A 72,089-nucleotide genomic window follows, 5' to 3' on the forward strand; every position below is an offset into this window, starting at 1 on the left:
ACGAATGTCTTAAGTGTTAGTTATATTAAACGCTTGATTGAATTGTGATTTGCAAGAGGGTAGACCCTACTAACTCTTTGTGCGGTGGCGTGTCTACCCTATGAAAAACTAACTTGGGTAAAGGTAAAAGAAAAGTTAAATATAGTTATTTTGTATAATCGCGTATATGATACTTTGATTATTTTGTTAAGGGGAATAAGGAACTACGATGCCTATGAGGGAGGAACTACCTGCCTTATCCCTAAATCACTTACATCAGCTTTATGCTTACCCCCTCGTAATATGTTTTTTTGCATGGGGGTGCGTTCTGTGTTGGAACGCAGATGGAGAACAACAGTGATCGCGGCTAGAAGGTATTGTATTTGATCAATTTTATTTGTTTTATGATGAAGTTGTATCATATTTGAGCTCTTATGTTTTGAAAGATGGGTTTTGATGTATAAGTAGTGTGGAGGACGTGATGTATATTGTTGAGGTTGTTATGATAACGTAGAGATGTATGTATGTTAGTTTGTATTGTATAAGACCTATATTAGGGTTTCTTGGATTTGTTTGTATATAAATTGTTTTCTTTTGATTTGAGGGTTGGTTACTTGACTTAACTAGCACTAGTCGAGATGGTTAAGTAGCCGGTTCTACGAATCAGTATATCTTTTAGTATGTGGGTGTAGTTTTATTGGATTTCCAAGTTATGACAGGATTTAAGTTTATGAAATGTTAAAAATACAGAGGAAATTCTGCCAAAATTTTTGTAGGATTTTTTTGATTCGAGGATTGGTTACTTGACTTAACTGGCACTAGTCGAGATGGTTAAGTAGCCGGTTCTGCGAATCAGTATTTCTTTTAGTAGTTGGGTGTAGTTTTATTGGATTTGAAGGTTATGACAGATTTAAATTTATGAAATGTCGAAAATCTGAGAGGAAACTCTGCAAATTTTTGTAGGATTTTTCGTCTCGTGTAGTTTAGGTTTTGCTTAGTTGGTCTATATCACGTCCTGAGTTTTGTAATAATTAAAGATGCCACGTGTCTTTGGTATTCAGTGACTGTTTTATTGTTATCTTCGTTCTCTTATCTCTTATCTCTTATCTCTTATCTCTCTGGAAATGCTAGGGCTAGTTGTTCTTGTGTGCGCGCATCTGTGCTGAAGATTCATATGTGAAGGAATCATCATAAGAAAAGATGATGAAATTAGTCTCAACAGAAAAGATGATGAAATCGGTCTCAGCAGAAAACGTCTCTGAAATCAATGAGAGTTATATTGATAAAAGCATGGGAATAATGATGGTCAATGGTCCGAACGAGACGATGGGTAAGGTTCTAGAGTTTTTGCAAGAGGCAAAGGATCATGATCATAGAAAAGGAGAGGATCTTTTTGATTCAGTGTTGTTTGTTGGGAAGTACTTGGCGGAATCACCCTTTGCACGCATGCTAAAGGCTCGGATCTTCTCGTACCTTCTTTCCATCAAGGGTGAGGACGAACCAAGACCATTCTATTCTGTTTTATATATGCTTCCCCTATTGTCCCAAATAACAACCTCCATTGAAGGATGTAAAATCCTGGCTTCAACCAAAGGGCTGCAATATGTTGTAGATTGCCCGATCAAGATGATGGATGCGGTTTATGGCGGTGATGGGGAGGATACTAGTGGGAGCATAGTTTTGGCAAGTGATGTAATTGAACCGCCATATTGACAACCGATGAAGTGGATTGAGTTGTGTTGGTCGCCTCCGAAGACGTTAGAGTGTTGGATAGACTCTATAGGCGCAGGCATCTATGGACATCGTCGTTACTGAGGCCTTCACGCTCTCATCATGGATTCAATCACAACAGAAGATCTAATAGATGCGCTATATGATTAAACGCTCAGTGCAAGTGCAACAAGTATTGTAATATGTAGAAAAAAAATTCAAGATTCATTGTTAAAGAATGAAAAGTCAATGTAATATGTAGGAATTCTGAGGTGTATTTTTGAGTATTAAAGAGTAATTTATATTAAAAGTATGACTGTGAGGGAATAATATATTTATATATATTATGCACGTGTCCAACACAAATCAGGAAAACTCATGGAAGATCGTTATAACATAACACCTTGTCTAGAACGAGGTGATAACCTCCAGGACTCATGATAGATCGTTACAACATAACACCTCGTCCAGAACGAGGTGACAACCTGGCACATGCACGCAACGGGCAATAACGCTCAACGTAGCTGTGTTAGTTAAAGTCGTAGCATCAGTCGCGCTTATAAATATACTGTCTAAAAGCTCATTTATTCTCATCAAGACAGGGACTTGAGCTGACAGAGGAAAGGGGGGAATAATGTCTGACTTGATTCAAGTTCATCACAAAATCTTGATATGTAGGCAGCTCGTCCCAAAGCGAGCTCAATCAAAACTCGACCCATCAAAATCTTCTCCATTATTCACACTTGTAAGGACTGATCAAATTCAACCTTTATAATGACTACATTCAAAGAAAATATAGATATTTGTCGATATTTGTGGATATTTATCGATATTTGTTGATATATCACGATATATCCACGATATTTGCAGTCATAAATACCCACACATAGTCTGTGGATATTTGTCGATATTTGTCGATATTTATCGATATATCTCGATATATCCACGATATTTACAAATGTCCAAATGTAATATATCCCCACACAGGGGGATATATCCACGATACATATCCATAAATCAGAAGTCGATATTTTGCCATATCCCGATATTTTGTACTATGGTATACATGTACATTTCTTGAGAAATTGGTGCCGTTTGTTTCAAGTATGATCGATACTTTAGCATGTTATGCGAAAATAACTAATTCACATAAAGTTGACTAGATGAACTTGCTCAAAAAAGTATAGCAAACGTAAGCTTCAGTTGCACGACTTCGTTCACCATTGACTCCATCTAAACAAGCTAATATTAGTGACATTATCTCAGTACATATTCATATGAACACTATTTAATTTAACGGTAATCAATAAAGTTTTTAATTCATTCAAAAATAAAATCTACGAACACCGGCCTTGCTTTTAGGACTTAAAAAGTCACGAGGTATACTGAATAGCAAGAAATTGCCAACTAATGCTTTGTACCTAAGAAAGTTTTTTTTTTTTAATTCTATTTTTTTTTGGAGGGGAATATCCGGTACCAATTTGACTCAAATTACTCCTTATAATCATAAGCATTTCTCTTCTAAAAACTTCACAAACTATGAAGACAATCACTAGATACGATAGGCCAAACCCTTCAGCAAAACTCTCCATAACCCTCTCTTTACTTTTCTTTGTCGTATTCCTGTTCATATGGTTCTCCATAAACGAAGTCCAATTTGAGGCTCTAAGGAAACTAGGCCAGTCCGCGGTCTCCAATTTTCAGTCCCAATCTATCGACAAATCTTTTATAGAAAATTCTACCTTATCTCCCCCTGATCTGAGAGTGCTGTTCGGAATCCTCACACTGCCTGACCAATACCAACGCCGCCATTTTCTTCGCCAAGTCTATGGTACACAATCTACATTGGGTGCACAAGTTGATGTGAAGTTTGTATTTTGCAACCTTACAAAGGAAAATCAAAGAGTTCTAGTGGCACTTGAGATCATGCGCTACAATGACATCATTATACTCAACTGCGAAGAGAATATGAACAAAGGTAAAACATATACATATTTCTCAAGTTTGCCCGAGATATTTGATGATCGAGAAGGACCTAATCCTCCATACCATTACGTTATGAAGGCTGACGATGACTCGTATTTTCGACTAGATAACTTAATTGCATCCTTAAAGCCATTGCCAAGGGAAGACCTGTACTATGGTTTTGTTATTCCATGCTCTAGTATGAACCCTTTTGTTAACTACATGTCTGGCATGGGCTACTTGATTTCTTGGGATCTAGTAGAATGGATTGGAACATCAGAAATTCCAAAGAACCATACTGCGGGTCCAGAAGACAAAGTTACGGGCGAATGGATGCGTAAAGGTCAGCGTGCCAAGAATAGGCATAACGCTAAGTGGAGCATGTATAATTACCCAACTATTCCTAATACAGCGTGCACACATGAGCTTTGGCCAGACACCATTGCTGTTCATCTTTTGAAAAACCAGGAGAAATGGATCAATACTTTGAAGTACTTCAATGTAACTAACAATCTTCAACCATCTAAGCTATATCATCTTCCTTAGGTAATATAAGGCTGCTACACAGATTTTGTTCATTCTTTTGATTTGAGTTTTTATTCAGTCAATAATAGCGATGTACCTTTTTATTCCTCTTCATATCCACTTTCTTACATTTTCGCAAGGGATTATACTGAATCAACTGTAAATTCTCCTTCCGCATTTGAATTATTTGTTCCCTCCACATATAGTTCAGTTAGTAGAGTTTTGTGTGATTCTGACAGCTAAACTGTAATCTGTAATTTCACCAACAATGTCGGCAATCTTTAATTCCGATTCCTGAGAGCATGTAAACTGCAAATCTATATTTCGTAGAGATTTTTTTTTTGCTCTCTCATTCACGAGTTAAATAATTTGCGATGGAGACACCAATCAAAATTAAGTAACAGGATGAAGAGCTTAAATCAATCAATAGACACAGGCACACAAATTTCTCAACATTATCGCAAGGGCATCAAGTGGTTTTCTGATAGCCACCAAACAAGAGCCTAGAGACTTACCAGAGGCTCCATTAATGAATTTCAGACCCAACCAAAAATACACAAAATACTCATCCTTTAGATAAACTCCATGATAAATAATACCCAACGAATCTCCACAGCAGTACTAATTATGAATCCACTACATCATAATTGAACAACAACAAGTTGTCTTTAAATTACAGTATAAAAAGAACAAAGTACAGCAACACTAATAATGCTTCACTAGTTTGTAAGAAATAAAAAGGCATCATCCATACAAGAGTCAGATATCCATACCATATCTTAAAGTTGTTCGCTAGTTCTCCCGATCATGTAAACAGGGGGATAAGAAGACTAAAGATGTCTGAGTTGCCCCCCTACAGACTGAATCTCTAGATTTGTCTTCTGCGGCCACAGTGTCAGATACCAAGTTCCTTTCAACTCAAAGAAGAAATGTCTTAGTGATCTTCAACTTCTTCCCGTTGAAATTCTTTGCCTTCGTGTGTATCCTGCTTTTGCAATTCTTCATCTGCCCTCCTCAAAAACTGATCCCAACCCATTGACTTTAGACTTGGTCTTAGTAATCATACGGAACTGCAGTCTTTAGACTTGGTCGAACAGCACATTGACTCTCTACAACCCGGAACTGCACCAGCTCCTCTTCTCCAAAACTACCTTGCAACTCTTCCCAGCTGAACAGCAGCGGCAAAGTGAAGGGGGCCCAAGGATTAAAGTCTAAAAGCTTAACCCGTTTATCCCTAGTAACATAAACATCAAATGTGTAATTCACTGATTCAAACTTTTGCTGCACATTCTTTTCAAAGAAATCCTGGATTAAAATTTCAAGATCACATTTTTTCTCCAGAAGAACAGGGTAAAATCCAGTGAACTCTCGTTGGGAGACTGCAATAAGATGTTGATTTCTAACGAAGCAACGAAATTTCTTTTCAAGATGGAAAGATGAGTACCACTTTCGAAGGGCAAGAAAAAATGTTGGAGGTCTAGCTGGAGTCCTATCAGTGCAAGATTCATAGGCATGCCAAAGATCATGAACCAATGATACTGAGGATCGTAACAAGAGTGATTTCACTAAAGGAGGTGCATCTAAGGTTTCCAGTTGTACTAATCTAAGTAGAATCCTTTGGGGCACTCCAATTTAGCTTAGGGAATACAGCGCCACTAAGTGTTCTGATCGATGACACGCGATCCTTTTGTGTGTAGATGGTATATGGATGATGTAGATAGATGATGTAGATGGATGATGGTCGTTGAACAAAATAGAAGCGTATCAAAACCTAATTATCCCTTAATAAGTAAAGGATGAGTAGGGTATCGTTCCACTTTTAAGTGTATGTTATGTAAAGGACACTAGTGGAAAGGGGTTTGAGGAATTAAAAACTATGATGGTAGAGATTTTAAATTCTAATACTAAATTAAATTAAATTAACTAAACTATTGAGAATTTATAAGAGAGGGAATTTAAGAGATTAGAATCTACCAGTACTTTTGATCTATGACCTTCTGCGTCATGGTTGTTCTTAAAAGTATACTACAATTAGGCAATCGAGCGAGTGTCGATGCCCTCTTAGGCGAAATATCGTTAACAATTTATTCTACTTAAGGTTGTTCCTATGTTTATGCTATTAATATTTTCTTTCCTTTTATGTAAGCTCGGGCAGCCATTCAATGTAATGCCGAGAGCAACATCAATGAGTACTTTCTAATAGGGCGGTCATTCAATGAATCACCACTTAAGGCAAACACAAAGAATACTTCCCCTATGCAGTCACTCTCTGAGTTACCCCTTCTAAGGCAACACAAAGAATACTTTCCTAACTCTAAAGAACTATACTACTAGAAGAAAAGTAAAGAACACTAGCATGATATTAATATTGCAAAACATAAATCCTATTATATACTTCCATCCCCTGATGTGGGTAATAAAACTAATAACTAAAAACATAAAGAACTAACCTGATTAAAAAACACCATGAACCAGTAGAATCATTAAACCTTAAGCATCGACTTCATCTCCTCCCTTGAAGGAAAATGTTAGCCTTCCATAAAGAAGGAAGAACACGAAGAACGAGAAGAAGAAGAGTCGAAGAACATAAGACTAGAAAGACTAACTTATTAAGACTCGGCTAGTTAAAACCGAATCTTTTATTATTAATCTCTCTCTGCCTCAAGTTCTGGAGACAAGAATATAAGTGAATTGACAAATTACATGAGGCACTTAGGTCCTTTATTTATAGGGGTTACAATGAGTTCTAGAAGCATTCCAAACTGTCATTTGTTTTCTAATACAAATTAACTTCTTTTAGAGTCCAACTTCATCTCCAAAACTGAAAAGGAAGTGGCTACAGTGTCATTTCATGCGTTTGGACACACGATCCTTGCGTCTCAGACGCGAGCATTGCGTCTGGACGCACGATCCATGCGTCCCAGACGCGGAAGTCTATTTTCCCTATTTTGCTCTATTCTTCTATCATCTTTTGCGGGATTTGGTCCAAGCAACGAATCTTTTGGCCTTGGGCTTCCAAATAGGCTTTATAATAGGTCCAAGTCGCATCTTTAATAGCTTTAATTCCTTGGCCTTCTCCATGATTGTCCACGGGATTCCCATGTGATCCTTAATGCTCTAAATTGCTCCGTTTTACCCCTTTTTCTCTAATATTCAACAAAACTTTCACCTGTAGAATCATAAAACATAACTTACAAACACTATTAGTCTACTAAAATGGCTAAACAAGAGGCATAATCGAGGGTTAAATTGTACTTTTTGAGCACTTATTATAACTCCCAACTAGCCTTTTGTTAGTCTCTTAACAAATAAAATAAGAAAATAGATAAGTGATCAAAATCACATCCTAATAATAAAAATAAAATCCTAACTCACTTTCACAGGCATCACGATTGCATTTACCATATGGAACAAGACTTTAAACCTTTAAGTTCCCCAAAAAGGACGAGTTATAGTTTCGTGAGGGTTTTCAGGTGATATACCCACAAAATCAATCAATAGCATGTTCAAGAATGATAGTATTTTTCAGAGAGAGAATTCCTTACCCACTTAGTGCATACTCCAATAGACGGTCTCCATTGTTAACTACATTGCTACAAATACTCATAGATTATGATGGGAGATAGTAAAAATTGACAAAATTCTCAATCAAGGCTTATGTGTGTACTTAGTCAATCTCCTATACTCTCCTATCCAAGAAACGGAATCCCTAGTTTAACTTTAGATAGATAATCTCGACTTTCAATCCTCACCGGTCATACTCTCAGAAAAGAATCTCTCAAAAGATGGTATACTATTTTACCTCATGTATGTGGGGAAAAGAATAATGAATATGAACATCCCACATACTACCTTGAAAAACGAACTTCTAGATGACAGTAGTCTCATGGAAAGAATGTCAATCACATATGAAGTGTCGGGTACTTCACTTTAGCATCCTCTCACCTATTCTAGACTTCGTACCATACTGTAATGATAAGTCATGGGTTGTAACTTGACTTGGGTATTGGTTTATGAAGGAAAGGTAAAAAGGATTCTAAGGTTGTTTCTGAAAATACTAAGGGTTTTACTTCATTCTTTGGAAGATTTCTTCAAATTCTGTATTGCAGAGAAAATTCTTCCTTTGTCTTAGCTTTTCCATCCATTCTGTTCAACTTATTTTTTATTTTTTTATTTTTTTAACTCAGTGGTATATCCTTGATTAATACTGGATATGTTTGTTTTCCACTAGCTTCTTTCACTTAGAACAGAATGATGGTTTTCATTATATCTCTCTGATATTTCCTTGTAATCTTCCTTTTGTGCTCTTTCTTCCTTCTTGTTCCCCTCGTATTCTTAGAAATATATTGGTATGGCTGATAAAGGTTTTTGGCTATACTCCTTGTCTGGAGTTGGGTAAAGGGTGAATGGTTTTATGAAAGAAAATGGCTTATTGTAAGGCTCAAAAGGGTTTAACATGATGGTCCTACTATGTGGGATAAAGGATGAATGGGTTCACTACTTGACTTATCAGTATGATACTCTGTTTTGAATAGACTACAAGACCTAATGGCTATCTCCCCAGTTGATGTCACTTCGTGATTAACCAAATCAACAAATAATGAGACTATATTATAACGACATAAAGAACTGAAAGATGTTGAGTCACTAAGACTCGGATTTTTCGTAAGAACTCTCCAAAGAATGGGTATAAAGCCCAAGTCTCACGGATTAAGTCTAAAAATTCTACTTCCAGTTTACTAGGGGTTTAAATATCTCTTCTAGCAAAAGTACACAAAATTGATCAAGTACTATGGTGGTGCCTTGATAAAGAATTCTATCAACAAGAACTATGTCCGAGCATAATAAATGGTCTAAGCGGTCATGAAATCAATAATATCAACTATCTATGAAACTCAACACTAAGCAGTATAGAATATATATCCCAGACTTATCATTAAAATTCATTTTTCTCATGCTACTGATATAGAAACAAAAATATTTTAGTTTTTGAAAACTAATTTTCGAAATTCATTTATCAAGTACACCGTCCCCCTACTTATGCATGCATTGACCTCAATGTATAAAGAAGTAAATGAAATTGATGAGAAAAAGGTAGGATATTACCATTGATGCCGAATATCAGAATTAGTTCAAGAGAAAAAAAAAATTAGGCCTTTTTACGTCAGATCCCCAAGACGTAATGTGAGTCTTTTATGGTCAGATTCTTAAGACTTTTAAGTCCTTTATAGTTAGATCCTCAAGACTAGTATTCCTACCCACTAGGTTTCACTTTGTAGGAATTCTTCCGATCTCTCTCAGCAGGTGATTGACAAAAGTATACCTTATACCAACAATTTTCTCTTAATGGTTGTAACCCAGAACAAGTTTCAGAATGGCAATTCTTACACCAACCTAGCTTACTCACTCTCCTCTTATGCGCAAATGAACTTTGATTGAACCCTACACGAGCCATAGAAATAATCTTCCTTTGAAGGTCAACGGGGAGTAAACACCATAAATTAACAGGTGGGGAACACTTAGGTTTCCATCTCAAAACTGATCTCTCAACAATATGCTTACTTCCTGTAGACATTTTCGCTTGATCTACTAGAATTTCTTCCTTTGAAACTTGGTGACCCAGCACTATCCCTTCCTTTATCATGAAGTAACACTTTTCCCAGTTTAGAAGTAAGTTGGTATCGCAACAACGTTTAAGGACTAAGGAGAGATGGTACAGGAAATCCTCAAACGGACATATGAATGTGGTCTTCTCTTGGTCCTTAGGGTGGACATGGATCTGAAAATATCTTGAGTAACCATCAAGAAAGTAGTAGTAAGCTTGTCCAGCTGATCTTTCTAATATCTGATCAATAATGGAAAATGATATTTCCTCGATGCGTTATTCAACATCCTGTAATCGATGCAAACTCTCCATCCAGTCTGAATCCTGGTTGGAATCAACTCATTGTTCTCGTTCTTGATTACTGTGGTTCCGGACTTCTTCGGCATAACTTGAACTGGACTAACCCATTGACTATCAGAAATAGGGTAGATAATGTCGGCGTCAAGGAGTTTGACGACCTCTTCTCGGACTACTTTCTTCATCTTCGGATTAAGCCTCCTCTGTGGTTGCTTAGAAGTCTTGGAATCCTCTTCCAAATGAATCATATGTTAAACTATCATAGGGCTGATCCCCTTGATATCATCAATTGTCCAACCTATAATTGACTTGTATTCCTTTAAAAGTGCTACTAACCTGGATTCCTACTCCTCAGTCAAATCTGATGCAATGATTACTGGGTAGGTTCCCAAATCTCCCAAGAAAACATACTTGAGTGTAGACGGCAAAGGTTTCAATTCTAGCTTAGGCGACTCCTTCTTAAGCTCTTTAGATGGTTCATCAGGCATAGGCAATTCAAACTTTTCTTTGAACTTGCTGTCATCCATGACAGGTGATGAATCCAAAATCCCATTGATTGCCTCGACACTAAGTTCCTCATAATCTGAGTCTGTCAGAGCTTTCAACAACTCGTCAGCAGGATATGAATGAGTCAGATAATCCTGTGATAACGCTTCAATCATGCATACCTCGTTCACATCACACACCTCCTGTGGTTGCTGTAACATATGGAAAACATTGGTCTCGACTCTCATATTACCAAAGGATAATGTCATATTACCGTTTCGACAGTTGATGAGTGCATTTGCAGTGGCCAAGAATGGTCTGCCTAGAATGATTGGTATCTGCCTACCAGATGTAGGTTCTGTGTCGAGTACTATGAAATCAATAGGATAATAGAAATCTTCGATCTTGACTATGACATCTTCAATGATTCCTCTAGGTATCTTCACTGATCTATCTGCCAACTGTAAAGTAACATCAGTCAGTTTTAGATCCTTTAAGCCCAACTTCGTGAGATCGAAATATGGTAGAAGATTCACACCGGCACCCAAATCTAATAAAGCTTGCTCCTCCAAAGAATCTCCATTCTGCATGTAACAGTTGGACTTCGAATCTTTTCGGTTTCCACAACGACTAGATTCTCAGTAGATGCGATGAACATCTTTGAGCGATAAAAGCTTCTTTCGGAATGTTGGTCTTCTTCATCACTAGATCTTTCATGAATTTGGTATACAAGGGAACTTGCTTGATGGCGGTCAAAAATGGGATATTAATATGCAAATTCTAAAATACATCGCAAATCTCCTTGTACTGGTCATCCTTTATGGTATTCACTAGTTTCGAAGGAAACGGTGCTAGCGGATTTTTCAATATAGGTTCTCTTCTTTCGGCTTCGGTTGGCTTGGTAACAGATAGTGGAGTGATAGGTAGAGTCATTCGTGATGACTTCTTCTTACTTACTTCCACAGTAGTTCCTTCAACTTCTTTTGCAACAGTTTCTTCAGCAGGTGACACAACACTAGATATATCTGGAATGTTAGAACTGGGTGGGATGGTGGGGACATAAGTCCTTAGGCTCCGCAGAATCTTTTCCTGGTTCATAGACAATCTTGTTATCAACTTTCTTGCCTGACCTCAGAGTGGTGACAGAATTAATTTGGTCATGAGTAATCTCCAGGTTATCCACCTGCAAGACACCTCTTCCTTTCGGATTTGGCTCCGGCTGGCTTGGTAATGCTCCTTTCGATCTTTCCGTTAAGGCGGCAGCAATTTGCCCTATCTAGCCTTGAATGACACTAAAGTTATTCTCTAACTTCTAGGTTCTTTGATTTGTCTGTTTCAGCTCATTGACAATGGTGGTGATAACTTTTTCCAGATGTGGGATAACTGCTTTGCTTGACTGAGGCGTAGGGGCAATATATCCACTCATAAGATCTGGTACTAACTCTCTGTTTGTGTTGGCTTGGTATTACTGGTTCTGGTATGACCGTTTTTCGTATGGTTCTTTGGCGGTTTTGGAACCGACATCTTGGTTATTATGGTACTGATTTGACTGATTTTGGAATCCTGGAGGAAAATTCCTCTGATTTGTATTTTGTGGCTTCCAATAATTCTGTCCCAGATTGAATTGGTTATTTCTTCCTAAAGAGTTGATACTACATGCCTCTGCATTAGTATCCAGATAGTACGAACACTCTTCAGTGGTGTGACCTTCATCAGAACATAGCTCACAAATGGCATAACAAGGCTTGGATGGCTGAGGTTTAGCTTGGAAATTGTTTTCTTTTTGAGGATTCATGGAGAACTAATCAAACTTGTTGTTCAGAGTTTCAAGTCTTGTTGATAGGCTTGCCATAATTCATAGCATTGCTTGATTTGGATCTTCTTGAATTTGGTTGCCAAATTGCTTCGGCACCCCCTCCACTCTAGCTACGTCCTCGTTGCTAGTACTCCATTGTTGAGTGTCTTCAGCTAAATTATCGAGAAAGTTGTAGGCTTCTTCTCCATCCAATGATGTAAACTTACCTTGATGCATTGACTATATCATCTGCTTGTTCATAATAGAAAGTCCTCGAAAGAAAAAATGAGCCAGTATGCTCTTATCATAACCATGATGTGGACATGAGACTAGCAGATTATTGAATTTCTCCCAGCTTTGATGATATTCTTCAGTCACCTTCCCTTTGAAATTGTCGATGGCTTGCTGCATGGCATCTGTCTTCTGGGGTGGGTAGAACTTTTTCATAAACTTTGTTCTCAACTTTTCCCAGTTGTTGATTGAATTGATCGGCTGTGCAGTTAACCATTTGGATACTTTACCTTCGAGTGAAAGTGGAAAAAGAATTAACTTGATACTCTCATCCCTGATATTATGGTTCTTGAAAGTTCTGAGGACTGATAGAAATTTGTTCATATGGACATAAGGCTGAACATTGTCTGAACTATTGAACTTTGGAAGCATAGAGATTACTAATGCTCTAAGTTCAAACTGGTTAGCTTCTGTCTCTGGAAAAACAATACTGCTGGGTGGGTCTCCAATGATTGGCGAATAGAAATCACTCAGCTTCTTCCTCTGTTGTGCTTGCATGGGTGGAATAGCTTCAGGATTATTGGTATCCAAAACACCTCCATCATTGCGTGCGGCCATTGTATCAATCTCGTCTAGTATTCTTGTGAGTCGGTTGTTAAACCTTGTCCACTGTTGTGTTCTTACCAAACGATGATATGAACGACGGGGCTTACACTAGAAAATGCTATGCGAAAATGACGAAAAACTATCATACAATGCTTGAATAATATGCAACTATTATAAATTATACTAAAATATAAAACTACTTTCCTACAACTGGGTTGGGCTTTGCAGCTAGTATCTCGCCCGTTGTCTAAAGCTGCCTCTTCTAGGGTTATGGTGAATCACTTAGATTGCTTAAGTACCACGACCTACAGACGATAGTCCGTTTGTCAAGATTCAGACAAGAAACACTAGAGTTTGATGTTTCGCTGTGTTGGCTTACAACTTCAATTGTTGAAAAGGTCCTAAATGGAATTATACTAGAAAGCAATAAAATTAAAATATAATGCAACTATACTAAGAATGAAATAAAAAGAATGAAGATTTGACTAACCTGGATGGTAGATCTTGTCTTTGAGATGTCCTTCAAGCTTCTCTCTTTCTCAAAAGGATGGACGATGCGGCTAAAATTACCTCAAGATCCAAACTTCTAATCTTGAAAGAAAACGTTAAACATAAACAACTTAAAACGGCAGCGGCGCCATTTGACACGCGGTCCTTCTGTGTGTAGATGGTAAATGGATGATGTAGATAGATGATGTAGATGGATGATGGTCGTTTAACAAAATAGAAGCGTATCAAAACCTAATTATCCCTCAATAAGTAAAGGATGAGTAGGGTATCGTTCCATTTTTAAGTGTATGTTATGTGAAGGACAGGACTGGAAAGGGAGTTTGAGGGATGAAAAACTATGATTGTAGAGATTTTAGATTCTAATACTAAACTAAACTAAATTAACTAAACTATTGAGAATTTATAAGAGAGGGAATTCAAGAGATTAGAATCCACCAATACTTTTGATCTATGACCTTCTGCTTCATGGTTGTTCTTACAAGTAGACTACAATTAGGCAATCGAGCGAGTGTCAATGCCCTCTTGGACGAAACATCGTTAACAATTTATTCTACTTAAGGTTGTTCCTATATTTATGCTATTAATATCTTCTTTCCTTTTATGTAAGCTCGGGCAGCCATTCAATGTACTACCGAGAGCAACATCAAGGAGTACTTCCTAATAGGGCGGCCATTTAATGAATCACCACTTAAGGCAAACACAAAGAATACTTCTCCTAGGCAGCCACTCCCTGAGACCCCTTCTAAGGCAACACAAAGAATACTTCCCTAACTCTAAAGAATTATACTACTAGAAGAAAAGTAAAGAACACTAGCATGATATTAATATTGTAAAACATAAACCCTATTCTATACTTCCATCCCCTGATGTGGGCAATGAAACTAATAACTAAAAACATAAAGAACTAACCTAATTGAAGAACACTATGAACCAGAAGAATCATTAAACCTTAAGCATCGGCTTCATCTCCTCCCTTGAAGGAGAATATTAGCCTTCCATAAAGAAAGAATAACACGAAAAACGAGAAGAAGAAGAGTCGAAGAACATAAGACTAGAAAGACTAACTTATTAAGACTCGACTAATTAAAACTGAATCTTTTATTATTAATCTCCCTCTACCTCATGTTCTGGAGACAAGAATATAAGTGAATTGGCAAATTACATGAGGCATTTAGGTCCTCTATTTATAGGTTACAATGAGTTCTAGAAGCATTCCAAACCGACATTTGTTTCCTAATACAAATCAACTTCTTTCAGAGTCTAACTTCATCTCCAAAACTGAGAAGGAAGTGGCTACAGTGTCGTTTCATGCGTCTGGATGCACGATCCTTGCTTCTTAGACGCGAGCATTGTGTTTGGACACACGATCCATGCGTCTCAGACGCGTAAGTCTATTTTCTCTCTTTTACGGGCTTTGATCTAAGTAACGAATCCTTTGGCCTTGGGCTTCCAAATAGGCTTTAAAATAGGTCCAAGTCGCATCTTTAATAGCTTCAATTCCTTGGCCTTCTCTATGATTGTCCACTGGCTTCCCATGTGATCCTTAATTCTCTGAATTGCTCTGTTTTACCCGTTTTTCTCTAATATTTCACAAAGCTCTCTCTTTCACCTGTAGAATCATAAAACATAACTTACAAAACATTATTAGTCCACTAAGATGGCTAAACAAGAGGCATAATCGAGGGTTAAATTGCACTTTTTGATCACTTATCAATCGACTCTTTGATACCTAACGCAAATTCTGGGAAACTTGGTGGTGAAGGAGGTCGTTCTGATTCACCTTCAGAGACTTGGAAATCCTCTTCTTCTTCAGGATTGTGGATTCTTCTAGGTAAGGCATCTTCACCAGAGATGGATTGGGGAAGCATGAAGGGCCCTGAATCATCCCGTAGGTAATGAACAAAGATCTTCGGGATCTCATAGATTAAGGTTTTTATTGAAACTGATTTGAACTTTGGGTACTATTCTTGGATTTATAATCTGTTCACTTCTTCTTCCTTCATATTTAGACCTATTGACGTTATGTTTTTTATCTAGTAACGCCTCGTTAGTCTTGAAACTAACAAAAAAGTAATAGACATCTAACAAGCAACAATGCATTGTTAATTACTATTTTGATTCAATAAAGAATAAAGAAAGAACCATCCAAATCTACTTGTTCCATCTAAAACATCAAAAGAGTAATATATTTATTTGTTTCATCTATACATCAAAAGACTTTGACAACACCTAGATCCTTCGTGCGAAGCCTTATAATACCTTGTGATCGAGTGTTCAACTTGCAACAATATGCAAATGGTATGATAAAACCCCAAACCTTAACTAGAAGTGGTCCAAACAGCGCTAAGACACCATGGCCGGCTTGAACCTAAAAATTTCAAGTCAAACAACTAGTTTCAAGTATGATTTAAGAAAATCATGGTCAACGCCTTATCGAATGGTTCATTACTTAATAACAATAAGCGTAATTCATTGCAGTGATAGTAACACTAAAAATCATAACCTTTTGTGTTAATGAATAAATTGTAAAAGAGTAACCACTTACCAGTCCTTGAGAATCCATTTCCCAAGCATAAAGGAGAAACACTTGAAACCAAGCCACATTTTGGTTCATATATCTAGACTTGACATTTCTGTATCATAGCCAAAGCCTCGGCGCAGTCCTACCAGGTACTTGAAACTATATTATACATAACATCAATGATAATTTCATCAAACCAATCCTACATACATGTATCAGCAAGAAATTTATAAGGGGACATATGAAAACATATCAGTAGTGAACTTAAATAGTACTATCATTATTTCAGCACCAAACACCTTCATAAGTTAAAATATATAATTCATCCAAACAAGAGAACTCCCTTACGATATATAACAAACTGTATAACTCCAATTTCAGCAAAGCATAATTTAACATAAGCCTTCAAATACTCAAATAACATGAATAAAATTAACTAAATGAACTAAACTCTAATTGTATCAAATTCTCTGACTTCATTTCACATAGCAACTTCTCAAGTTTCTATTTCAGAAATTAGGTCACATACACATGATGACGAGCATATGAATTTTAGGATGAATCATGCAGGTCTGCAGATATAGCTTTGGACTCTAGCAGATTTGGAGAGTCGAACACTTTGCAGACTCACATTGTTCACCCTTGCCCTTTCTAAACATTAATTTAACTGTGGCAACTGAATTTCGGTATGCATCACTAGACTACATTATTATATCTCAACAACGCAGCCATAATATTCGAATGAAAAGATAACTATGAACCAAACACCCATATCAACTAGAGTACAACCATGGACCTTCTACTGCCACCTAATTGACCGGCCAATGAACCAAAGTTCTAGTCCAAAACACACTAGCAACTAACAGTCATTACTAGCTATAAGAAAACTAGTGTAACGACAGATCCACAAGGTGATGTACAGGAGACCATTATTAGACCAACGAAATATTAAACTAGATGGAATTACCATAAAGTATATATGCATGTATGTATCATATTGTTCACCTGTATCAAACTAATAGTGGATAGCCTTGCTCATGGTTTAAAGATACTTATATATTCACTCAAGTAACAAGAGTATAACCTTGAAATTTGGTTTGGAAACTCTTACCTGAAATCTTTATGTTGCTTTGTTTCTTTGCATAACAAGAAATGGGTGTTACCATGTCCAAACCTATAATCACTTCTACACTCTAACGAACACGCATTAGCATACCTAGGAAGGATCTTAACATGTCCAAACAAACTACAGTCCATACTTCAATTCGATGGTTTAGTGCTTAAACTATATTACCATCAAAGCATCACCAATATAAAAAGCCATTTTAAAATAAAAGATAGATAAAAATGCACCTGTAATAAGAAAGAAAAATTTACAAAGGCTCTTCCCAATACTCCTATACATGCAGAACAAGGGATTGTCTTGCTTTACAATGCACGGACTTGATAGTGCACGAACTTGATAATAGTTCCAAATTGTAATACGACTATGCAATTCAATGAACTTCATTCAATAATCAAGATCAACGACCCAATAAATAATCTGAGTCATTACTCCCAAGTAAATATTCAGAAATAAAGACCAACGAGATAACCAAAATAACTCATCATAATGATCAGATAACCAAGTCCCTTAGACATTACAACAAACACTAAGATCCATGTCAAAGGGTAACCCAAGCATGCACAATTTAGCTTTTCCACAATTTTTGTGTCTTTTGGCTAGTGGCACGAGGTTAATGGTCACAAATTATAGGTGAATCAAATAAAAGGAAACTATGGGTGACTTTCCTAACAACCCCTAATTGATTAAACAAGAAAAAATAATGTAATGCATGAATCAGGAACACATCAATCAGCAACCGATTATTATTTTAGACCATTCAACAAATTCCTAAATATATAATTGAAAAACAGGTAAAGAACAATGGCGAGGGAAAACTTATGAATATATTACAATGCCTGATTTTAATTTTTGGACTAAAATACCCAAAATTTTGGAGTCCAAATATATATTAGGACATTGAAAAGAAAATTTATTAAAGTTGCAAAAACAAAATTGCAAATTGCAACAATTATTGAAAGAAAATTGTAACAGGTTCAATACCTTTTAGAACTTGAAGAAAATGCAATTATTCATAACTGATTAGCTGAGCTTAGTGATGAAATGACTAATAACTATTACAAGATCAATTGGTCCACGCCACAATGAGTCAAGAAGTTTTGCTGCTGGGCCGTTGATATTACGCGGTGGGTGTGCTGGGGGAGGTGGTGGTGCTTTGATTTTGAGAGCAACTGCCTAAGTTTCATGATTTCTTCTAACGGAAACAATTGCAGCTCCTGGGAGAAGTGGGAGATGAGAAGTTGGGTTTTCCCCTTTTTTTCTTTTTGTGTTTTTTCATCTTTTTCTCCTATTTTTTCGAGAACTGCTTTGGTCACGGACTCACAGTAGTTGTAATTTTGGGAAAATATAAGCCACCATTTTCTAAGAAACAGTGGAATATACGCATACCAAAAACTAAATTAGGCTATATTTGATAGTACTGTAGTGTATGTCGTATTATATACCACTGTTTTACGAATCAATGGTATTTTCTTGTTCCAAAACTAAAAAAGTATTTTGTACCATGGCAAATGACTAAAAGCCACTGTTAGGGCATCTCCAATGGAGAGTGTATATATACACCTCCACATAAGTGCCACATAGGTGCCACTAGGATTTTATGGCCCCTCTTACACATTAATAGTTTTCATATCCAAAATGGTATCCAATGCAACAAAGTTTAAGAGTTTGTAAAATTAAAAAACTGAGAAAACCCGATGGTCAAAGTCCGTTGCAAGGGGTTTAACCAAAATAAAAATAAAACGCACGTCACTTTAAGTAACGTCCGTAGTTTATTAAAACTGGGCCAACCAATAAATGACAGTCTTTACCCGTCGCAAACGTTACAATTCTAAAAATAAATAAAATAGACGTGAGTTTAAGTGACGTCCGAATTTCTTTTTAATTGGGACGTCACTTCAAGTGACGCCCGAGATGTTTATTAACTAATAGTCGGATGGGAAATTCCTCACCCCCTCTATTAGCTATTAGCTTATCACCTGGGATTTACCCCCAATTGGAAACATGTTTTTGACATTTAGAGTGTAAATTTTATACTTTAAACAATTTACACCCTCCATTGGAGATGCCCTTAGGGAAATAGTGGTTTATAACAATTGACCAACCATGGCTAATGTGTATGTAGTAGATATCTGGGCAAGGCATCATCTCAAAGGTAATGAATAGTAGTCTCTGAGAGCTCATGGATTAGGGTTTTTATTGAAACTGATTTAAACTATTTTTTTATTTATTGGCAAACTTGTATTTAAATGAGATCAGTAACTCTTTGAGGTTGGCAAGGTTTGACTCCCAGATCTTTAGTATCATCATCCAAAGGTTTTACCATTTACCGGCCTGCAACTTATTTGAACTTTGGGCACCATGACATCTGTTCACTTTTTCTTCCTGCATATTTAGACCTATTGACAATTATCGTTGAACTTAATGTAACGATCCGCTACATCCTACCACGTCGATATTATCCCTTCTTAGTCACTGCGGACATCCAACAGTATGAGGTTTTAACTCTGGACAGGTCACCCATCTTTGAATTACTCCCACCGAAACACGCTTAACTACAAAGTTCCCACGGCCAAACATTCTCAAAAGGCCTCGACGATAGGATTTAGCGGATCAATTACTTAAACCCCATATCTCAAACAACTTCCTAGATGGTAGAATGTATATTTGGCGCAACCGTCACCCCATGCGCTAGGCGCCTTTCCAGATACCTAACACAACCTCTCCCCACGGGATAGGCGCCTTTTTAATTAGTATACCACGGGGCATTACACTTAACATGTATGACCTATACAGTCACAAAGCAACAAGGGTTCAAGTTTTTTGCTCTCTTGAATATCTAGTAATACCTCGTTGGTCATGTTAGTCTTGAAACTGACTAGAATACTACACTGTAGTGGGCATGAGAGGAGCCGAAGTGAGGACCGACAATGAGTATTGCAGGTTTACAGCTACAAGTTTAGAACACATACCAACACTAAGGAAGATAAACATTGAAAGGCAAGGAAACATATACAATCTTTAAAAAAACACACACACACACTTACAGAAGCAATTTATAGTGTTAGTGTTATATGCGGCATGTGTTGTGGGAGGGAAAATATTGTATTCGGGATAATGGGATATATAATCACTCGTTAAGTTCCTGATTAATCCCCGAATAATTTCGATTACTAGGCATAATCGCTGTAAAGGTTGGATTTTGTTTAACCTTACTGGTGTAGGCAATTTGGGGGAATAAGGGTTGATTGATTGAGTTTGACCGAGTTTGTTTGGACGAACTGCCTACGTATCAAGTTCTCTCTGCTGGGGGGAGACTTGAATCAGGCCAGACGTAGTTCATCATCCTTGTTATATAGGCAAGGTGTCCGCACCTCTTGCACTCCTGCGTCAGGTCAGATCCAGGTCTTCAGGTCACTCGCCTGCCATGATGGCGAGTTATGGACATTTACTGTGATGCGCACCTGAAGCTTCGGTCTTAATGTCAGTCATAAAGTCATACTCGAGTCACTTTGAAGTGAGCTCGCAGGACAAGTACATTAGGTCGGTTAGTGGTGATATCGCTTTAAGTACGAGTTGCATAGGTCGCTTGCCTGAGTCGAGTCACTATAGAGTGAGCCCGGAGGACGATGATATTAGGTCGGTCGGTAGTGCTGTATATGATGGACACATGTGTGATATTCATTGGATGTGAATATTACTCCCTCACACAGCCCCATCTCAGTAGGTCACTTTTTTGCAGGATAGCGACCTTTTGAGAGAGAACGATAGCACGTGTTTTAGCACATGTGAGGATGCGAACAACTATGGATAGAAATAGCAACCGCCTCATTTTGTGGAATTTGAAAATATGCTACATAAGGGTACGTGTCAGTCTATTGTTTTAGTGTAATCATGACGTGCCTTGGGAACTAAAGGGTTTTTTCTTGAACAAAACCGCATCTAGAGAACTGGAGAGCCACCATTTTGTCATTTTTCAGAACTTGCAAAAGGTTTAGAGTATCCAGGTTAGTCTTTCTGCCATTTTCATTTTCTTTTCTTTCTTTAAAGGTTCTTGTTTGTAGTCTTGTTTAGGTCATTATGTTGTAAGAAAAGAGAGAGAGAGAAAGTGAAACATGTCTGACTCAGATGACACTCATTCTAACGAAGTAATAGAGGAGTCGTTAGGGTTTGAAAGTGAGGATGAGGTGGTAAAATCTGATTATGTAATTGTTGTAGCGAGTAGTTCTAGTCGTGAAAAGGTTTTTGTTTCAAGTGGGTTGCCCCTTAGAATCGTAGATAAGTATGTTGTTAAAAGCTTTTTAGATTTAAGGGAAGCTTATGGTATAACAGTTAGCGACCTGGAAATACACGAATTGGGGGAGGATGCAGACGTTTTTAGCAATGCGCTCGTTCTGCTGGGTTACGGGGTCGTTATATGTGAGGGGCAGTTGTGAGCTGGTATGAGGATACCGTTCTCAAAACTTACATGTGAATTTTTGAATTCCTGTGGGAAAGCGCTCTGCCAGTTCGTCGGTAATACTTGACATTTACTTAGAGTTTTTGACATGCCGAATGAGAGTGGGGAATACCACATAGAGGTCACTGATGTTATTGAGCACTTTGTTGTGAAGCGATCTCGTGCTAATAATTTTAGCTTGCAGACACTAATGAGAAAGTCGAGCGTTCTGGATGGTGTAAGCAACGAGAGAAGGGCGTTGTTGTTGATTGGAAATTATTGTGTTAGTGGGTTTAGATTGAATACTAGGGTTTGCAATTTTGCTGGTATGTATCTCTGTGTTGTTTTCTGTTGCTCATATGTTTTGGTAGTTGGTTTTGAATTTGATTAATCTCTTTGATGTTTTTACAGAGGTCGCTATCTCAAGGGGTAGGACGCGTGGAGTGATTGAGAAGTTCGCCTGTCTTAGCCGTTCTAAGAAGCAAGAGATACTTTCTGAAGTAGTTCACTACTTTGTTGAAAGGGGAGGACGTGAGATCAAGGCGAAGAGGAAGAGTCAGAAGAAAAGAGCGCATGCTCGGGCTGATCGTGAATCTTCAACTGAATCTATAATGGATAAGGGAAACAGTGGTCTTGTCACCAGGGAAGAAAGGAACAGGAGTCGAGGTGAGAGGTCGGGTTCTGGAGAGGAATCGTTGAGGCGACCTGATGGGGGACTGATAAGAGCCCAAAACTGTAGTTTTAACCCCTTAATAATCATACTTTTAGACCAATTATGTGAATAATAAGTAAGAGTTAATACTGATTACGTGTTTTTATGCATTTCAGGCTTCAAAGTCCATTATGTGCAGAAATGTGCCACTTTAGCTAGATAAAGGAGCAATGGTTGGTTGCTAAGGAGTTCTGTGATTAAAGGCCAAGATTCAAGAAGACAAAGCCTTTCTAAAGCCCGGTCAAAGCTGAAAAGTCAACGTCAACGCGGGCAGAAACAACACACAAAGTCAGCAGAACTTCCGAAGACCATATCTTTGGACTCACACCTCGGAATTGGGCCTACCTTATGTCAAAACGACCGGCTCGAAAAGAGATTTCCAATGGTCCAAGCCTTGACCCAATCAGAAGAGCAGAAGTGGACGAAACATCTGTCGAAGCCAACTACAGCTGAATAGCCCATTTTGGACTAAAGAAATTGGGTTTTGGGCCTGATTCTTTGGCCCAAAATATGGCTCCAAGCCCATGAACGATTTTTGGATCTGAAAGTATAAAAACAAAAGCTTAGCTCTTTGTTAATGGTAGATAGTTAGACCTAGATTAGAATTAGATTAGTTAGCCTCCATTAATGAGTTTTAGAACTTAGTTTTAGAAATTCATTTCTTGTTTTAGATTAATTTCTTGAATCATTGAATATCATTCATTAGATAAATAAAATAGTTATTATTCTTGTCATTTCGATTTTTGTTATTTCAATCTATTAGATCTAGTTTTAATTATTGTTGGTTACTATTTATTAGTTGTTAATTAGATTTTAATTATTGTTTAATTTAGATTAGTAAATTTCGAATCTTGATATTATGTTTAGTTTAGATTCATATGGAAATGATTATGAATGATTCTCGGCTAAACCTCCATTAGAGGGGGTGAGAAGCCTTGATGAAAGCTTGATTCGATTATCGTAGAAGTCGTCGTAATTTCTATTCCACTCTAGAAACGCGATTAATTAGCCATGAGAATGGGTTTAATCGTTCACATGCTAGTTATGAATTGGTAGAAATGTCATGTGTAATTAGGGATTAGGAAGAACCAATTGTTCTGTAGCAGTTCATTTCGGATTCTTTAACGATTAAATTAGTTAGTGAGTTAAGTTGAGTTAAGGTGGAATCAATCCCCCCTAATTTCTTATTATAGAATCAACGTAGTATTTCCGTAGTTGAATCAATTATAGTTTGTATCTTGTGGGTAGTTGCATCGTAGTATAATTCCCCCTCGTAAAACTCTCATTGACTTAAGACCGATTAGTTAACTAGAAAACATCACATGCTAAAGAATTAGGAGTGGAACGAACTTCCTACTCCACTATATCTGTTCAATAGAAAGAGAGTAGAAACTTTGATAAATATAGACTTGTAATAAGTTTTAGTTTACTTACGTTTTGAGTTTCATCGTTCATTTCGTAGGTAAACTATTCATTTTTTATGTTTATCAGGGACGGTATGAGGCTGTCCCAGGGGGAGGGTTGCCCAGTCAAAGTGGAGGGCATCTCGTTCGTTCCTCGTGATCGCAACAAATCGCTAACGAGGAAGATCGATGGGTCTAACATGAGGGCTGTGAAGGTTGCTAAGGCGGCTGATCATGTTCTTGGGACCAGTTCTAATTCTGGTGGTGGTGATTGAACTGGTGGAAAGGCAGCTTGATTGTCTAGGTCAAGAGCACAGATCGACTTCAGTGTGCATGGTTTTGGGGGGACTGAGATTGGGCACCCTGCATCTGTTGGGGACACTACTGGTGGTAAGGGGAAGGAGAAACTAGTTGGTAGGGAGGTTGGTAAGGGTCTTCCTATTAAGGGTAAAAACGACCTAGAACGCAACCTGGTGTATGTAGATGAGGGTACCAGGAAGAAATGGCTTGTTAAGAGGTCGGACTGCAGTTACAAGTCTGCACCTATACCGGCCTGTTTGTTGGAGGGGATGACGCTGGATGGAGACAGGAGGCTAGGACCTTGATTCTAAGGACCTGGTAGAGAATCTGAGGGAGTTCGACCTGACTCACTGTTTGGTAAGTGCTACACTTGTCTTTGTTTGATTGATATAGCACTTTAGTGTACTCCTGTGTTTCAGTGTGTAACTATGTGGTGATACAATCTTATTGGTGTAACTTATAGCTGGTTACCATAAGTTAAAGACGGCTGCTCAATTTGATGAGATAGAGAAAGGTGAGGTTGAAGCATTGAAATACAAGCTGGCTAGTATTCGGGAGGTGCAGGAGTCTGAGAAGAAAGAGTTGGACGTTCTGAAAGCGCATGTCATTTCATTAACTTTGGAGAGGACGATGGCGGCTAATGAGTTGAGCGAGTTGAAGGGAAAGATGGTCACTGATATATGCTTGGACACTACTTAGAGTTTTGAACTCTCTAAATTGGTGAAAAAGCACTCAAAGTACCTTACTCACGATCTTCGTTGAGTAGAGTTAGAATAAGGATTCGAACTACCTAAAGTATAGAACAACTACAAATTGGATGTTACAATAAGGGAACTAAGGAGTAAGGTTATAATACTAGGTTTCTTCCTAACAAACATTAAAGCAAAACATTTAAGTTTGAAATCATGCACTTAAACAAAATACAAATTACTAAAAAGAAAGGTGGAGAGTTAATCCTCCTCATGTGAAACTATCATTAGTTATTTATTTGAAAAGGTTTTTGATTCTTCCTAGACTCATAGACAAGTCCCTAATGGAAAAATAGAATTGATCCCTAGCATGCATGGCTCACTTAAGAGCTCATACATGCTAGCAAGTGAAACCAAACAATGACTTATCTCTAAGCTCATTGTTTGATTCCTAACTAGACACTACACCAACTATCATTTTGGGATAGGATGTAGTGTTAGTTGTTCATCCTAAAACCTACCAAACTCACAACCAATGTTTTTCCCTCACATGAGTTGGATTAACTCCCCAAAGGGAAGTTAGCTCATGATCCTTGGGACAAGGACTTATGAACTAATAAAAACTCAAAAGAGAAAGAGAGAGAGAGAGAAAAAAAAAAAAAAAAATCCACAACCAAACTTCACTTCTATTATTTCTTAGAAGAACAAGTGTTCCTCCATTAAAACTATTACAAGCTTTTTAATATCAAAACTAAAACTTACTTCTCATTTTCACTAAGGAACTAAAATAATAATGTCATGTGAGGAAAATAAGTCAAGGGAGTAATTGGAGTGTCCCCACATTTGTCTAATTTCTTCTCCATTTGAGAGAAATCTCATTTCCTCCCACGCGTGAATTATCAAACCACATTGATTCATTTTATCTACCACATTAAAACAAAGTGACACCTTGCCTTTTTTTTCACTATTAACACCTAATCTAATTTATTACATGCAAGGTGTCAACTTTGCACCAATAATTTGTTATCTTTGTCTTGACATGCTCCATGATTGATGACTCATCCAATCTTGTGGCCCCATAGTGGGTCCATAATGCGATCGATGGCGATCCGGTATTTTGGGCAGTTTACAACTTCCGCCTATCGCGTAGAGTTCATCATACGATTGTCTGCGAGCAGCTCTCTTCTTGTCGCGATTCGAGTCCCGGTTCGAGCGGTAGGAGCTTTGGAAGTTTGATGCTTCTACGTGGATTTGGAAGAATTTATATATACGCCGTTCCTCGTGCTTTATTGCGGGGTTTAACCAATATTTCCATGTTTCTTGCAAATACACGCAAAAGTGTGAAAACATATTTATTTCATGATTATTAAACACATAATGAACCAAATTTATAGGTCTCAATGGGGTTCATAATACACTTTTGGGTGCTTATCACATTACCCCCAAAACTTTGCTTGTCCTCGAAGCAAAGAAGAGACACTAAAATAGATAAGTGGCCAAAATGTGTAGTCCTAAACTAATTCTCGTTTTGCGAGTGTGATTGCATTGACCATATGCAACAAGGCCTTAAACCACTAGGAATTCCCTAGTGGGCCGAGTTATAACCTCGTGAGAGTTTTCGAGAAAAGATACTCACAAACTTCATTTATACTTCTGGCGACTTCGGTGTGAAAACTTGTTTCCTAAATTAATCTCGGATATCCATACATCTCCTTAGCGGGGAACGAGGATTTATTTCTTTGAAACTCAAGTTAATATGTATTCAATAATTAAAACATCTACATATGATTATTCATGCGGTGAACTTTTCATTGAAATATACTAGCGAGGGTTGTTTACGGATCCTTGGAGAGCATACCTAAATGGGTTCTCCACGGTATGTGTTGAAACACATATTCACTCAAAATTTTCCCACTCGGGTTTTGTTAACTCCGATTAATGCGGTGGGCACACGTTTCCTTACATCTCAATGAGTCGGAGGAGCCGATGTCGATCAATCCGTCTACTACTTATTATCACACCCACCTACTCCTAATTGAGCTAGAGGTCTTTATTAGGTATTGTGGGGCTTAGGTGATAGTGTACAAAAAATGGAAATGGATAATCAAAATTCTACGAGTATGAGAGAATAGGGTCTTCATATATTTACACTAGAGAAATCCTTGTTTCCTTTCCTTCTTCTAACCGAGTTTTTCCAACCTTGTTCTTAAGCCTCACGGATACTAAAAGAGATTTTTTTTTTTTTTTTTTTTTTTTTTTTTTTTTTTTTTTTTTTTAAAAGCTTAAGAACATGATTCTATTTTCCTTTTCTTGAAGCAAATAACCTACTTTATATTTGGGACAAGTCTTTCTCTTTATTCTTTCCACATTTCATCCTATTTCTCATACTCATCACTTAGGTAGGTTCTTTTATTTGGTTTAATAAATGGGTAAGGAATTTTTGGTGAAAGTGAAAGGTTTGATGAAACGGTTTCGATGGAGTGACTAGCGGTAAAATTTGTAACAGGTAAGAATTTTTAGCTATGTCGATCCAAAGAAGGCCTAAATTCTCGCCTAGGGTTGGGTGGTGATCAAGTAAGTAGATCGTAATTTCCTCTAATCGGAAAAACTACTCCTCTCGTGTCATCACACACAAAATCACTCATATCAAGGCTTTTGGTTAGATTCTCCACGGGGTTTATAGTTTAAGTAACTAACCGTTGTTTCGAAAACTTACTTGCTATGTACAATCAATGATACTCAATTACATGAAATATTCATGAAAAGATGTATAAAATATTAAATGCACGTATTATCTAAAATTTCTTAAAAACAAATCCTAATTCGGATACTAATGTGAGATTTCTAGACAATTTTCATCATTGAAAAGGAAACAAGACTTTGTCACTAAGTACAATTATTAATATGAAAATAAAAACTATATATAGGCTACAAGATGCCTAATTCTTGCTATAGGTTTAAAACACCCCCAAACAGAATGATGCTTAGTCCTCGAAGGATCAATAATTAAAGAGAGAAAGTACCTGAGAACCGTGAGCAAAATTAGGGCTAGATTGTTGGAACAGAGAGGTTGGAGATCATAATATATTATTCAGAAAACAACAAGAAAATGTTCATAGCAGCACACTAAACATAGCACCGATATAATAAACCACGGACATCTGAAAACATGAAAAACAATAGCACACCAAACGAAGGTTTAGCTAGATATATGTACAATGGCAAACTCAAGTTTACCATCCAAATAGGGGCGATGAAAGGTCGGCGTCCTCTTTAAGGAAATGCATTTCCTTAGCATCGCCAATAGATAATAGTCACGCCAAATTTCTGCCCATTCTTTGTCTCCGATTCTCTCAAATTGGTTGTCATCTTTTTAGTCCTTTGGGTAACATCGAACATGCCTCGGTATCGGCGGGGCGCTTCCATTGCGAAACCTTAATGGCGAATGATTACGTTTCTTTGGGCACATGGAATCCACCTTGACCCGATCATGAAAAGTAGCTGCAAAGCGTGGGAAATGTGTCTTCATGATTAAATAGCAAGCGGTGGTAGTAAAAGTATATACTTATCCCGAAAAGTCGCGAGCTCGTTTCAGGCTGGAGACAACCTGACCTAAAATGTTAAATAATGCATGACCACGAGCTAGTGCAATCAATACAACGCATGGCGACCTCATTGGCGATTAGAAAAATGCCAATCTCCCATAATGTTTAGGGAGTACAAATAACATGGCGGTCCCCATGTTCATGGTCATGCTTGCTAATGGAATGGTGATGTTAGCCATGGCACATAGCCATCTCCTTCTCATTTGATCTCAAGACCATCACCATAAGAGTCGCTAAACGCTTTGCCACTGAAAGGAACGGTAAGAATTATGAAAGATGTAATGCCAAGATGCAGCGAGGTTAAGTGATATGGAAGGTCCAAAGTTAGAGCAAGTTGTTGTTCGAAAAAGATATGAGGTGTGTCACCAACTTCGGATTGTGAATCCGTCTAAAAGTAGAAACCATGCGCATGGTTGAATCTTTGGTGTGTCATCCATATTAGCATAAAAGTATGCAGCTAAACTAGGAGAATAAGTTTGGTCGGGTTGAAGAATTAGGGAAGACCACCCAATGTTTGTGATGTAATCATGGAAGAGATGGCCATAGGCATTGGAATCCATCATAGACTGAAAGGATTGCTTTCGGGGAATGATTTTGGGAGGGACCATGGATGATGAAGATCTTTGTTTGATGAAGATGCCATAGTGGATGAAGTAATAAACTAGGTACGGCAACCTGGATGGAAAAATGAGTATGTAAGAAAATAGACCCTCACAGAGCACATGTTAAAATTATATTAGTCACAATGGAAATGATGACAATCCTACTAAGCATTTCATACAAAATAAAACAAAAAGATAAGATAAAATACATAGTACGACGGAAAAAGCGTAATAACATATATGATTATATACTTATTGACTTAGTAATATCATGGATTCTCGATATTGATCTAGGAGATGCATATTTTGCACGGTTGTTTAGGTCATCTATTTGTTGGCCGAAATTGCATCTGAATGTCCCCTTGGGCAGAGAGTACAGTTTGATTTTCCATTAGGAGAGCATGATTTTTCAAGAATTGAGAATGATTTTCCAAGATCTCCTCTGTTCAACATCATCGTTGCTTGGCGATCTTGGAAATCTGAAGAGTTGTGATGATGATATTCCGACGGCGTGTAGTTCCCTCAAACCACGATGAAGAAGTTTAATGCCTTCCATGGGATTAATAATATTCACATGGTATTTTCATCAAATAAATTGTCGAATTTGAGCTTGAGGTGTTACGCTCATCTATCGAGTATCCGGGGTCCAAAACCAACGGAGTAATCTGTTTGAAGTACCTTTATATATGCTCTTTGAAGGGTGTCTCGGAGATATTATTGGATAACCCCAACGAATCATAATCTAAGCGTAACCAAAGTGGGTAGAACTCTGGCGACCTTCTTGTTTTCTTGGTGATTACGTTCGGAGGTGTTGGATCGGACAAAAATCATCTCTTTGAGTTTGCAAAATCCAAAGTAGGTGAAGTTGAGGCTTTGTGACTTCGGTTTGGTGTGATGTACCTACCACATTATGTCCCAACCGATGGAGCACAACACGTTGATTCTGTTTCAAAGAGCGTTGAAGAACCATGTGATGTGTATGTTCGACGTCGCCATGAGATCTGATGGTAGCTCATGATAAAGTTTTTTTCGGAATCGAATGATGACTCTTGAACAAGGGACTCTTGGGTTTTAGTGGGATTTGAAGTATGTCGGAGATCATTTCCTTATTCAATTCAATCGTTGTCCATAGGCATTGAAGTAGAATTTTCCATCTTCATAACCGCTAAATTGGTAGAACATCAAAACCAATTCTCGGGAATAACTAGGCTGCTTTGAATGATATAGAAGAAAGGTCCATCCCTCGGCGATATGATTTTTCAGTGTCAAAATAAGGAGAAAACCGGCCCTCTTGAAAGATTTTAGGTAGTCTTTCTCTGCGTTATTTTTTCTTGGTTGAGCCATTATTGAGGAAGGATAGTGAAAATTGTATGAATAAGAATGGCTTAAAAAGAAGATTTATTCTATAGCCAATCTGAGTCCAAGTGTAGTTAATGACCCATGTGATTATGAACAAAGGCATCATAGGGGATCCACGATAAGTCTTTGTCATGTCGGATATCCAAATATAATTAATGAGATTGTTTAATGTTTAGAAAATACGGGAGGAAAGTTTCACGGGGTAGTTAAACTTACACGTAATTTCAGAATTGATGATCATAACTTCGGTAATAGAATATGGATAGAATAATCGAAATGCATCTGTGACAAGTGTTATGTGTACCTTGTAAGCGTCTTGCGATTTTCTCTCTCAACACCATGTGTATCCATTAATGATTTTGGTGAATTTTGGATGGCCTTTCTTTGTTATGGTTTTTTTTTATTTATTTATTATTATTATTTTTTTTTTTTTTTTTTTTTTTTTTTTTTTTTTTTTATTATATATATATATATATATATATATATATATATATATATATATATATATATATATATATTTATTAGGAGAGGAAAAAACAACAACTAATATACACAACTAATTAATACTGGAACTTCTCCATTTAATCGTAAACCGCACAAATGTGTGGGAATTATTTAACACACCATACTAATATACAAAATGAAAAAAAAAAAAAAAAAAAAAAGGGGGGTTACATAGATCTAGATGTTCTGGATCAAGTTATGCATGAGTGACAAGAGAATAATGATAAACACTGTTATCACGATTAATGTGATAGCCCATTCTCATTGCTCCTTTTCCCATCGCTCTAGTTTATTCATTATTGTCAAGAAATTGAAAATTTGTGAAGAAGAAGTTATGAAGATTGAGAGAAGGGAATGAGTGAAAGAGGAAAGGAGAGTTGTATTTATAACTTGGTTTCTGACCGTTGGGCATGTGACCGTTTGGATCAGTCCGTTGGGTTCTGACCGTTGGGCTTTGAGAGTAGGCCCAATGAATCAAGGAGCAAACTCATATTTTTGAAAGTACTATATTAAGCATAACATAAATAATTTCTCATTTAAACCCGTCACGGAGATACAAAATTATGAGAAATCAACCCGATATATAATAATTTAGCACTAAAAAAATAAAAATGCGATGCATTAGGGAAATAAATGACATAGTCATTTCTAAACCAAAGAAAATAAATAGCTACTGGGAATCCTCGGGTTAGCGAAAGAAGAACCCGTTTTTCTCGTCTTGACCCACGACGAAACTTCAGCCGAATTTTTGGGGAATGTGGCCTATAGGATCAGAAAGCAACCGATCTTGGAATTCTTTCTTGATTAGCCATCATCATTCTCTGGAATTGGCCTTGGCGATTTCTCATTTCTTCTTTGGAATTCATTCAGGAAGTAATCATCTCTTCTGGTGAAGAAACATCCTGCATACTAGAATTCATGTTCCTCAAGGCATCCATAGGAGTATTGATTCGCACATGGTATCTTCATTAAAACATCACAGTGGTGAAGGCGGAGGAGGAGGTATGCGTTATCATGCTCAATGTCATCTCTAGCTACTAGGTCCCAATGGTCTAAAAACACAAGTCTCAAAAATTCCAAAATTCTCGAAAGACCTTGTTTCAATGAAAGGAGTAGCGACGGAACCCTAAGTTAAGCATAAAATTTGAGTAACAAGTCACAACAGAGGAGCTGACCTATTTGACGCGGTCGTAAGAATATGGCCCGGGAAGTGGACCATACGAAAAGTGCTTCCTCTCTGTAGGATCCACAGCAGTGCAAGAAAGTCTTGTTCACATCGACGCGTCTTTGAAGTTCCAATGGCGTTGTCGCCAACCATTGAGTGACGGCTAATTGGTTACGTCGGCGAATCTTTGGTACCGCGATTCGAGCGGTGTTGTACTCCCCTCCGAAGCGTGTCAAACATCAAATCCCTCGTGGTCGGATACTCGACAATAACGAGTCGGGCTATCGAGTTAATCGGAATCTGCGGTATTCGAAATCAACTCCAGTGAGTTCACGTTCCATCCCATCCGCCCGTAATCCAAAATTCGTCACCCGGAAACCTCCATTATTATAAAATTTCAACACCAATTCTTGAATATTGAGCTGGGATTCGATGCAATAGATATTCCCACTCTCTACTTTCAATTTCCTCATCAAAAATGGGTGAAACATCCCTAATTATAGAGATTTGTGAAATTTCTCTCGACCTAAATTAGTCTTCGTCTTTGCCATAGCGGTATAATTTAAATTTTGATGGTGCAAATAGCAAGAGGAGGTGGAGGAGGTGGTCTTTGGAGGAAGGGGTTGAGGTTGGTGGAGTTTGGCCAGCGTCTTGTAGTCGAATTCTCTATTGGTATGCAGCCTGAGTGGATGGTGAGGGACCAAGATCCGTTTTTGTGGAAGAAGAAGTGAGGGGGTGGGCCGTGTGGGTGCCCCGGCGTGGGCTTTAATACCGGATCTTGGGTTTTAGGTCGGGTCAAAATTTTGGCCCAAGTACAAATGAATTACAGAAATTCCTCTTATGTCGAAAAGTTCGAAAATTTCAAACATGGAAATTCGATTCGTTTCAACTCCGAATTTAACGGATGAGATATCGAACGATCGATTATTAAAATTCCATCCACTAGAATATGAAAAATCACATTCAAATTTCAATTTTTTTTTTTTTTTTTTTTTTAACAATCTTTGGTTTTTATTTATTTATCCTTTATATACAAATGTACAAGTCGAGAAGAACGTGTCAACAACACCGAAAATCAAATAAAACAACACATCACAAACAAATTAACTTTCGGGCAACTTTCATGTCGGCTCAGGGTGAACCCAATCCAAACAGGATGTGGCTTATCCTTTATGTTTTGGGGGCCTAGGGTTTAGGACGGTACCATCCTTGACCAATGTGCAATGGTCTAATAATAATATTACCCTTAGTACATATGGTATAGCCTCAAACCGCCCCGAAACAGTCACATAGAAAACTGAACGGGGTTGGCCTGGGGGAATCCATTGCCCGTACGAACTATGAAATGTCCGATGGTGCATATCACGACTCTCTTTGGGCACCATGCTGGGTGCTAATAAAACAAAACGTGTATATACATGTTGAGTCTTTTAACGTCAGATCCTCAAGACGAATGTGAGTCTTTTAACGTCAGATCCTCAAGACGAATGTGAGTCTTTTAACGTCAGATCCTCAAGACGAATGTGAGTCTTTTAACGTCAGATCCTCAAGACGAATGTGAGTCTTTTAACGTCAGATCCTCAAGACGAATCCCAACCTGTGGGAGCAACGGGACGACGACGAAGTTTATCCTGTTGAGCTGGTGTCAGACAATAATATACCTTATACCGGCTCATCTCGGATAAAAGATCAAGACACAGACGAAAAGAGTTTGGCCGGTTCATACACCACCCCATCCTTTTTAACTCCGCTTTTCGAGCAAAAGTACTACGACCATTACCAATTCGAGATGGGTGAGATTTGGACCAAATGATGAGTTGGAGTTCGCGAGGAAGAGAATAGAAAAGGGAGGAGAAAGAAGGAGTTGAAATTTTTGGTACCCATTGTTTTCACGGAGGCACGCGTTTGCTCGATTATCGAGAAGACATTTATACTTTCGGTTCAAGTAGAGTTTTAGTGGACTAAGGTTCCGGCTTGCAACCAACCACACTCTAAGGAATTTTAGAAAAGAAAATAGAAGAGGGCCCGGCTACCCTAATGGCATACATTTCCTGTTTAAATACATGGAAAGAAGTACACCAAATAAATCTATTAGTGCATTGTAGACTAGATCATTGAGAAGAGTCTCTTCGACATCCGGAGAGCAACTCATGATAATGTTTAAAGCGGCGCCATTTACTTGGAATTCGCTACCATCATTTTCGTTTTTCACGAGAGATAGCCCCATAAGGGGGCAGTGAGACAGATGAAAGGACCCGGACCATCGAGTTTTTAATTTTCCGGAAAAATGTGTAATCTTGAGTTGTACATCAAAACTTTTTTGACCGATTTTGAACTCTTTTTTCGCAATATGTGCTTGTCATGCACTCTTTTCATGTTGGCTTTATAGGATTTGAGAGATCATAGGCATCACTCGAATTTCCTCAAGCTCATTTAACTGCAATTTTCTTTTTTACCGCCATGTTAGTGTTATAATTGAGGCTTTTGATGGCCCATAGAGCACGGTGCTCAAGTTCAACCGGCAGATGACAAAGGTTTTCCAAAAAACGAGGCGATACGGAGACATCCCTATAGGTGTCTTAAAAGTCGCATTACGTATGCCCACAAGGCATCGGATAATCGTAGAGACCGATCTTTCCTAGAAGGATTGACAGTTTTTCCAAAATGGATTTTATTTCTCGATTAGAGACTTCTACTTGACCACTGGTTTGAGGATGATACGGAGTTGCCACTTTGTGCGTGACTCCATATTTCTTTACTAATGATTCAAAAATTTTATTGCAGAAATGTTTTCCCCGTCACTAATTATAGCTTTTGGAACACCAAATCGAGAAAAATATTTTCTTTTACAAACAAAACGACTGTTTTATGATCGTTAACCGCGACATGCCAATGCCTCAATCCATTTTGACACATAGTCAACTGCTACAAGTATGTATAGGAAGCCATGAGAATTTGGAAATGGACCCATGAAGTCGATGCCCCATACATCAAAGATTTCCACAATTAGAATGGGATTTAAGGGCATCATATTACGTTGAGTAATGCGACCTAATTGCTGGCAGCGATTGCATGCTTTGCAATGCTCATGTGCATCTCTAAACAATGTTGGCCAATAAAAACCACATTGTAGAACCTTGGCCGCAGTTTTCTTACCACTAAAATGACCACCACAAGATTGTTCATGGCAGAAGGATAACACATCGTTGTGTTCCCAGTCGGGAATGCAACGGCGGATTAGTTAGTCCGAACAATACTTGAAGAGGTAGGGATCATCCCAAAATAGAATTTCCGCGATGGATAAAAACTTTTTCCGGTCATTCTGAGACCAAGATAAAGGAACTTCCTCGGTAACTAAGTAATTTACTATGTCGTACCAAGGGGACGAAAAAATAGAGTACAAGTGTTCATCCGGAAAGGAATCACGGATAGGTTCGATGATCGATTATCAACATCAGCGACAAGTCTTGATAAATGGTCTGCAACCACATTTTAAGCCTACCTTTTTATCTCTAATTTCGAGAGTAAACTCTTGCAAAAGGAGAATCCATCGGATCAACCTTTGTTTTGCATCTTTTTAAGCTAATAGATAACGAAGTGCCGCGTATGGTCGATGTAGACAATAGTTGGAGAACCCACTAGGTAAGGACGAAAACTTATCTAACGATATATACAACGGCGAAAACTCTTTCTCCGGTGGTGGTATAGTTTCGTTGAGCTTCATTAAGGGTTTTACTCGCATAGTAAATGACAAGCGGCTTATCTTCTCTCGGCGTTGCCCTAGTACAGCTCAATAGCATAGTAAACAAAGCGTCACACATTAATTCAAAAGGTTTAGACCAATCGGTGGTTGAATTATGGGAGCGGTAGTTAATCGCGGTTTTAATACCTCAAAGGCTTGTTTGCAAATCAAAACTGAAATCAAAAGCGGCATCTTTAAGCGGAGAGATTGGTTAAAGGTCTAGCAACCTTTGAGAAATCTTGAATAAATCTCCTATAGAAACCTGCGTGTCCTAAGAATCTTGAAATGTCTCGAACTGTTTTTGGTATAGGAAGTGAAGCAATTTTTTCTATCTTAGCTTTGTCGACTTCGATTCCGTCCTTTGAAACGATATGTCCTAAAACTATTCCTTTAGTAACCATGAAATGACATTTTTCCCAATTAAGAACAAGGTTTTCTCTTCCTGGCGTGTAAATACTTTTTCAAGATTTGATAAACAGCTATCGAAAGAATCTCCATAAATTGAGAAGTCGTCCATGAATACCTCCATAAACCGTTCAACCATATCACTGAAAATATGAAGCATGCAGCGTTGGAAAGTACCAGGTGCATTGCAAAGGCCAAAAGGCATTCGTCTATATGCAAATGTACCAAATGGACAGGTGAACGTTGTCTTTTCTTGATCAGCAGGGTCTATGACTATCTGAAAATAACCGGAATAACCATCAAGAAAGCAGTAATAGGCATGACCGGCTAAACGTTCGAGCATCTGATCGATGAATGGAAGTGGAAAGTGATCTTTACGGTGGCGGCATTAAGTTTCGCGATAGTCAATGCATATTCGCCATTTCTTTGGGATCTGGCGGAAATGCATTCATCTTTATCATTTCGCACAACCTGTAATGCCGATTTCTTTGGAACTACGTTAATGCGGGACTCACCCAAACACTATCGAGATAGGGTAAATAATACCCATCTAGTAATTTTAACACTTCCTCTCCGGACCACATCTTTCATGGTAGGGTTTAGGCGGCCGCTGTGGTTCCGCGCGGCGTCTTTGCATTTTCTTCCGTGTATATCGCGATGGGTGCACACATTAGGTTCAATGCCTTTAATGTCATCTAGGGACCATCCATAGCGAGCGATGTTGTTGAATGACATTAATTAAACGAGCTTCCCGATCGTCGGTTAATTGTGAAGAAATAATAACTGGGTGACGACCATCAGCATCAAGCAGTACATATTTTAATTCCGAAGGAAGTGGTTTTAATTCAGGGGTGGGCGGAGTGGGTATTAAAGATTCTTGAGGAAGATCATCATCCATGTAGTAAACAGATTGATGATCATCCAAGTTACTTGACATCACTGTTGTAGGGTCAAATAATGGTACTGACTCTAATAACTCATTTACTTCTTGTGTATAATCATCGTCCTCAAACTCAGAGTCGCTAAAGGAAAGAAATCGGTACACTTCATCTTCAGGAAAAGAGTTTGTAAAATACTCTTGCGGAATGCTGTCAACCCTGTTAACCTCACCATCAATGTCAGGCTCTGGAAGTTGTTTCATCAACTTGAACACATTCACCTCGACCGAAAGATTTCCGAAGGACATGGTCATGGAACCATCTCGACAATTAATAAGAGCATTAGCAGTGGCAAGGAACGGACGTCCTAAGATGATAGGAATGGAATCACATGCAACCTCTGTATCCAAAATAACAAAGTCTACAGGATAGAAGAAATCTTGGACTTTTACAAGGACGTTTTCCACAATTCCTTTTGGATACTTTATGGAACGATCTGCTAATTGTAGAGTCATGGTGGTAGGTTTAAGTTCATGAAGACCTAGTTGTTTAAATAAATAATATGGAAGTAAGTTCACACTAGCTCCTAGGTCTAGTAGAGCAGTAGCCGTGTATTTGTCACCTAAGGTGCATGGAACCGTTAGTCTACCAGGGTCCTTGTATTTTACTATACCATTGTGTTCTGTAATGGAGGGAAATTGTTCAGTGAGGAACGCTTGTTGAGGAACGTTAGTTCTTCTTTTTGTGGTGCACATATCTTTCAGAAATTTTGCATGTTTTGGTAATAATTTTAAGGCATCGAGAAAAGGTAAGTTTATTGTTAAATTTTGAAAAGTCTCTCGAATTTCAGCAAAATTGTCATCAGGTTTATTCTTTGCTAAGCGTGCTGGAAACGGTGCCTTAGGGCGGAATTTGGCAAAGGGGTCTACTTGCTTGTTTCCTACATTCGGAGGTGTTGACTTTGTTGTATCAGGGGAATCTTCCGTAGGTTCATTATTAGAAATAGATTCCTTGGAACCCTCCCCGCTTTTGGTTGATTATCGGCATCATGTATCGATTGTCGGCAGTTTTCCAGATCGTAGAGTAGTGATTGCATGCACCTCACCTTGGTTGGTGGTGCTTGTACCGAGGGCATTGGTCGAGTTCAAAGGCTGGTTTCTTTGGTTTAGGGTTTGGAACCGCTTGCGGGAAACACGCCTTTCTGACTCTTTTCTTGCGCCAATTGCTGAAGTGATTGTTGGATAGACGTTAAAATTTGAGACTGTTGGTTCATGTAAGCCAGGAAAGTCTCATTTGTCCTATCCGTAATGGTTGGCGCAGGTTGTGCAACAGGTAGTAGTTCTCGATTATTGCTTAGAAGTTGTTGATTATAGTTGGGATTTGGATTAGCTGGAACAAGGCTGCGGTTGGTCTGATAATTAGCATTAGAATTATTTTGAAATTGACCTTGTTGGTATTGTTGATTATTTCCTTGGCGGTATGGAATAAAATTATTGGTAGGTCGAACAGGTTGATTAGCGAAACCAGGAGGAGCCCCCATTTGTTGGTTATTTTGGCGCCAAGCGAAATTCGGATGTTGTCTCCACGGTGCATTGGGAATGTTAAATGCACATGCCTCCTCCGCGTGTTGAGTAGGGGAAACATATAACAAAGGACAATATGCATCAGGATGATTAGGACTAAGACAAAGGACACAAGGAGTGGTGTCAACGTTCATGACTGGTTTTGGTAGTTGATCGTTTACTTGAACTGCAAGGGCATCTACTTTTTTAGTTAGGGATTCTATCAAATTTTTTATTTCAGGATCGGGTTTTACCTCAAAAATAGATGTGGCTTTTGTAACAGTATCCTTTGATGATCTAGACGGCTCAGTGTTACCCCAGTGTGTACCTTTTTTTAGCTTGTTTTCAAGAAAAGTATAAGCTTCAAAGTAGCTCCTTTGTCCATGAAGCAACCTCCGCTCATTATTATATCAAGAGTTTCTTTTTGATGATCGAGATTGCACCATTAAAGAATGAACGAACAAGGACAGCTTTTTCTAGTTGGTGGTGAGGACATTCTAACAGAAGATCAGTAAAACGACTCCATGCTTCCGTAAAGGATTCATGAGGATTTTGACGGAAGAATTGAATTTTCTGAAGCATTTCAGTTGTTTTCTTCTGAGTGTAAAACTGAAGCATAAAAGCTTGAACTAGTTTATTCCATGTGTCTATGGATTGTGATTGTTGTCCTGCTAGCCAGATTGATGCTTTTTCCGCTAAAGTGAATGGAAACAGTCGAAGCAAGAGTTGTTCCTTAGAGACCTATTTGGATGATGAAATGTTGTTGCCACTTGTTGAAGTCTACGAAGATGATTGTATGCGGTTTTCGTGCTCCAAACCATGATATATTGGTAACAAACTGAAGACGTTTGGTGGGATCTGAAAATCACCGACAATGTCCTCAAGTTTAATGCGGGAAGAAGGTCCTTCCCGTAATGCAAATATAGAAGTCGAGAGGGGCTTCTCTGGCAGTGGAGGATCGTCGGCCATAATGACGTGAAGTTGATGGCAACGAAGGATTGTGATGAAGGTAATTAGCGAAGAAGAACAATTTTTATGTGAGAACTTACGCAATTGCTTATCGTATTTTTTTCGGCGATAGGTTTGTTCAATTTCTTTAGTGGAACCGGACCTTAATCTCATGCAAGCATAAAATTAGATCTAACTTACGAAGGAATTATGAGGACTCGAATTTTATTATTATCTTAAGCATTAGGGTTGAACAACATATGCCTAAAGCTGCCGCTAACGTGCTTGATGAAGCTAGGAATACGTGTGCATAAACCAAACGGCCGGTCACAAGATAGATATGAGGGAGGATTTCCGTGCAAGCCGCGGTTCTAATTAAGTAACCTCAATCTTTCAAGTTTCCTAGACACCATTGGAATATGATTAAGATTTATGGAATTAAAATTTATGCAAAGGTGGTATTAAATTAATTTTAATTTAATTTAATTTATTTATTTATTTATTTATTTATTTATTTTTTTTTTTTAAGATTTATGCAAGGTTTAAAATACAAACATACAAATCACGATCTACTCATACAATACTAGGTGCGAGCATGTGAAGGTACTCTACTAAATGCGTATAGCTATACGAATAGGCAAGCTTGTGTCATCGATAAATATTTCCATACGTACAGGCAAATATACATCAGTAATACGTATATGTAAGCTAATTTGTAAATCGATATTACGTAAATGTATATCAACAAGAACAATGTGACTTTGAATCACTCATAATGATCTAAATACCTTAGCATCTGAATCACGATATACATCACGCGAGAATAGATGACAAAACTAAACATGCAAAGTATTATACCCAAACTAAAATCGACTCTTGTATTGCATAATAAATCGATTTCGACAATACTCATTGAGATTGCGAATGTCCTATAGAGAGCGACTTTACCCGTAGGTTTTAGAAACAACTTACCCAACTAAGATTTTAACCCTCGTTGGAATGTTCTCTTCTTTCTTGACAAAATCGACATATTAGACAATACCGGTAATGCGTATCGTGAGAAATATCAAACATTTAACAAGCAACATTTATCATTAGAAAGACATATACCCATGCAATACAATACCATTAATATGTAAATATACATTCATATGCAATTCATGTCCGTGTAATCGTATATAAATATTTACCGTATCTGAAATTTGATTCATGCATAATTCGAGGCTAAAGCTTAAATAATAATCCATAAATTTTTCCTAATACTATATACATGGCATACATGCAGAAAAACATAATAATAATAATATAAATAAATTACAATAATACTGAAAATTGGAACCTGTAGCTTCCCGCGTTTTCGCCAAAGATATGAAACAGACGTTTCGATTCGTCGACGCGATTAATCCCAAAGGATTATCGAATTTTTCCGGTACTGGACCAAATATTTAGGCCTGGAAAAGGATCAAGGTGGATCAGGAGATGTTGGTGGCTGAAAATGAGCAATAACAGAAGAAATTCACCCGAGGACGGTCCCCACTCTCAAGACGCTGACTCCACCCAGCGCCGCTGGTCTTTTTTTCAGAATGACTTCGAATTTTCACAGAAGTCTTATAATTTGCTGCAATGATGTTTCCCAGTCCTAACTTTTGGAACATGGCAGTGGAAAACGAAATTTTTTTTTAGCGAACAGGTTGTTTACGAGGGCAAAAATCTGAAAAAAAAAAAAAAGCGTAAAAACAAATGAAACGTAAAGGAAGAAAGAGAATGGGGGTTCCCCCTTGATGCAACTTCCGATCTTTAGCACAAGTTCTATGGCTTTAGAACGGCAGCGGCGCCATTTGATATATGCTTGGACACTACTTAGAGTTTTGAACTCTCTAAATTGGTGAAAAAGCACTCAAAGTACCTTACTCACGATCTTCGTTGAGTAGAGTTAGAATAAGGATTGAACTACCTAAAGTATAGAACAACTACAAATTGGATGTTACAATAAGGGAACTAAGGAGTAAGGTTATAATACTAGGTTTCTTCCTAACAAACATTAAAGCAAAACATTTAAGTTTGAAATCATGCACTTAAACAAAATACAAATTACTAAAAAGAAAGGTGGAGAGTTAATCCTCCTCATGTGAAACTATCATTAGTTGTTTATTTGAAAAAGGTTTTGATTCTTCCTAGACTCATAGACAAGTCCCTAATGGAAAAATAGAATTGATCCCTAGCATGCATGGCTCACTTAAGAGCTCATACATGCTAGCAAGTGAAACCAAACAATGACTTATCTCTAAGCTCATTGTTTGATTCCTAACTAGACACTACACCAACTATCATTTTGGGATAGGATGTAGTGTTAGTTGTTCATCCTAAAAACCTACCAAACTCACAACCAATGTTTTTCCCTCACATGAGTTGGATTAACTCCCCAAAAGGGAAGTTAGCTCATGATCCTTGGGACAAGGACTTATGAACTAATAAAAACTCAAAAGAGAAAGAGAGAGAGAGAGAGAGAAAAAAAAATCCACAACCAAACTCACTTCTATTATTTCTTAGAAGAACAAGTGTTCCTCCATTAAAACTATTACAAGCTTTTTAATAATATCAAAAACTAAAACTTACTTCTCATTTTCACTAAGGAACTAAAATAATGTCATGTGAGGAAAATAAGTCAAGGGAGTAATTGGAGTGTCCCCACATTTGTCTAATTTCTTCTCCATTTGAGAGAAATCTCATTTCCTCCCACGTGAATTATCAAACCACATTGATTCATTTTTATCTACCACATTAAAACAAAGTGACACCTTGCCTTTTTTTTTCACTATTAACACCTAATCTAATTTATTACATGCAAGGTGTCAACTTTGCACCAATAATTTGTTATCTTTGTCTTGACATGCTCCATGATTGATGACTCATCCAATCTTGTGGCCCCGCATAGTGGGTCCATGTGCAGTCCAGTGGCAGTCCGGTATTTTGGGCAGTTTTACAACTTCCCGCCTATGCGTAGAGTTCATCGCCCTGATTGTCTGAGCAGCTCTCTTGTCGCATTCGGAGTCCTGGTTCGAGCGGTAGGAGCTTTGGAAGTTTGATGCTTCTACGTGGATTTGGAAGAATTTATATATACGCCGTTCCTCGTGCTTTATTGCAGGTTTAACCAATATTTCCATGTTTACTGCAAATACCTGCAAAAGTGTGAAAACATATTTATTTCATGATTATTAAACACATAATGAACCAAATTTATAGGTCTCAATGGGGTTCATAATACACTTTTGGGTGCTTATCACACTACCCCCAAACAGCACTTTGCTTGTCCTCAAGCAAAGAAGAGACACTAAAATAGATAAGTGGCCAAAAATGTGTAGTCCTAAACTAATTCTCGCTTCAGCAGAGTCGCGATTGCATTGACCATATATGCAACAAGGCCTTAAACCACTAGGAATTCCTAGTGGACGAGTTATAGCCTCGTGAGAGTTTTCCGAAAAAGATACTCACAAACTTCATTTATACTACAACGACTTCGGATGTAAACTTGTTTCCTAAATTAATCTCGGATATCCATACATCTCCTTAGCAGGAACGAGGATTTATTTCTTTGAAACTCAAGTTAATATGTATTCAATAATTAAAACATCTACATATGATTATTCATGCAGTGAACTTTTCATTGAAATATACTAGCGGGGTTGTTTTCGATCCTTGGAGAGCATACCTAAATGGGTTCTCCACGTATGTGTTGAAACACATATTCACTCAAAATTTTCCCACTCAGGTTTTGTTAACTCCAAAGTCAATGGTGGGCACACGCTTCCTTACATCTCAATGACAAATCGAGGAGCCGATGTCGATCAATCACGCCTACTACTTATTATCACACCACCCTACTCCTAATTGAGCTAGAGGTCTTTATTAGGTATTGTGGGGCTTAGGTGATAGTGTACAAGAAAATGGAAATGGATAATCAAAATTTACGAGTATGAGAGAATAGGGTCTTCATATATTTACACTAGAGAAATCCTTGTTTCCTTTCCTTCTTCTAACCTTCTTTTTCGAAGTTTTTCCAACCTTGTTCTTAAGCCTCCGGATACTTTTTTTTTTTTTAAAGCTTAAGAACATGATTCTATTTTCCTTTTCTCAAGCAAGTAACTGACTTATATTTGGGACAAGTCTTTCTCTTTATTCTTTTCATATTTCATCCTATTTCTCATACTCATCACTTAGGTAGGTTCTTTTATTTGGTTTAATAAATGGGTAAGGAATTTTTGGTGAAAGTGAAAGGTTTGATGAAACGGTTCGATTAAATGAGTGACTAGCGGTAAAATTTGTAACAGTAAGAATTTTTAGCTATGTCGATCCAAAGAAGGCCTAAATTCTCTTTAGGGTTGGTGGTGATCAAGTAAGTAGATCGCGCATTCCTCTAATCGAAAAAACTACTCCTCCGCGGTCATCACACACAAATCACTCATATCAAGGCTTTTGTTAGATTCTCCACGGGGGTTTATAGTTTAAGTAACTAACCGTTGTTTCCGAAACTTACCGCTATGTACAATCAATGATACTCAGTACATGAATATTCATGAAAAGATGTATAAACTATTGCGTACGTATTATCTAAAATTTCTTAAAAACAAATCCTAATTCGGATACTAATGTGAGATTTCTAGACAATTTTCATCATTGAAAAGGAAACAAGACTTTGTCACTAAGTACAATTATTAATATGAAAATAAAAACTATATATAGGTTACAAGATGCCTAATTCTTGCTATAGGTTTAAAACACCCCCAAACAGAATGATGCTTAGTCCTCGAAGGATCAATAATTAAAGAGAGAAAGTACCTGAGAACCGTGAGCAAAATTAGGGCTAGATTGCTGGAACAGAGAGGTTGGAGATCATAATATATTATTCAGAAAGAAGTATGAGCAACGATATGTGTCGAGAATTGGAAAAGGTGGAGCAGAAGTATGAGCAACTAAAAGAAGAGCATGAACGTGGGGCTTCGGGTGGACAAGAGAACAACTCACCCGAAGATGTAAGTAATGTTTGTAGGGGTAATTTCCCATCACTTAACAAATGACACGCGTATTGGAAATAACCTAAGACTATAGATGTCCAGAATGAGACGAGGACCATCGGATCAGTTCTGTGAATAAGTGATCTTGTGCTCAGCACGAGTATTTAGTGGACATGTGCCAAGCACATGACTGACCGCCTTCAAACATAACAGTTACCCCAGTCGTTAGGAACTGATATAGACAGTTCATGAACAGAAGGAAACTGAAGATGGCGATCTTTGATGATAAGGAAGGAATCGTGATGATATATCTTAGGAGTTACCTTTTAGATATAATCTTCCCATACATGATGGGACACTATGATCAACAAGGAAACTTACCACTTATAAGATATGGTCTAGATTCATACTTCCATAAGAAGAGGAATCCTAATAGGAAGGTAGAGTCCAAAGATGGAAGGGAACTCACAAGTGGTGAGGTTAGCCCTAACCCTAAGACCCTTGTATCCCTTCTTATATAAACCATAGAGATTCACTCTTAGGAACTACACAAAATAGGGTTTGATTCTCCTTAAGAACAAAGGAGATAAGTACGGCCATTAGACGGTTCAACCCTGAACTCACCATCATCTCATCCCTTCTCTATTCAGCAAAGGCTTCTAGATCACAAGGCACAGAGGAAGATCAGGGGATACTCAGAATTTCCCCTACATCTTTTGGCGCTGTCTGTGGGGACAAAAGCAGGTAAATATTCATTTTAAATGATTGATTTAGTCTAAAAACTCTTAGTATTGGGATGGCAAGAGCAAAGAAAACAAAGGGTGGCGCTACCACACACAACGTTGCCATTAGAGAAGAAGAACACGAGATGCCTAAAGGGGGTGAGAACATCGGTCGCCAAGGTGCGAATGATCCCCCCCAAGGACCTATGACCAGCCCCAATGGACCAGTTGTTCCTGGAATAGGTCCTAGAAATAACGCTCAGGAGGAATGTCAAAATGGTGAGAATGCTATCCTCACCAACCCAGAGTCTGTTCAGGCAAGTCAGGCGATACAGGCTCTGGAACAACAAAGAAGCAACCTTGAGCAAGAATTACAGCTGCTAAGGCACTTATATCTGTCTGACACAGGGAAGGAGCCACTCATTGATCTCAATGATGACGACCTTCCGGAAGGTGGTCATGCTAAAAACCCAAGGCGTGGGGATTCGGTATGACGCGAGCCATCTGAGTCAGAATACAACAACTTAGATGAGGACTCAGGAATAGCCTCAGAATTGGAACCCACTGACCAGGATCGTGATGTCGACCCTCGACACCGTAAAATAGCTCAGAGCTAGAAACTTTCTACCAAAGAGAGTGCATGGGAAACTGAGAAGAATGACCTGATCTGTCAGATGCATCGGATGACAGGCAAGGGGAGAAAAATACAAGACTCCCTTGTTCAATCCGCCATAATGGGGGCAGGCAGGTCTCCTTTTGCATCACGGGTGATGAGGAAGCCATAACCTCGTGGTTACAGACAACCAAAGTTCAGTGTCTTTAATGGCAAGTCAGATCTGGTGGATCAGGTATTCAGGTATCATGCCACTATGGGACAATATGAGAGATATGACCATGTCATGTGTTAGGAGTTCAAAGCCTCCCTATATGGATATACGCTCCAATGGTACCACAGATTACCTGAGCATCAGATCAGGTCCTCAAAAGAACTATTTAGGACCTTCATAGACAGGTACTCATGCAATAAGCATTAGCCAAAACGGATCGATGCATTGTTCAACCTCAAGAAAAAGGATGGAGAGGCATTGAGATCCTGCATGCAACGGTTCATGGAAATCTCAATCCAAATAGAGTCTTGTGATGAACAGACTACTATAATAGCTTTCAAACAAGGGTTGGATGAAAACAACTCCTTATTCAGATCTCTCTCCAGGAAACCACCCCGCGATTTAGAGGACCTCCTTGACAGGGTTAAAACTCATGCGGGGTGGGAAGAGGATGTCCTGAACAGACGTCAAGAAGTGAAGAAGACTAGTCGGACAGTTCCTAGGTTCCTCGAGAAGGGAATGGAAATTCCTCCCCTCAAAAATCTAAGAGAGACCGTAATTGTAATCGCCAAAGGGCTGAATCCCCATCAAAGGGACGAATGCCCATAGGGCAATACCAAAATGTAGCTAGTAGTGCAGAGGGAAAATCACATAAAAAGCCACGGGTGGAGGGAGCTGAAGAAGTTTTTCCCTCAATGGACAGAAACTTCGCCCCTCTGAACAAAATGCTAGATGAGGTTCTGGACTCGATAAAAAATCAGAGTTACCTTAAATGGCCAGCTCCGCTAAAGCCAAACTCCCTGGGTACTAGAGACCAAAGGACCTACTGCAAGTTCTATAAGAGTAAGGGTCGCAACACCAGAGCCTGCAGGACCCTGAAAAATGAACTACAGGATCTGATTGAAAGGGGGTATTTGAAACAATTTGTGCCGCACGAACAGGCGAATGCAAAGATGACCGAGGAGATTAACACGCCGCCGGGATCCCCTGTGCATCGAACCGCCAATGGCCGACTCCAAATAAATATGATTTTTTGAAAAGTAAGCAAATGAAGTAGACAGGTCACTGAAAAGGGTACGCGATATCAAATGCGCATCGCCAAACATATGAGGATCATGAACAACGAGCTGACTACAGGAGCTCAGGTTAACGCGATACCTCAGAAAGATCCGCTCATCCTCTTCACTGAGGCTGACTGTTGTAGCATCCAGAGCCCCCATGAGGATGCACTTATTCTGACACTTCCTTTTAGAGATTATGATTTGCATCGCATATTGGTTGATCCAGGCAGCTCAGCAGATGTACTATACTACAACGCATTTAAGAAGTTGCAGCTTCCTGATTCTGAGATGGTCGCCACCAACTCCAACCTATATGGATTCAGTGGGGACAAAGCTCTGACAGTTGGGGATATCCAACTACCTATAGCTACTGGTTCGATAACTCTCATCATAAACTTTGTAGTGGTAAAAGCTAACACACCCTATCATATGATCTTGGGCAGGACCTGGCTGCACAGACTCTGAGCTGTTCTTAACACCTATCACCAATGTTTGAAGTTCCCACATAACAGGACAATTAAGATGATTAGAGGGGATCAGGTGGCTGCCAAAGCATGCTACACGCTGGCGACGAAGCAGTCCCCATTCCCTTTTGAACCAATAGAGGTGGGGCGACCCGCCAAATAGCAATTACAGTTGGATCCACCTCTCCCAAACTTGGTCCCACGAGAGAGGGAGAATCCCCCCTTACTGGAGCCGTTAGAGGAAGTGGAAATTATAGGAGGCAGCTCGCCAAAAACCACTTTCATCAACACCTTGTTGAGTTCTGAAGAGTGCCAGGCTCTGATACAGTTCCTCTGAGAGCACAAAGATATGTTTGCTTGGTCATTCGAAGAAATGCCGGGAATTGACCCCCACGTGGCATGCTACCAGCTCAATGTCCATAGTGATGTAGTAGTAGTAAAGCAGAAACCGAGAAGGATAGGTGCTGACAGATCTAAAGTGGTGAAAGCTGAAGTTAAAAAACTAAAGGCAGCTAATTTTGTTAGGGAAATCAATTTCCCCACCTTGATTTCTAATATTGTCCCAGTAAGAAAGAAAAATGGGTAATGGAGAATCTGTATTGACTTCACGAATCTAAACAGTGCATGTCCGAAAGACAGCTACCCTCTGCCACGAATTGATAAGTTGGTGGATGCGACGGCTGGATATGAACTGTTATCTTTCACAGATGGATCATTTGGATATAACCAGATCCCGTTGCATAAGAAAGACCACAAGCATGCAAGTTTCACAACCGAGGATGGCCTGTACTATTATCAGGTCATGTCGTTCGAACTAAAAAACGCAGGGGTCACGTACCAGCGTTTGGTGAACAAAATGTTTGGAGGATTGATAGGTGACATTGTGGAGGTGTATGTCGACGATCTCTTGATCAAGAGTCTGAAATGAGGAGATCATCTCTCCCACTTGCAACGTGCATTTGATGTTCTTCGAGAATATTGCAATGTACAAAATATGCTTTCGCTGTATCATCAGGAAAGTTTTTAGGGTACCTGGTTACTAAGAGAGGGATTGAGGCAAACCCCGATCAGATCCGAGCGCTCATAGACAAGCCCTCACCTAAAAATATGAAAGAGGTTCAAAAATTTACAGGCAGGTTAACAGCTCTAAACAGGTTCATCTCTAAGAGTTCAAATAAGTGCAAACCCCTCTTTCAGTTACTGCGAAAGAACACTTCCTTCGCATGGACAGAAGAATGCCAAAAGGCATTTGATCAACTCAAAACATACCTGGGGGCACCACCAATCCTGTCAAAGCCTGTTATGGGAGAAGTCTTGGGTCTTTATCTCTGTTCATCCGACTACGGCATCAATTATGTATTGATACGCGTGGATGAAAAGAAGGTTGAAAAACCTGCCTATTTCTTGAGCTGGACGCTCCTACCAGCAGAAACAAGGTACCCTAAACTTGAAAGAGTCGCTTTAGCACTTGTTTTTGCCGTAGAGAAATTACGACTGTACTTCCAGTGCCACACCATCAGAGTAATTACAGAGTACCAATTGCGACCAGTTCTGGAATGACCAAAAAGATCGAGAAGGCTAGCTAAATGGTCTGTGCAATTGTCAGAATATGATATTATTTACGTCCCCAGAATCTCAGAGAAGGGTCAGGCACTAGCATAATTCTTGGGAGATTTCCCAATAACTTACACGGGGTACAACTCAACCACCCCCAGTTCCGATGATGGCATCCTGCCTGAATCTCCAAACACCCATCCAGACCCATGGGAGACGAGCTCCGGATGGCGGTTGTTTGTGGATGGATCTTCAAATGACAGAGGTGCAAGAGTTGGAGTTGTGTTAGTTACTCCTGACAATATGTGGCTGGAGAAATCCATCCGACTAGGTTGGAATGCCTTTAACAATAAGGTAGAGTATGAGGCGGCACTTGCTGACCTCACAATGGCCCTCGACCTGGGCTTAACACACCATACAGTTTTTAGTGACTCACAGCTGGTTATGTTCCAAGTTGACAGAGGGTATGAGGCTAGGGACGAACGAATGGTCAAATACCTGAAACTGGTAAGGGGCTTCAAGGAAACTTTGAGAACATTCAGTTCTATCAGTTGCCTCGATCCAAAAATCGACACGCAGATGCTTTGACATATGTTGCCTCGATGTTGGGCAACAGTGAGTCACGTTCCATCCCCATAGAGTTCCAGGAGAAATCTAGCATTCAGATCCCAGTTACAACAATTTGTGTTGTTCCAGCCATTACTCTAAGCTGGATGGATCCGTATAAGTCCTACCTCAAAGACGGGACACTCCCTGAGGATAAGAATGTAGCAAGGCGTCTGCTTGCAAAGATACAAAGATTCACCCTCGTAGGAGACGATCTGTACAAGAAGTCATTTCTGGGACCTCATCTCAGATGTCTCTCCCCACACCTCGCTGAATAGGTTATGTGAGAAGTTCATGAAGGAATTTGTGGCAACCATGCTGGGGGCAGAACACTAGCTCTCAAGATCCTAAGGCAAGGGTATTTTTGGCCTTATATGCAAAAAGATGCATAGGTTTTTGCTCACAAATGTGAAAAATGTCAACAATATGCTCCACTAATCCATGCTCTAGCAACAGAACTGCACCCATTGGCCAGCCCATGGCCATTTGCACAGTGGGGAACTGACATCGTAGAACCTCTACCACCTGCTCTTGGCAATGTCCAATTCTTACTGGTTACAACAGATTACTTCACCAAGTGGATAGAAGCAGTTTTCCTTGTCTTCATTCGAGAACAGGACGTCAGAAAGTTCATTTGGAACAACATAGTCTACAGGTTTGGCATACCTAAAGTTATCATCTCAGATAATGAGCTACAGTTTGCTGGAGGATTGGTCGCGGAACTCTGTGAGGAGTTTCACATTACCCATCTGTTCCGGCCCCCACAAATGTGGCCCAATAAAAGCCCAATTCAATACAAGCCCATGCTCAGAGTCCATCTATAAAAAAGCCCACGCTCAAAGCTTATCTACAAAAAAGTCCATGCTCAGAGCTTATCTATGAAAAAGCCCACACTCAAAGCCTACATCCCACGACAGTTCTCCCACCAGTTCTCTAACTTCATCCCACGACCTGACAGTTGTCCGCCAGTTCTCCAACTTCATCCCACGAGCTGACAGATGTCCCGCCAGTTCTCCAACTTCATCCCACGAGCTGACAGTTCTCCCGCCAGTTCTCCAACTTCATTACACGAACTGACAGTTCTCCCGCCAGTTCTCCAACTTCATCCCACAAGTTGACAGATGTCCCGCCATTTCTCCAACTTCATCCCATGAGCTGACAGATGTCCCGACAGTTCTCCAACTTCAATCCACGAGCTGACAGATGTCCCGCCAGTTCTCCAACTTCATCCCACGAACTGACAGTTCTCCAACTTCATCCCACGAGCTGACAGTTCTCCAACTTCATTCCACGAGCTGACAGATGTCCCGCCAGTTCTCCAACTTTATCCCATGAGCTGACAGTTCTCCAACTTCAATCCACGAAATGAGATGTCCCGCCAGCCTCCAACTTCATCCCACGAATCGACAGTTCTCCCGCCAGCCTCTCGACTTCATCCCACGAGCCGACAGCTTCCGCCAGCCTCTCCAACTTCATTCCACGAAGTTGACAGATGTCCCGCCAGTTCTCCAACTTCATCCCATGAGTCGACAGCTTCCGCCCAGCCAACTTCATCCCACGAAGCCGACAAATTGTCCCGCCAGTTCTCACTTCAACCATCGAGCCGACAAATGTCCCGCCAAATTCTCTCCAACTTCATCCCATGATTGACAGCCGGTTCTCCGCCAGCCTCCAACTTCATCCCACGATTGGAATATTGGAGAACGAGGAAGTAACTATCACCAATGCTACCTATAAAATCCAACCTTCGTCATTTTTCCAGAACTACGCAATCGAGACTTGATCCCAAACAATATATTTGGGTACGTAGGCAACTTCAAAACCGAAGTCCAGTCTCATTTTTTCCCAACCACCATCTCCTTCACCATTTCTAAAAAAAACATTACTTCCGACCTTCAACTAGTGTGTTTTGGCAAATCTTGCTGAAACATATTTGGCGCCGTCTGTGGGGATACCCTCAACCACAAAACAAAAGTTACGTCAATGGCTTCTAGAAAAATAAACAACGGTGAAAGTATCCCTTTTACCGCACAAGTTCAAAGATTCACCTTCTGGCATTGAATTCACTTTCCAAGTCCGATGGTCCTCGCCATCCGGGATCGAGAGAGGGTATTCATGTATCCGATCCATCAACTCGTAGACCGGCGCCTCCGGACAATTGAGAGCAAGAATAACAATCAAGAAACACCGCGTCAACTTCAAGATGATTCGTGGTCTACGGCAAAAGTGTTTGGGATCGCTTTGAACACCGAAGCATCACTATCAAAGACTCGAAAGTACAAACTCCCCGCGACTAAGAGAAATCGTATGAAGTTGCTTTACTTAAAGGCTTCACAAGAAAACAAATGTGCAACGCCGAAGCCTACACTTTCCAAAGGTAATCATAAGCGAATCCACAAACTCCTCTCACCGACCTTTGATGCCGACCACCCCGCCGGGATCACCAACTCACAAAAGATCTCATGACGAAAACCGGTTTTACCGATTCGAACCGCATACTAAGGGAGATCGGCAAAATATTCATATAGGTCGGCAAGATAGACTACCCAACCAACGAAAAACCAATGAAGTTCCTACCCCAAGCTATAGAAGGGGTAGGCAAGCCATCGCAAGTCCTCGCCGCGAATAAAGAAGATCGCCGATCTCGACAAAGAAGACTATTCACCAAGCGGTTCAGCCACAACCAAATCGCCAAGTTGTAGTCCCAATCCAAGAGCTCATTGTCGGTCAAAGTATGTTGACAATGGTAGCCATGGAAATGGAGACTCACTTGCATCAGTCAAGAAAATGGTTGTGATACCCGGACTCCGCTCAGATTCTCCGATGTTCACCATAGAGACGCGAAGGAACCGAACTCTTCTATCGCTCGGTCACCTTCACCTACATGGATGGGTCGACGAAACTCACTCCACCTCCTCTTCAAGAAATCTTGGCCAAAACGCCCACAGTTCGGTCATGACCATCGTCAAGAGAATGTTCCATTTTCTCAACGACGCCTACACAAAATGATACCGGGCGTCAGTAAATGATAAGGAGTCACGAAAAAATAAAATACTAAATCTTGCTATCGAGAGTGGTATCGATTCTCCTTCTCTCTCGAATCCAAACAACTGTTCATCACAAGGACTTCAAGCGGCCCGTAATTCAAAAGTATGATGAGATTGATGGAGATCCTTTGATGCATCTTGTTAATTACGTAAACAAGATGATCTTATGGACTTTCGATGATGCTCTTCTTTGCAAGTTGTTCCCGGCCCACACTCATTGAATTGAGTCGATGAGATGGCTTAACATGCTTCCGTAAAGATCCATCCACAATTTTACCGATCCGCTTACAAGTTTGCCGAGCATTTTCGTCACAACCGGAAAGAACCAAACATATTGATTCTCTATTCAAGATTAAACAACAAAAAAAGAAGAAAAACTCAAGAAGTTTGTTAAGAGATTTCGAAAGCGGCTGTTGAAATCCCAGATGCATCTGATATTCTTGTCATTTATGCCTTCAAGGAAGGCATTAATTATGATAGGGACGGCATTTACAACTCTATTGTAAAAGACGTCCCAACAACTCGTTATGAACTTTTCTCTCGAACTCAACAGTTTATTCGAGTTAAAGATGATGCATCGGCACGAGTTCACAGAGATAGGGTGATTAAACGTAAAATGAATAGTTTTACCTACGAAATAAAGTGATGAAACTCTAAACGTAAGTAAAACTAAACGCTAGCTTATGATGCCTATTCTATCAAAGATTTCTACTCTCAATCCTATGAGATATAGTGGAGTAGAGTGATTCGTTCCACTCCTAGTCCTTCCGCATGCTGTGTTATTACGTGTAATTACTCTACTTAAGGTCTAATGAGAGATTTACGAAAAGGCAACTAGACTACGATGCAACTACCCACAAGATGCAACTAGTCGGTTATCAAAATAACTAAGGGAATGCTACGTTGATTCGATGATAAGGAGTTAGAGGGGGATTGATTCACCCTTAACTCGACTTAATCCTATTAACGACGAATCGTCGTAATCCGAATTGAACTGCTTCACAGAACAATTGGTTCTTCCTAATCCCTAATTACACATGGCATTCCTACCAATTCATAACTAGCATGTGAACGATTAAACCCATTCTCATGGTGAACTAATCGTTTCTAGAGTGGAAAGGAAATTACGACGATTCTAACGATAGTCGGAATCAAGCTTTCATCAAGGCTTCTCAACCCCTCTAATGGAGGTTTAGCCAAGAATCATTACGCAATCATTTCGATTAAAGTTAAACTAAACATGATATAAAGAATTGAAATTTACTAATCTAAATTAAACAATAATTAAAATCTAATTAATAACTAAGAATTGAATAACAAGTAGTAAATGAATCAGATCTAACACAAATGTAAATGACAAGAATCGAAATTTAACAACTAGCTATTTTATTAATCAAACTAATTAAGAGTAATGATTCTAATAGTTTAATCTAAAACAAGAATTGGATTTGAAATTAAACTTAATTAAAACAATTAAATCTAGATCTAGAAGCTATTCTAATGGCTACTTTCTATTCTAAGCTCTTTTATTTTCTAACCTAAAAATCTACTATTAACTATCTACCATTAACAAAGAGCTAAGCTTTTGTTTTTATACTTTCAGATCCAAAAATCGTGCATGGGCTTGGAGCCATGTTTTGGGCCAGAGAATCAGGCCCAAAACCCAATTCTTTCAGTCCAAAAAGGTCTCTTCAGCTGTAGTTGGCTTCAACAGACTTTTCGTCCACTTCTACTCCTCTGATTGGATCACGGCTTAGACCATTGGAAAGTTCTTTCCGAGCTGGTCGTTTTGACATAAGGTAGGCTCCATTCCGAGGTCTGAGTCCAAAGATATGGCCTTCGAAGTTCTCACGACTTTGTGTCTTTGTTTACGCCGCGTCGACTTTTCAGCTTTTGACCGGGCTTTAGAAAGGCTTTGTCTTCTTGAATCTTGGCCTTTAATCACGGAACTCCTTAGTAACCGACCTTTGCTCCTCTATCTCGCTAAAGTGGCACATTTCTGCACATAATGGACTTTGAAGCCTGAAATACATAAAAACACGTAATCAGTATTAACTCTTAATTATTACTCACATAATTGGTCTAAAAGTATGACTGTTAAAGGGTTAAAACTACAGTTTTGGCCTCTTATCATAGGGATCGAATAAGCAAGCCGCAGGAACAGAGTCAAAAACCGAAGTTTCAACAAACAACCGATCAAAAGTCCAAGAGTGATGGTAGGCCACAACAATGGAACGACAAAGAACAAAAGAAACTTCCAGAGTTAAAGCTTACCGCCCTCAACGAGAAGTACGCTGTTATCTATGAGAAGATTAAGGGAAAGAATATCTTATCTCCACCTTTTCCTCTCTCCGAAGATACCAAGGCTACACGTGACAAATCCCTGTGGTGCAAATTTCACGATGATTTTGGTCATGAAACCCAACAATGCCGATCTCTAAGGGGTAGAATCCAAGGTTTGATCGAGAAGGGTATGCTCCAGGATTATGTGCTGGGTAAAATGAAACAAGCTTTAGTCGTTACCGCACACAATGTAATCAAAGTCGGTCATGCCAGAGTTGATTAAATGTCTAACACCCAAATAAAAGAATTTCAATCACTCCAAGATCATCGATCTCACCACCACTATGTTTATAGTGGATATGATTTTCCCACGGAATGGGTAATCAAACTTATGAGGAAGGACCTCTCCTCATTGACTAACAATGACCTAATAGGAGTGCACCATCCTCATTATGATGCCGCCAGAATACAAGCTTTTGTTGGAATTCATCGTGTCGCGAAAAATCATGATCGATACAGTAGTTCGCAAGTGTGATCTACAAGCGTTGTTACAAAGGACTCAACCTCCCCGAAAAATGATAGTTCCCGATCCAAATCCTATCATTGGCTTCGATGGGACAACAGCAACATCAATTGGTAGATGCTCTCTTCCGGTGACATTAATGAACAAGGAAGTTACAATTGATTTTCTTCTCTTGGATTGTAACTCCTCTTACAATGTCATTCTGGGATGAGATTGGATTCACTCAATGGGAGCTGTCGTTTCTACTTTCCATCGCTATCAAGTTCTGGTGTGATGGTAGGGTATGCAAAATTCGAAGTGATCAGATAGCAGCTTTGAAGTGCCATGAGTTTGTACTCGAAGATTATAAAGATTCGAAGTCAAGGGTAACACCATCCTAAATGTCGATGGGAAAAGTAGCAATTACAGAATTCCATTGGCGGGTAAACGCTATGGAGCAGCGTTTAGGTGTGGCCCCGACCATCGACGGACTCCTCGGCAACGGATCGGCAACAAGGAAGAAGAAACAACTTTTATTTCTGCGGAAATTTCCAAGAAAGAACAGGATAATCTCATTGAGCTTTTGAAGAAAAATTGCACAGTGTTTGCGGGGACGGTCGAACAAATGCCTGGGATTGATCCTTCACTTGCATGTCACAGGCTAGATATCGACAGAACATAAAAGCCAGTGCGTCAGAAGCCTCGCCGAATGGCTCCCGATCGAAAGCTCAAAGTGAAAGAAGAAATCGACAAACTTCTAAGTGTTAATTTTATTAGGCATGTACTATATCCGAAATGGATATCAAATGTAGTAGCAGTCCCTAAGAAAAATGGGAAACTTAGAATATGTGTTGATTTTACTGATGTCAATAAAAAATGTCCTATTCACCCATATCCCTTGCCTCGTATTTCTGAAATGGTTGATGCCACTTCAGGGTTTAAACGAATTTCTTTTATGGATGCCTCAATGGGATTTTATCAAATTGCATTAGCCGAAGATGAACAATAACTTACAACTTTCATAACAGACCAAGGCTTATTTTGCTATAAGGTAATGCCTTTCGGTCTAAAAAATGCACCGGCAACATATCAGAAATTCATTAATACATCATTTTCAGACTTCTTAGGCAAGTTTATGGAAGCTTATATTGACAATATGGTCATCAAGTCCCATGAAGAGTCATCACACCTTCATCACTTGCAAAAATATTTTGATCGGCTGATGCATATTCGAATGCGTCTAAATCCATCAAAATGCGCATTTGGATTAGCATCGGGAAAATTTCTTGGATATCTTATAACCAAACGAGGCATTGAAGCTAACCCTGATCAAATCCGTGCAATTACTGAAATGCCCTCGCCAAAAACCAAGAAACAAACCCAACAACTTACGGGTAGGATAGCCGCTTTGGGTAGATTTATCTCAAAATATTCGGATCGGCTCCACCCCTTTTCCAAGCCATTAAGGGATCCCCAAAATGGACAGATGAGTGTGGACGTAGCTTTTCAGAAAATGAAAGAATACCTAGTACGCACCGCCAATTCTTGCTAGTCCGACCACCGACAAACAATTGGCATCTATTTGGCGAAAGATCGAAAATAGTCGTGAGTGCCGCCTTATTCATTGATGATGAAAATGAACAACCAATTTTCTTCATAAGTAAGACCCTTACAGCTCGAAAACTAGGTATTCATAGATTGAGAAAATAGCTCTCTCACTTGTCCATAGTGCACGCGAAAGATTGAAGCCTTATTTTCAAGGACGATCATCAATGTCTACACCGAATACCCCTTGAGAAAAGTTCTTTGAAATGCTGATTCGAGCCGATTAGCGTAATGGGAAACATATTTGAGTGCCTACGAAATTATCTACAAAGCCCGATCATCCGAGAAAGGCCACGAATGGCATCACTTATGGCCGATTTTCCCGTCGATGACATACCGACCATGGAAGAGCAGTTTGATCTAACCTCCTCCTAATCCACAACAAGGATCGGCCGATCCATCCACAAGTGCCGACCTACTTTATGGACTATACACACGGACGGTTCAAGAACAAATCGTTTCAGCCTTTGGTCAGGTTGTGTTTTGATCCGACCTGATGGCGAGAAAATTAAAAATCTGTTAAGCCTTCGGATTTTGGCGATCAAACAATGAAGTAAATATGAAGCGGTTCTTTATGCAATGCGAACGACACTTGACCTGGGGGCGACAAAAATCGAGTTATTCACTGACTCAAAGCTTGTTGCGAATCAATTTGGCGGATCTTTTGTTGCTCGAAATGATAGGATGGCTGCATATGTCCAAAAAATGCATGAGCTATCCACTCATTTCAAATCCATTGCTGTTCACCAGCGCTCTCGCAATGATAATCGTCATGCCGATGCCTTAGCCTATCTCTCTACCGCAGTTGATGTTAACAATGAAAGAAAAATCTATATTGATTTCCAACCTTTTCCAAGCATAACTGTCATAGAAGAACATGTTCAAAACTTATATATTGCTCAGCTATGCTATTTCCAGAAGACATCTCGGAAATTCGAATTCGAGCAAGTGAATGCCGTAACAACAAGGAAAAGAAAGAGAGAAGAATTAGCTCAATCGGCCGACACAAGTTCAGAATCTCACTCAGAGGAAGCAGCTCAAGAAGATTTAGCCGACCATCAAGGTTTGGCCGATCATCGTGTTGAGAGTGATTCTCCACCCACACATGATGCCGACTAAATCAATGTTGATATGGAAGATGAGTCCCACGGCGCGATAATTCTCTAGAAGTACCATTTGGATCTCCATCCATCGACGGTGACACTTCACCAGATGATTGGAGACCTATTTATTTAGAATTTCTGCAACATGGAACTCTACCTGAGGATTCGTCGCTTTCCTACAAAATTAAGAGAGATGCCTGGAAATTTGTCATAATTCCAAATTCTAAAGGAAATCTCCTACTTTATAGGAAAGCAAATAATTTGAGTCCTCTTTTCAGATGTCTTTCCAAAGATCAAGGTCATCTAGTTCTCGAAGAGATACACTTCAGACTTTGTGGAAACCATTCTGGGGGACGTAGTCTTGCACATAAAGCTATGACTCAAGGATACTGGTGGCCTAGCATGCAAAGACACTAGACAGAATTTGCCCAAAAATGCATACCATGTCAAAAACATGCAAATATGGGCAAACTTCTAGCAACGGAACTCCACCCAATTCTAAGCCCTTGGCCTTTTGCGAAATGGGGCTTAAATATTGTGGGACCCCTACCAAAGGCTCCTGGAAGTGTACGATTTTTATTGGTTACGACTGATTATTTCACTAAATGGGTAGAAGCTCAACCGCTTGTCAACATCTCAGCAACAGATGTACGGCGTTTCTTATGGAAAGACATTGTTTGTCGCTTTGGAATTCCATCTAACATCGTCTCTGACAACGGTAAACAATTTGATGCGGAAGAAATTCACAAATTTTTCGCCTCACTAAAAATTCAGCATAATTTCTCCGCCCATATTATCCACAAGCAAATGGACAAGCGTAAGCAACCAATAAGACGATTCTCTCGACTTTAAAGAAGAAGCTTAATGAAGTAAAAGGAAATTGGGTTAAAGAGTTGCCAGCAATGCTTTGGGCTTATCGCACCACTCCAAAGCATTCTACCAATCTTTCCCCTTTCAATCTAGCTTATGGCATGGATGCTGTCCTCCCAACAGAATTAATTGCACCAACTACAAGGACAGAAGCAGTACAAACTGGTAATAATGATGCTGCTCTAACTTTGGTGGCAGACTCAATTGATAAAACTCAAGAAGAAGCTTTACAATGTCTAATAAAATATCAGGCAGCCATGAAACGCAAATATGATAGAAAGCTTTGCCTCAAGAGTTTTGAACCAGAAGATTGGGTACTTAGCCGGAAACAGAAGCTCATTGAATCTGGGAAGCTGTCAGAGAATTGGGAAGGACCGTTCATTATTGATAGACCAGCATCCAAAGGGTCTTATTTCCTTCGTCGAATCACCGGAGAAAAATTTGCCAAACCATGGAATGCTTTTCATTTGAAAAAGTTTTATCATTGAATGTTTGTTTTTCATTCATTGTAATCATTTTATAATTCAATAAAATTCGATCCATCTTTCGTTTTAACTAGCCATCAAATATCCCAAATTTTGTTATCATTACACTATGGGGGCGGCGACTCCCCATATTTCATTATGTTATCATTACACTATGGGGGCGGCAACACCCCAAATTGCATTACACTATGGGGGCGGCGACACCCCATATTTCATTATGTTATCATTACACTATGGGGGCGGCGACCCCCCAAATTTCATTATATTATCATTACACTTCGGGGGCGGCGATTCCCCGAATTTCATTATGTTATCATTAAACTATGGGGGCAGCGACACCCCAAATTTCATTACGTTATCATTACACAATGGGGGCGGCGACACTCCAAATTTCATTACGTTATCATTACACTATTGGGGCGGCGACACCCCAAATTTCATTACGTTATCATTACACTATGGGGGCGGCGACACCCCAAATTGCATTACGTTATGGGGGCGGCGACACTCCAAATTTCATTACGTTATTATTATATTATGGGGTGGCGACATCCCAATTACGTTATCCTTAATACTTATATCTATTTTGCCGACCTACCTCAAGGCCAGATTACCCAACTATTATATATTTTGACCGACCTATTCTGATTACCAATCTAATAAAAAATAGATAAAAACCAAATATCATGAATACAGTGGAAAAATAAAATATAATCGAGAAAAAAAAAAACGTAACCTAACCTCACATCATCATAACAATAAAAATAAAAACTTCACTCAAGAAGTTATGCATAATGCTATCCTCCACTGAACCGAACACCTAATAGATCCGACGGAGATACATCTTCCAACTTCCTATAACACATAGTATAATAATCTGACAACTGCTGCAATTTTTCCCGTGTCTCAGAATCTCTTGATTTCCAAAGTCCAACACTTACCGATGCTTCACACAACAACGCCCCAGATTTCTTAGTTTCAACTGCATGCTTCTCAATTATATCATCCTTCTCTTCACACCCTACTCTAAAATTTTCCACCCTCTCATGATATTCATCTAACTCCTTCTTCAAAAATGCATTCTCTTCCAATAGTACCTTGTAGTCTCCTCTAATCCCCTCAGCCTCGCAAACTCGTTTTGCCAATTCCAATTTCTCACATTTTAAAATCGCAACTTCATCAATCAAAACCTTCTGCTCCTTGAGAACAACAATTTCTTGATTCTGTTTCGACACTTCAGCTTTCATGATATTCATTTTCATCTCATAGTCGTGCAAAACTACTTCATTTCTCATAAGTACTCCTCTCAAATGTTCATTCTCCTGAAAGATGAGATCTCTCTCCTTCCAAATATTTCTCAATCTCGCATATTCACTGGTTTTAATCTTATAGTTTTCTTTTGCTTCTAAGATTTCTTTAACACAATCCCCAAGCTTCGACACCTAATAGAAAAAATAATGTGTTACTCAAAAAAAAAATAAAAAAATCACACACACACACACTAAAAATTACCTCTGCAAGCTTTGAATTCAACATATTAACGGTTTTTCCAGAATCTACACTTCGTTGATAATCCAAACACAATAACTCTGGATCTGATATATTAGACAAAAGGATTTAAAATAATAATATATAATAATCAGTAAATACTATTTAAATAGCTATTCAACATCTAACCTTCAATTGCCAAGGCTTGCGATGCCCGAGTGATGAGCATAGGTGTTGTAGAACTACCGCCATCCCCTCGGCAACAACGAAGAAGGTATTGAGCCAACAATGATGTCGGTACTAACAACAGAGACACTTCGTTGACACACCCGCATCGTCGCCAGGTCGGCAATCCAAAGATTTGTACCAACAATCATTGACACTTCTGTTAACATACCTGCATCGGTATTAACAACAGAAGTCGGCAATCCAGCACTAGCTAGTGCAAACAACAATTGATACTAAACTCAACACACTAGCAATGGTGCCATCGGCAGAAGTTGCTACACCAGCATTGGTGCCAACAACAGGTGTTGGAACTCCAATACTACTTCCACCAAAAGGAGTTGGCACTCCAAAATTGATCTTGACAACAGAAGCTGAACCCATTGTATCTCCACCATCGTCAACTTTTTCCATCTACATTACCAAAAGAACCATTAAACAATCAATAATGAATATTATTCTAAATCACAGAAACAAGATCAACACTAACATCAAGTCCAGATTTACTGTTAGTCATCGCTTCCCCACCGATATCATCATCATCATCAATATCAAGCACATCAGTAGTTTTATGTACAGGAAGACAAAGAACCTGTGACAATGAAACATCATTCCAAAACATATTATAGGTATTACATATATGATATTTTAAAAGAAATATTATATAATGCACCTCGACTATCAATCCCTTCCTCAATTTTACTTGAGTTATCCCGATTTTTTCTTTTCCTTCTTTTTTTGGGCATTACACTTCTTTTCTTCTTTCTAATATTTTCTTGTCCACTATCCTCAGAGTCATCTCCTTCTACTTTTTCGTCATCTTCACTGCTATCATCCACAATAATATTCTTTCTCTTCTTTGAGCCACAGTAAGGTGCTAATTCCCTAGGCTCATTCAAATAGATCCTAGTTTCTATATCATGATAATAATCTACTATATCGTCTGGAAACGAAAGATCATAGACATCTGCATTATGACTCAACAAACTAACAAATTTCCTTTTTATCATCTCGCTGCTAAACACTGATTTATTTGGAAACTTTAGAAAATCCCCTTAAAAAAAAAAAAAAAAAAAGATAATCAAAATGTGATGCTAACTATTTAAAATTATAATTATAAGAATATTAAGTTAATATCTTACCTGATATATTGTTAGGATAATCAATATCTTCGAACCTCCAATTGCCTTTAATCTTAAAACCATACAATTTTGCATTCTTGTAGTTCGAAGGCATCCCATAAAATCGATAATTCTGGTTGTGATGGTTATGATATCCCAATGCATAACTTTTAGAAGAGGCCTTGTTTTGCCGCAGAGGCTTCAATAACTCAAACAAAAGGTCTGACGGCATACTATTTTGATAAACCTTATAAATTCTCGCTACACGGGCAAATATAGCCCAATAGCCAGGAGATAATTGTAAGGGATGTACTCTCCATCGAGCTAATAACTCAGAAACTGATTTCCGAAATGGAACACTACAACCAAGCCAAAAATGTAAAAACAATAAAATTATCTCATCCTTTTCACATTTTTGGTCGATATCGCTACCAACATACTCAATAGAAACATCATCTCCAATATCATACTTTGCTCTCAAACTATCAGCATCAATTCCCTTCGCCACCCTATTCATATTAAAATCCCCCTTATCACCCCATCTCCTCTTCAAGTTATAATTCCTCTCCATTAAACAAATATTTTCAATACTGTCAAAAACTAAACAAAATAAAAATCTAACCTTTTCACAAACCTCAATTCAATTGATCAAACCCTAAAGCCACGAAACCACCTTGGTAAGCACTAGAGTCTCCAACGTGCAAACGATACTGAGCAAGAAAAACGAAACAGAATGTTAGTATCAGAACTTTGTTTTGCTTTTTTTTCTCAGTCAGTTTTATGACTGATGGGAGCCGACTTGGTTTTTTTTATATCTAGGGCTCATAAAGAAACGTAAACCAATAGGTTTGTTTCATAAACAATATTGGGTCGGTCTAAAATAAAATCTTACCGCTACTAATGATAAGTCCAATCCTTCTTCAATTTGAATTTAAGTTTCCTGATGGTTACTCCAAAATATGAACTCCATAAAACAACTCTTCTAATCCACTACTAATAATTACTAACGGGAGAAATTATAACAAGATGGTTATCTACTTCCTTCTTCAGTACTATCACAGTTTTCAATTTCAAGTCAGAATGGTATTTCTATTTGCTGTTCAAAATTTCGTGGGTTTAGATGTATACTTGTTCAAAATGCTTTTTTCATTGCTGGAGCGACTGGTTCAAGGGTTGGTAGCTCTGAAATGAGGGAAAAGGCTGCTGACGTCATACATGAGGCTTCAAGTATCTGTTAGAGGAAAGATGAGATGATAGCATCCTTTTGATACTAATAATCCGCATTATTGATTCTTTAGCAAACTTTGGCTTGCTGGGAAATCTCTCCTGAAGATGCTCAAGCGCTGGCCTTGAGAAAGTTCGAATGATATGGGAACCGCTCTTTCTGCCATCTACTTACAAGAGATCTAGGTGCCCAATTCTAGATTTTGTACTTCTAGAATCTTAGAAGATATACTTCTTCTAGATGATATGGCGGCTGAGGAAACTTTACAGGTTCAGAGATTGATTTACAGCTGCCGATCCCATAGATTGAATTTCCGCTGTTACACCCATTCGAATTGAATTGCCACAGGATGTGTGTTGCCGCTGAATTGAAATGCGCTGGATATGTTGAATGATGTTGAATTGAAATGATGTTGCTATTTTTTGCTGAATTGAAATTCACCGCTACTACTATTTTTTTTGCATTATTATTTTTACCGGATGCATGTGTATATATTCACCGCTACTATGACTCTTACAATTTAATCCTTTGCCGCTGAATGCCGCTACTATTTTGCCGCTGGATGTGTATATATTCATATACCAGTAATGGAACTTTTGTCTCCAGACAACATCCCAAAAGTTTCACCACATTTCTATGATTGATTTGGGATAGTATAACCAACTCATTGATAAACTGTCCAATCTGGCTTTTGTCTATTATTTTCGATTTCTTAATGGCCACTATTCTACCGTCCGTTAGCATTCCTTTGTACACTGTGCCGGAAGCTCCCGTACCAAGAATTCAACTCTCATTGAAGTCATCAGTTGCTCTGTTTAGCTCTTCAAGAACAAAGATTTTTGTTTGGTAAACATTGCCTTCTCTTGAAAGAGATTTGTCGTTCTAGCAAAAACCACCGTTTCTCTTGAAGAATTTTTGTTTTACGCTTTGATTTGCTTGTTTTCCCTTATTACTCTATATAACCAAAACCAACTGCCCGGCAAAACAAGTAAGCCGGAACCTATGCCGAGACCAATTCACGATTATTAGTGCCTTCCTTGTGACCCTACGATCTTGTGCTCTCGACCGTATACAACCCAATCCAATTTTTTCTCGCCATCGCCTTTGTACCCGGTATGACAATCACAAGAATATGACCCAGCTTTGTTAACACATACTCCTTCTTTGCATTGATTTGGACCTTGGCATTCATCAATATCCGATTGTTTATTATAGTCATTTTATGACTCCGTTATTGACGGTATCATATAGGGAGGGAGGGTTAAACAAAAATGGACAAACCCTCCCAATTTTGTAGGTTTGTTTTTTCAGGTCCCTATTGAATTTTAATTTACGAGAAAGGTCTCAGGAAAAAAAAAAAAAAAAACCTTCTTTGCCACACAGGCTTTGCCCATGTAACAAAGAGAGGGCGATGTTCCGGCCCCCACAAATGTGGCCCAATAAAAGCCCAATTCAATACAAGCCCATGCTCAGAGCCCATCTATAAAAAAAGCCCATGCTCAAAGCTTATCTACAAAAAAGTCCACGCTCAGAGCCCACGCTCAGAGCTTATCTATGAAAAAGCCCACACTCAAAGCCTACATCCCACGACAGTTCTCCCACCAGTTCTCTAACTTCATCCCATGAGCTGACAGTTGTCCGCTAGTTCTCCAACTTCATCTCACGAGCTGACAGATGTCCCGCCAGTTCTCCAACTTCATCCCACGAAATGACAGCCTCCGCTTCATTCATTCCACGAATTCATTCCCGCTTCTCAACTTCATCCCACGAGTTGACAGATGTCCCGCCAGTTCTCCAACTTCATCCCACGAGCTGACAGATGTCCTGACAGTTCTCCAACTTTAATCCACGAGCTGACAGATGTCCCGCCAGCTCGACTTCATCCCACGAATCCCATAGTTCTCCCCCCAGTTATCCAACTTCATCCCACGAGCTGACAGTTCTCCCGCCAGTTCTTCAACTTTATTCCACGAGCTGACAGATGTCCCGCAAGTTCTCCAACTTCATCCCATGAGCTGACAATTCTCCCGCCAGTTCTCCAACTTCAATCCACGAGCTGACAGATGTCCCGCCAGTTCTCCAACTTCATCCCAAGAACTGACAATTCTCCCGCCAGTTCTCCAACTTCATCCCACGAGCTGACAGTTCTCCTGCCAGTTCTCCAACTTCATTCCACGAAATGACAGATGTCCCGCCAGTTCTCCTTCATCCCATCCCAAATGAGCCGACAGTTCTCCCCCGGTTCTAACTTCATCCCACGAGTTGACAGTTGTCCCCGCCACTCGATAATGATAAAATGATTAGTCTACCTACGAAATGAACTATGAATTCAAAACGTAAGTAAACTAAAACTGAACTTTTACGAGTCTATTATCAAAGATTCTACTCTCGATCGCGAATTGCACTAAGTGGAGTAGGAAGTTCGCTCCACTCCTAGTTCCCTAGCATGGATTGTTTTCTAAGTCTAAGAAATCTCTTAAAGTCAATGAGAGCTTTTACTTAAATGTTATGCTAACAAGATCGCTATTTTAAAATAACTAGATATAATAAATAACAAGATAAAATATAACTAAAGATAATCTACGAAGCTACGGAAATACGATTGTTTGACTCTAGATAAAGAAATAGAAGGGAATTAAATCCACCTCGACTCCAACTTAATAACCTAGTATAGATTGTCGTATCTCGATTCTTACGTTTTAACGGCAAGAATTTCGAGTCTAATCCCTAGTGTTCATGGCATTCCTACCGGATACTAACTAGCATGTGAGGTCGTCCACCCATTCTTATGGCGAAACACGACCTTCTAGAGTGGAATAGATTCTACTATCAAATTCTATACTAACCACTAAGTTTTCATCAAGGCTTCATCAACCCCTCTAATGGAGGTTTAGCCTTGAGTCATCAACCCAACATTTCCCATTGAATCTAAACTAAACATAATGTAAGAAATTGAGATTTACTTAGTTAACAATAATGAATCTAATTTAATGGCTGGAATGGAATAATAACAAGAATTTAATTTAGATCTAGAATGGAAATGACAAAATTCGAAATAGACAACTAACTATTTTATTTATCTAATCAATCAAGAACAATGATTCAAAGATTTAATCTAAAACAAGAATTGAAATAGAACTAAAACTTAATTTCTTAATAAAACTAGATCTAGAATTCTATATATTAATTTAGGTCTAACTAGCTACCATTAACAAAGAGTGAAGCTTTTGTTTTTATACATCCAGATCCAAAAATCGTGCATGGGCTTGGAGCCATGTTTTGGGCCAGAGAATTAGGCCCAAAACCCAATTCTTTCAGTCCCAAAAAGGCCTCTTCAGCTGCAGTTGGCTTCCACAGACTTTTCGTCCACTTCTGCTCCTCTGATTGGGTCAAGGCTTGGACCATTGGAAAGAGCTTTCCGAGCCGGTCGTTTTGACATAAGGTAGGCCCAATTCCGAGGTCTGAGTCCAAAGATATGGTATTCGGAAGTTCTCACGATTGTTGCTCCTTTATCTCGCTAAAGTGGCACGCTACGCATTATAATGGACTTTGAAGCCCCGAAATGCATAAAACACGTAATCGGTATTAACTCTTACTTATTATTCACATAATTGGTCTAACAAGATGATTATTAAGGGGTTAAAACTACAGTTTTGGGCTCTTATCATTCTCCAACTTCATCCCATCGAAATGACAAATGTCCCGCCGCTCTCCAACTTCATCCCATGATTGGACAGTTTCTCCGCCAGTTCTCCAACTTCATCCCACGATTGGAATATTGGAGAACGAGGAAGTAACTATCAACAATGCTACCTATAAAATCCAACCTTCGTCATTTTTCCAGAACTACGCAATCGAGACTTGATCCCAAGCAATATATTTGGGTACGTAGGCAACTTCAAAACCGAAGTCCAGTCTCATCTTTTCCCAACCACCATCTCCTTCACCATTTTCAAAAAAAACATTACTTCCGACCTTCAACTGGTGTGTTTTGGCAAATATTGCTGAAACACCATCTATTATCAACTCCAAGGTACCCACAAGGCAATGGCCAGGATGAAGCCTTTAATAGGGTCATCTTGGATAACATGAAGCGTAAATTGAACGACGCAAAAGGTTTATGGGTCGAGAAACTACCTAAGGTCCTATGAGCAAATCAAACTACACCCAGGCGGTCAACAGGTGAGTCCCCATTTTCACTGACCTACGGAACTGAAGCTGTCATACCTCCAGAACTGGTAGCTCCCACTCAAAAGTCAGATGTTGTGCACACTCTGGACAATAAGGAGTTGTTATGTAGAGAAATAGATCTCCTAGATAAAAAGCAGAAGGTGTCTCCCTTCGCTTAGCTGCTAACTAGCAGATTCTGAAGAGAGCATACGACAAGAGAGTCCGGATTCGATCTTTCAAATCTAGAAATCTAGTTTTGTGCGAGATCCTAGAGCCCAACGGCAAGCTTGGGCCCAACTGGGAAGGACCATACATTATCGACAAGGTTGGTCAAAATGGTTTTTATTATGTACGCATTGTTGAAGGGGACATTCTTGTCAAACCATGGAACGCGCAGCACCTTCGCAAGTACTATCAGTAAATTGTTATTCTATGCTTTTCTATGCATTGTTTACTCATCTCTAAGTTATCAATAAAGTTTTCCATATTGCCATCGAATTTATTCCTTGCATTAGTTCTTTATTTATGATTCACAATGGACTAAGCCTTTAGGAAATTATCTTCTCACTATCTGTTCAAGAATATTGTATGCCAATTTGCTTTAGAACTAGTGATACTGAGTATGGGAAAGTTGAACTGTATGACAGATCCTTTCCCATTCCCATGCAGCTGAACTGTACGCCAGTTCTTTCAAACTGCGATTATCCTCAATGGGTTAAGCCTTTAGGGAAACATACTACACTAATTGTTCAGTAAACTGTATGCCAGTTTGACTTGGGGCAAGAGATAGTGTTCTTGAGAGCCTGAACTGTATGCCAGTTCCTCGCGCTCTCGAAACATAAACATAGGAGTTGCTAGGAAGATCTGGGTTGGATCCAGATCCTAGCACACAAATCATGGGCCTGGAACTGTATCGGTATGATGGCGCTGAGGAAGACTCCCCCACTGTTGTTCTGATGATACCCTATTTATTTAAAAAATAAATAGAACCTATCGTTATTAAACACAGTGTCGTGCTCATGGCACCAAGTTACTTTCGTATAGACATGACTCTATTGCGATCGAACTCCTACTTACAGTTAACTTGAATGGTTTCCATGATATCCTGATCAGATTATGGTCATGCCTCATTTTAATCTATTTAGCCTACTAGGGTCGCCTATTGTTGTTCCAAATAAACTTTGGGGGCATCAGGGGTAGAGTATGCATAGTAACATATGTCATATACATAAACTAGAAGAGCTACAGAGCTCAGTAAGTAAATAACATGCATAAAATAGAGGAGCTGCAGAGCTCAGTAAGTAAATTGTATGTGAGTTACATAGCTCAATATTACAGACCCATAGAATAATTGTTTAAAAATAATTGTTTATGTGAATCATCAACTAAAAGAGTTATAAAGTAGGGGTAGAATCAAACTTTGGTTCACCATCAGTGCTAGCTGCTGCACCATCGTCAGGAACTCTTGTTTCACTCTCAAGAACAGACTGTGTGGTTGGATTAGTTGGAACGGTTGAAGGCTGAACAGAACACTCACCTGAAACTAGAACTGGCAGAAAAGGAAGTTGAACGGGAGGCATGTCATCATCGGTGTCTTCTTCAGAAAATGAGGAGGCATCCGACATAAGTTCAACTTGAATAGCAGAGATACTGGTATCCCAGTCAGGAAACAAGACAAAAGGGTTGGTTACCCGCCCTTGATCATCAAACTTAGACACGTACCCAGTAGCCTCAATAGCCTCCTCGAACTTAACCTGTCTGGCCATGTTGAAAGACTCTTCAAAAACATCCAGTACTCGCAGAGCAAAACAAAGGGCATTTTCAGCTGATCTCTTCTTCACCTCCTGCACTACCTTGGAATAGAATTCGGAGGTCTCAGCCAGGAGGTCATCAACCTTCTTATCAGAACGAAGACGTTTCTCTTTCAGAGCTCTCTCATAGCCTGACATGACCTCATTTGCATGGGCAATGGCTTGACCAAGGGTTTTCATCTCGGTGTTCCTATGGTGAAGCTCCCCTTGGACCTGGTCATGTTTTGCTTACAGGGTGGTTAAATATATAGGAGCGCAGTTCTAAGAACTTCACCTTCCAAGTAGCAGCATCAACAACTCCTTTCTGGGCTATTTCCAGAGAGCCCCGGAGGTCGGAGATCATATCTCTCATGTTTTTGAAACCAGTATCAGATTTCCTCTCTCTAGCCAAGAGCTGTTCAACCTAGATCTGCAGCTCTTCAGCTCTTTTCTCAGCAGCCTCTTTTGCCCAAATCAACTCGCCAGTAGCCATGTTATCAGTGGTTGTACTGGCTGAGGCCGCGAAGATAGGCTCTTTCATGGCTAAGAAGTCATTCACTAACTGGAAAAGGATATAGAGTACGTAAGTGACGCAATGAGAGAAACAGAACGTTGAACAGAGAGGGAAAGTTTACCTCAGCAAGATGAACAGCATATCCAGGCTCCCAGCCATGCTGGCCTCACTTTTGTCAACAGGGAGTCGTGCAGCTTCCAGAACTCTAAACACGATGTCAACATCATTAATAGAATGCTTGTTGGTAACAGGTAGTTCATCAGTTCGTCCCCAACGTCTCATCTCCACAATCATCTCCCTTTCAGGGGAATTTAGAGATCTTGGCGAGAAAGGAATGTCGTCACTCTCCCCCCTCCTATCACTGAATCGAGGAGGAGGGAGAGCGATAGTTACAGCAGTTGTTTCAGCAATACCCTTCCCCTTGCGATTATCAGGGAGGGAAGGGTCAACATTTGGAGGGACATTGTCACCAGTTCGTTTAGAACCTGTGGGAGGATCTGGGACTGATAGGGGTACAACTACTTTCTCATAACCAGAACGGGGAATAGTCACAGGAACCTTAAAAAGTGTGTCTTCACTAACAGAGAGAAGGCAAAACTTTATTTTCTTACCAGAGGGGGCAACATCAGAAGCAGAAGGAGCAGTTCATGAGGCAGTTTAGGGCACCTCCTGCCAGTGATCACACAATCATCACTGATAGCAGGCTCCTGAACTGGGCCCAATGTCGCAGTATCACTAGAGGCAGCAGCAGAACTTTTCTCCTTACGATTTTCTCTCCTTCTAGTAATCAAAGAGGATTCGTCCTGAACTGGAGGAGGAAGAAGTCCCGCATCCTGATCCACAGGAGGAGGAAGTGTTGTGAGCCCAAAATTTACAGTACTTATCCCAAAAGGGGAAAAACCAGGGGCAAGTTGCAGCAATTCTTCAGTAGACATGTTGAAATACTCAAAAAAATGGGTGGGATCATGAACTATCACCCAAAGCATCCTATGTTCCTTGGGGATCTTCTTGATGAAGTCCACCGTAGTAGCATCAGTTGTAGTTAGTTGATTCCAGGGGGGAGAGTCATCTAAGGAACAATAGCAAAGATATTTAAGCGAAAGACTCTTTTATCAAGGTATAAAGTACCTGAGTAGGAAGACTTACTGGTTGAAGCAAGGGTGTGTATTCTGGGAATAGGAATTTCTATTGGCTCACCATCAGCATCGGAAGGGCGAACGTCCCATGCATCACCCAACATACGAAGGTGGTGATCAGTCTAGCCTTTGTCACTCTGCTTCCCCTCAAAAAAGATGATCGGAGAATTCTTGTCTCTGGTCATGAGGTAATAGTATGATTGGTCTTGAATACGCTGGACCTCATAAAACTAACCGAACACCCAACGGTTTAGAGCAAATCCATGTCTTTTGGCAAGAAGGGCAGAGTACATGATAGTTCTGTAAAACAGGGGTGATGCCTGACCAAGAGCAAGATTGAAGTGAATCAGACAATCTTTTAGCAATGGGTGGAGAGGAAGAGTGAGTCCGGCCCTAAGCTGACCAATGGTGATGAGCGCCACCTCCTTGTAAGCCAACTCATCAGATAGCCTCCCCCACTCCAGGCCGATATTTTCAGGGATGTGAAATTTCTCGTGGATCAGTTCCAGAGAGGAAAGATCTTCGAAGTTTACAAGTGACCAGTTGGGATTCATGATCGAGAAAAAGAGGAAAAGTTTCAAGTTTTGGTTAAACTCCAACGGGAGATCAAAAAG

General features: G+C 39.3%; 2 protein-coding genes and 1 long non-coding RNA gene across 3 annotated transcripts; 1 reads left to right on the forward strand and 2 right to left on the reverse strand.

The window, feature by feature from the left end:
- The first annotated feature begins 3,178 nt into the window (after positions 1–3,178).
- LOC147508797 (beta-1,3-galactosyltransferase pvg3-like) lies at positions 3,179–4,463 on the forward strand. The gene has a single exon (XM_086601170.1). The coding sequence runs from the start codon at positions 3,229–3,231 to the stop codon at positions 4,198–4,200; it is 972 nt and encodes a 323-aa protein (XP_086457296.1). The 5' UTR covers positions 3,179–3,228; the 3' UTR covers positions 4,201–4,463.
- A 769-nt stretch (positions 4,464–5,232) lies between these two features.
- LOC147508798 (uncharacterized) lies at positions 5,233–15,577 on the reverse strand. Its single transcript, XM_086597636.1, has 2 exons — positions 15,439–15,577; positions 5,233–5,558 (listed from the first exon to the last, which is right to left on the reverse strand). Exons 1-2 carry the CDS (start codon positions 15,575–15,577, stop codon positions 5,233–5,235), a joined length of 465 nt encoding a protein of 154 aa, XP_086453762.1.
- Positions 15,578–15,785: 208 nt separating this feature from the next.
- On the reverse strand, positions 15,786–17,893 carry LOC147508799 (uncharacterized). The gene is made up of 4 exons (XR_015216444.1): positions 17,584–17,893; positions 17,342–17,416; positions 16,255–16,372; positions 15,786–16,077 (listed from the first exon to the last, which is right to left on the reverse strand). It is a non-coding gene; the product is annotated as an uncharacterized LOC147508799 (long non-coding RNA).
- Between the last annotated feature and the right edge of the window lie 54,196 nt (positions 17,894–72,089).

Source organism: Coptis chinensis, chromosome 3, assembly GCF_015680905.1.
Source record: "Coptis chinensis isolate HL-2020 chromosome 3, ASM1568090v1, whole genome shotgun sequence".
In the NCBI taxonomy this organism is placed as follows: Eukaryota; Viridiplantae; Streptophyta; class Magnoliopsida; order Ranunculales; family Ranunculaceae; genus Coptis; species Coptis chinensis.

Bases quoted from the DNA above. Each gene is read 5' to 3' on its own strand.
- LOC147508797 (XM_086601170.1), top strand. From the start codon at position 3,229: ATGAAGACAATCACTAGATACGATAGGCCAAACCCTTCAGCAAAACTC.
- LOC147508798 (XM_086597636.1), bottom strand. From the start codon at position 15,577: ATGCTTCCCCAATCCATCTCTGGTGAAGATGCCTTACCTAGAAGAATC. The intron at 5,559-15,438 runs GTATCAAAGAGT...ATCTTATTGCAG, and splicing joins TTTCCCAGAATTTGCGTTAG to TCTCCCAACGAGAGTTCACT.